Genomic DNA, 68,996 nt, shown 5'->3' with positions numbered 1-68,996 from the left:
TACACATATTTTATACTCTCAGTGCAGGTGGGGTGATCTCGCCCCACCTCTTTTTTGATGTCTTCTATTGTCCTGACACCACCATTATATCCAAATTGACCTTCACATGTCCATCACTCACAGAAATGATTCACGGCAGAGTTAGTTTTTATGCATTTACATCTATTTGATTTTATTTAAAAACTCATATTTTTATATGTATGCATTAAAATGAATTATTATCTACATAATTTAATCAATGCTAAAATATGTTGAATGTAATTAGTTAATACATACTAACATAGTTTAAATAAAAAAAGCTGTAAAACAAACAAGATTCTGTTATTTAAAATTTATGTGATTAGTTTTCATTTATGAGTTTATGAGAAGTCAATGGAACGATGTTTTGCGCCAGTAGGTGGCGGTAATGCCCCTTTAAGTTGGTCGCCAACTGCCATAAAACTCTTTAAAAAATATTATGGGATTCACTTCTACTGGTGTGGGTGCAGCATCAGTCCATGTGAGATGGTGAGCAATCCGAGACCATCCTGTGTCCTTTTACTCCCAAATGTGTTCTAATCTGTAGTTTATATCACACCAAGATCAATATATTTATGTAGTTTGTGATTATTTTTTAGCAGGTTATCTTGGTCGCGTTGTTGTACTGGACAGTGCTAGCGCACGTTAGCAACACAGCTAACAAGCTAGCTATTCGCTAACTTAGTAATGCAGCTTGATTATAGTCCTAAAATAACTACTGGTAATATTAAGTAAGCCTGATTCCCTTTGTCCACAACATTTATCCTGTTCATTTTGTAAAAAGTTGGGCTCTGTTTGTTTATTAAAGCTTAGCTTGAGAATTCCTAAAAGCCTCTTCCCGGCTTTTTTTCGTGACGCGTGCTTCCTTGCAGGTTAGACGTCACTGTTGTGGTCTCATGTTGCTTTTTTTGCTATGCTGCCTTTATTAGAATCGGGACTCTAATATATTAGCTAACTAGTGTTGGGTGGGTGACTGCATTTTAGAGCACTATGTTTAAATACTGGCCTGGATTATAGACGCTGCTTGTCTTCTCACTGATATTCTTTTTTTTCAGGTGCCTAGTTTTTTTTCTCCGTCTCCTGTCCTGTTTTCTCACATACATGTGGCAACATAGATTTAGTAAGTATATATTAAAAGATATACACATCAAAATGTAGTACATATTAATTTATAGTTCATGTGATATTAAAAATGTTTACAATATCTAGCTGACATGTTTAGAGTAAGCATGTTAAGTATAAATGATTTGATTTTACGATACAACAAAACTAATTAGGCTTACACAGTCTGATCTCAGACCAGGTTGGAGGTATTTTCAGCTCATTTTACAGATAACCTAATTGATTTGTTCTTTGTCTTCATTCACAGATGCTGTGTGAATGTGGCCTTGCAAATTGTGTGACAGTTTATCTACTAGGTATGTTATTAAAACATTTTAGGCCAAGACATTTCCACCATAGCCAGACAGGGCAATATCCATGTGTATATCTAGACTGTCCTTGCATATTCACAAGCTGGAAGAAACTTCTGAGTCACAGATATAGAACACACATCAAGTTAGAAACAGCAGGTGCTCAGTCCATTACATTTTCATGTCAGACATAATTTCATGCTTTTAATATGTTTGTGAGGCTTTAATAGAATAGAATAGAATAGAATTCAACTTTATTGTCATTGCGTATGTCACAGGTACAAAGCAACGAAATGCAGTAAAGTATTTAATGTTAATAAAGCTGTTGAATCAACAAGGTGGTCTGATTCTCTCAACGGAATTGACACCATCTTCTCGACGAGAAGTTCTGGTTCGGGGGAACCAGCCTGTCCTGCCGGAACGTTTGCAGCTGGCTACACGATGGACGCGTGGGAGAGGTGGCGTGTCGTGTGCCTGGCTGCTCTCTCCGTGGAGGATATTGAGGACGTCTACCTATTCGGAACCATGATCACAGGTGTTTTGCTGATTGGATTAGGCATTGCCCTGGTGTATCACGAGATTCGAGAAATGAGGACAACTGTCCACGGCCCCTTGAAGCTGCCCGACATGATTGACGTGGTGGGCAGAGCTGTCAACACTCAGACTTTGACTGTAAGTCGTACCCTGGATAACATCATGGAGAAGTTAGCGGCTTTGCAAAGGAAAATGGATCGTTGGAGTGACCATAATGGACTTGGTGAGCTACCGTAAAAACTACGGCTACTCGCTAGAAGCCTGCAAAATCTTCTTATCTGCTTTCGGCTCCCCATAGCAGCGCGGGCCTTGGCCTTGGCTGGTACATCACATCTCCCCCAGAGGAACACTGCTGCGAGACCCTCTCTTTATCCTCCTCCCCCACTTCACTGGACTGCTGATTGTTGATTCTACCTGGGCCCAATCAAGTTTGTCTCCATGGCAATTTTGCTGTGTTATCGCCAATCCACCCTGCGAACTGAGATACCTGGACTGGGATGCCGAGCAGGGCGCCTTCTTCAGGCCCTTATCCCCCCTTCCCCTCCCCCCTCCCCATTATTTATATCCCCTCCCTCCTACCCTCCCCCCTTACCCCTCCCCCTTCCCAACGCCTTCGCCGCTTTTACCCCCGGTATGGTATGACGGGTCTGTTGATCAGCGCCGGATTAATGGCTGCAGATCCGGATGGCCGCTTACTGTGCTGGGTTTGTCCGCACCCCCCACCCCCGCCCCCATCCCCGTTGCAAGTCCTGTGTATGTGTAACGGTGTGCTAATGCTGAGGTGTTTTTTTCTCCCTGTTCCCAGACTGAGTTTCCTCAGGAAATTTTTCTTCTCCCTCACCCAGTGTATTCTGTTTCTCTTTTCCATTAATGCATTTAGTTGCTTGTACTTTAGCTTAAGCAATGACAATAAATTGAATCCAATCCAATCCAATAATACTGAATACATAAACCGGGGATTATGCATTTAAAATAAATAGGCTTTATTACACAAATGAATATGCATCATGTAACATCTATTTGATAGGTTTGTGCTAAAAAAAAAGTAAATGGGAATTTGTCATGTAATAATATTACACTAATCTTAAAAGTTAGGGTTAAATATTTCTGTGAGTGTATGGGGTTTTTGTGGAAACCATGGCCTAGTATGATTTATTTAAAAAAAAAAACGTCATGCCAGGAACCTCCTAACGCACACTAGCACTTCTCCATTCTGGCCGTTTGGCCTTGTGCAGTTCACAAGTTCACTCTCTCCCTACAAAGTGCCTGTCTTCTCTCTTACGCTCTACTAAGGAAGCTTGTTTTAGGGCACTTGCTCCGATGTGCTATTGTGCTTTATTTATGCTTTATCTACATAATACAAGACATTTTAGTTTTGGGAATCTTTCATTTACATCAGGTGCCAACATTTTTGCACATAAAATACTGTGCAGAAGATTTGCACTGTAACCATTTAAGGTGGAACGGAAATTCCAGCCTCTGTATATTGTCTATATTTTTAATAGACAGTCTTTCGCGCGAGCTGAAAGTCCGTGCGCAGTGAAAGTGTCGCGCGGGATTATCTCCGAAGATCGAAAGTGAAAGTAAACTGGCCGTTTGCTCAGCGCTCGCGTGGCGGGGACAGGCTGTCTAGAACCTTCATGTTGAAGACAGACGTCACCGTTGAGTTGGGAAATTACCACTTCGATCGTGCTGCGGTCTGAATTTGGCGGGGAGTTTTTTGACTGGGGGGGCTTCCCTACACAGCTCAGCTCGAGTCTAAAAGCGGCCAGCAGCTTCAGAGCCGACAGTAAAGTGATGCAGCGCGCAGCGAAGCAGGCGAGAGTCGCACAGTGAGCGCCGCCACTGACGGAGGAAAGGAAGACGCTCGAGTCAAACCGCCCTGAGCAACAAGAGGGCAGGTGACAGCAGGGGCTGACAGGGCGCTGAGCGGGGCTGCGCGTTGAGTAGGGAGCCGTTCTCACCTCCCTCGTCTGGTGCGGACCAGGCCAACCGCCCCGGGTTTTTCGGGTCCGGTTCGTTCTGACACAGTGTGAACGCTCCGCGCGTACTGGCCTGCTTTTGGCACGCATTGAGAAAAAGGTAAGTAGCTTGTGTCCCCGCAAGATTTCGGACCAGTCAGAAGAACAGCCACGTGCAGAATTTGGTGTAACGTAGAACTAAACAGACTTGAAAGGAGCAAATAAACTAGGTGTGAAAACAGCGCTGATGACTGTGTCTCAGCACGCCTGAGCTGCGTAGTCAGAAGGGGGTGTTGGTGTCCTAACGGCATTAAAAAGTCACATTAATAGGGAGATACCTTATAGATGTGTGTGTGTGTGTGTGTGTGTGTGTATATATATATATATATATATATATATATGCACACATAATGTATATGTATGTATGTATTTTCTCTGTGTGAATGTTTTGCTAATTTTATTGCAAAGTTTCTATTTTGTTTGCTGAATTTAAGATTTACAAGTAAAACATAAAACAAAACCTCACATCTCGAAAACAGTGACTTTACAGAGGATATAAAAAGCTTACTTTACTTCTAATGTAAGTCAATGGAACCAGACGTTTTTCCAAGTCATTTTGAGCCATTTCTTTTGGTTTATTCCTAATGCAATTCACACACAGTGTAAAGGGCAACATGCACTATTAAATCACATCAACACCTGAAAAGCGACAAAAATGCAGATATTAGGGTTTTTTTTATTTCTGACAGCAATGATCACATAAAACGTGCTAACGGCATCACATGCCATTTGACTAGGGCACACAACTGTATATATGTATGCATATAAAATACTGTGCAGAAGTCTTAAACTGTTTAAACCCATTGATCTGGACAGCACCTGTTTTTGGCAGTGAAAGCACTGTGTAACATTTGGATTAATGTAGACAAACATTAATGTAGTAAAAAGCAACCGGAATTTCTTGTTTGTCAGAATAGTAATTTACATCTAATTAGCTGGTCAGAAAGGCAGTGTGGACAGTATGCATTAGCCCATTTTTAATTTACCATAAACAGCTGTGTGGCTGTGTGGCTGTGATTTACTTTCAAGGAATGCAGTGCTGAAAAAAAGAAACAGCGTCTCCAGCTGCCGTACAGCTCATTTAACATCATTTGTACTATTTTTAATGAAATATAGAGTTTACATGATTTGCACATCATTGCAGTTTGTTTTTATTTACATTTTGCACAGCGTACTGACTTTTTTGGTAATGGGGTTGTAAAGTTTCCAGTGTAATAGTTACCAATTTGTAGATAATAGGATTTGTTCCAGTGGGCTACAGCATGGGTACATTCAGACTAGGCTAATGCCAAAACAAAGCAAAACACACATACTGTATAAGCAAATACAAATATTTGTTTGTTTGTACTAGTAGGTGGGATTAAAATCATGTTTATAGCATCATGCTCAATATATTTTTACTAAAAAAACCTTTTAAACTTTAAAATATTAATTTAATAGTAAACTCAGAATTGATTAAGTTAAATGTGTTTGTTCTGTCATTACGTGAGGCAGGTAGGGTTGGGGTAACTTCCATATATGCTAACTTTGGCTATAAGGTCACATTTTTGGCACCTCTGGTCTGATGTGAACCAAGATGTTCTTGTTTTGCACAGTTCTTGGAAGAGGATGTGCCCTTGCAGCTAGTCAGTTTTATGATTTACTGTGGTTATTAAGTTGAGCCCTAATATGAAGGTATCCCTACAGAAAAGCTTCTAGTGCTCATACTACTATTTATAGTGATTTGCATACTTGCTCTAGCAGGGATGTCCTTAAATGCACATCTGGGATGTATTGTTTATGCACTCCGTAACACCTGAGTCTTGATTTTCATAGAGAGCATGGTGAATGCGGTGTTCTTGCTGCTGTCTGATTAGGAAAGGAACAAGAATGACTCATTCTGGAATTCCAGCAACAAATCCACTGCATTGACAAGCTCAGTTTTTTAAATAAAACATATTCAGTTTTATGCAAACGTTTGAGCCCCCTGGTCAGATGACAGGTTTAATTGTTTTTTTTTTAAGTGAAACTGAACACGTCCTCCACAGAGAACACACTTCTGCACAAGTTAATGCTCAGTTTCTGTTTATTTGCTGAGTTTAACAGGTTGAAAAAAAGCCAAATAGGAAATGTGGCCTGTGAAAAAAACATTTCATGTTTAATTTTTTCCCTTTTAATATGCCAAACTCATCAGAATGTGAACTAAAATTTGCACAAAAATGCCACATTTAAGTGTGTTCTGTGTTGAGGAGGTTTTCATGCAGTTTGCTGGTGGGGCTTAAACTTTTGCTTTGACTGTAAGTCACATAAAGCCCAGCATCTCCTGAAGTACAATCGCAACAGATTTTACAACAATTGCATACCGGATTAGTTTATTGGCATTGCTATTACTCACAGATGCCCCTGGACAAATTGCACGATTTTAAAATAATTGAACACTTATTTTCCTCTGTATAGTTTATTTGTGGCGTTTAACTTATTGATCTCTACAACAGTTATGGCACATTTTATATTTTATGTTCTGTTTTCCAAAAGGTTAAATTAGGCAAATAAATAGAATAATACAAATTGTGCCGTCATTTCTTGTCATTTCATAATGTTAACACTTTTGCATATGATTGTGTGTTGCCTTGTAATGACTATACAGTAATATAAAATTACATCCTCACCTGTTTTTATCTTGAGTCTTGAAGATGTAAAACTCAACCAGTAAAAGGGCCAGATTAAAAAATCTCAACAAAACTGTTTTTATATAATTTTTGATTAATTAAATGAAAATACTTTTGCGAGACAGATAGGATTGTGTTTGTGCTTGGCCTAAAAGTCCGTGTTTGACACATGGGGTTTAGGCCAAGGGTCCCTAGTCATGTCCTGGTCAGCCAAAGTCCAGCATTGACACGAATATGAATGTAGAAGTTGGGTTAATCTCAAATTGAAAAATTGTATAATATTGAACAATATTTTATTACTAAAATACTTCATAAGAAGCATTTTAAAAGGATAATAAGAATACTGATGTAGTATAAAGATTCAAATCTTGTAAATATTCATATATAGTATAGAAATAAATTCTCTGATTGGGTGAGAGATTGGGGGGTGAATACACCCTGTCAGAGTGAAGTGGGCTGGTGGAGTATGCTATTCATGCACCCTCAGTCGAATGTTTTTGTCTGAAGGGTACAAAGCTCTGCTGGTGACATCCTGTATAAATAAAAATGTGAGGCCCTGACTCAGTAAGGCATGGGAACAAGATAATTAAGTTGTGGCCACAACTCAGAAAGGCATGATCTCATTCACAACTAAATTATGTCATTCCTATGCCTTACTAGGTCATGGCCATATATTAGTATCTTGTTTCCACATGTTAATTAGATGTGGCCGCACATTGTATTTACCTTTATGGGATGCCACCATCAGGGCTCTGTAGAAGAGCTTATAAATTGTAAGGTTTTTTTGGCTTTTATGGTTACTTTGTTAGGCATAGCATTTATATTTATACATTTATATTGGACAGCCTTTGTTAATCTGAGACAAACCAACATATTAACGCAGAAAAAACTTTCTTCTTTTGAAACTTGTCTTCAGTGTGCTGTTACACTCCTCTGAACTGGTGAAAGTTTTTATCAGAAATATTTTCTGTTGATTTTGAATGTTATTTTGTGCTATATTAGAGAAGCTAACGTGTTTGGTCATCTGCATCTCTCTTTTGGTTCCTCCCTCTGTTCTCTGCAGGCACACAGAACCATGAGGACATGAGCTTTGATGGTTACCACGTTGACGGAATGAGTATCAAAACTTGGGCCTACTCGACTCTCTTGATTGTGAGTTCGCATTCTCCCTCCTCACACATACCTCTCACGTCGGTCACCCTGTGATCAGTTGTTTAATGACATTAGCTTCCAGTTCTCTCAAGTTAGTGATTCTAACCAGCGGTACCAGCATTTTTGCATGTGTATGTATGTGCGTGGGTCCAAATTGAGGACCTGATTATTCGTGGTGCTATAGATTTGTTTATATTTGATAGTTAAACATATTTTGTAGTTAGCTTGAGCTTACATGCACCTCCTAGGAGATTATACACCATTTTATGCAAAAGTTTAGGCTCATATGTTTAAATTACAACCTTTGTATTGGTTTTCTGAGGGAAAGTGAACACATTTTCTACAGAGAACACACTTCTTCACATTCCAGTGAACAGTTGCTGTTTCCTTGCTGAACGTAACATATTGGTAGGGAATAAAACATAAAGGTTATGGAACATTTAATATATTAAAATGCATTGAAATTAGCGAGTAAATAAAAAAATGGCACTAAAATTTCACTTAGAAAATGAACAAAACGTAGTTGTATTTGGGGTGTTCAAACTTTTGCATGCAACTGCATAACTAACTTTTTCTTATTTTAGTTTTCACAGGATGACTGAGCTGTGCTCTCTTTTCACAGGGATTTCATTTAAGCTTGGGTGTTTGTGGAGGCAAGTGCATTGAAGGCAGTTTTAAGAATCACGTGGCAAGTATCTCATTATTAATAATTAAAGGACTATCACAGCATTTTTATTAATTATTGAAGAACAAGGTCCAGTTTTAATAACATGTGACGTGCTACTAAAGTATTTTTACTTGACATGACCTGGTTCTGTTTTCCTTCCACTGTTCCTCTGAGTACCTTAACCTCCTAAAATTTCAGGCTTATTACACACTAGGGCTTTTTATTCAGTAACTACATGGACTACATTGCAAACTACCTGAGTGATTCATAGGTTGTAGAAGTGTGTAATAAAACTTTAGACCCAACTTTGAGTCCTGGCCATTTAGGGTGATAATGTTGATGATTGTCCAGATCCTGTATGTTCTCAAAGATAATACAGCCACACAATTTAAATTGATATCGCTGCTGTTGGAAGAAAACTGACAAAACATTTTTCAGTTTTTGACATAATTTCAAAGGACCTGTTGCCCTTTACATTGTGTGTAAATTTCATGATGAACGGAGCAAAAGAAACGCCCCAAAATTACTTTGAAAGATGTCTGGTTCCTTTGACTTGCATTAAAACTACAGTATGTTTTTTCTTTCTCTTGTAAAGTTCTAATTTTGGAGATTTCTTGCGACAACAATATGCTAGTCTGCTACAGTACACCTTATTTTTTAGTATGTGCATAATGCTATGGACAGCAGGCTACAGCTGTCAGTCAACAGTTTCATACTTAATACACCTGCGTGAAAGGGAGCAGCTCTGTATAGAACAGGGGTCGGCAACATGCAGCTCTTTTACTGTCCTGTTGAGGCTCCACAGCAGAATTAGATTTGTAGGTAAAAAAATAAAGTAATCCTCCTTTATAGTAAAATAAAGGTCTGCTGATCGTTCAACACAGTTTAACAATAAATGGTCTTAAAAAGTTAATGTAGAACTGCTAAATCACGCTTTGCTAGTAACTAGTGGATTTACCTGACCTTCACACTTCTATGAGTTCATTTGGTGTCCCATTCCAAAATCATAGGCACTAGTATGCACTTCTTGTGGCTTAACAGCCTCCATTATTCTCAGAAGGCGTTCCACGAGATTTTGGAGCGTATATGTGGGAATTTGTGCCAGTTGATTCAAAAGAGCTTTGTGAAATCAAGCACTGATTTTGGACAGGAAGGCCTGGCTCACAGTCAACATTGCAAGTAATTTACAAAGAGTTTGGTGGGGTTGAGGACCCTGCTCTGTGGTGGCCTTCCCTCAATTGTTGCCACAAATTTGGAAGTATATCGTTGTCTGAAGTGGTGGTGCAGCAGGTAGTGCTGTTGTATCACAGCAAGAAGGGCCTGGGTTTGATTCCCTGGCTGGGCACCCAGGGTTCCTTTCTGCATGGGTTTCCTTCCACAGTCCAGAGAGTGAGGCTTAGGTGTGAATGCATATGTCAGTGTGTCTATCCTGTGATGGACTGGCGACCTCTCTGGGGCGTTTCTTGCCTTCTGCTTGATGATGATCTTGGGATAGGCTCCAGCATCCGCACTCCTCCCCCCGTGACTCAAAAGGGCTTAGATTGTGTGTAACATCCGGTGTAGACCTGACCTTGTCTTTGTTTTCCCCTCTTGTTTACCTTCCCTCATGTTGCTGGCCATGTGCTTCTGTGTTTGGTTTCCCTGCTGTACCCTGTGTCTGATTGGTTGCCCTGACATGTAAATATCCCATGTAAATATGTTTCTTTTTCATTTTCCCCTGTATTTATCCCCTTGTGATTGTCACAGTCCTTGTTGAGACTTATTCTTTTTTTTAGTTCCATTTGGCATATTCATTCTTATTGTTTTGTACTTTGTTTAGTTCTGTCCCTTTGCTCTCTGTTTTGTTGGCCTAGTTCTTTGGTTATTTCCTAGCTTTGTTTCTGCTTTTTCTTTGCTAGTTGTACCATGGACGCCAATAAAACCCCTAGCTCATCCTTGCACCCTGCTTCATTGTCTTCTCCACCACCCCTTACATTACAGTTGTGTTAACATTACCATTCTTTGGATCTATGGGGCCCAAACCCTTAAAAATAGCCCCAGATTATTACACCCCCCCCCCCAACCAAAATGAATATCATTCACCTTGCGTCTTCCAAAAAACATAAATTTGTACACTAGAAGTTCAGAAGTGTCCGTGTATTTTACATAACTCCAGCCGACGCTTAGCATTGCATATAGGGATCTTAGACTTGCGTGCAGCTGCTTAGCCATAAAAACCCTCCTGACACACAGTTCCTATGCGAATGTTGTTCCAGAGGCTACGTTCTTCAGCACAGCTGAGCTGTTGGTGCTACCAGATGCTTCAACAGATGCTTCAACATCAACAATATAATTTCACAATATTCACACTTATAGTTGGCCAAGGCAGGTCTAGCGGGGCAGAAATATAACAAACTGACTTATGGCGTCATCTGTTTGAAGTCACTGAGCTCTTCTGTATGGCCCATTCTACTACCGGTGTTTGTCTATGAAGACTGCATGGTTGTGTGCTTGATTCTCTACACTACTGTTAACAGTGTGTGTGGCTAAAACACCTGAACTTAAGCATAAGGGGAGATGTCAATACACTTTTGGCCATATAGTATAGGTGTTATGTCAACTTCAGAACTGGCCAGCACAATCTTAGGACTATTGCCCTTCAGTAAAGCCCTTATAAAACCTTACATCCAAACAGAATCATTTAATAACACACTTTTTAAACACTTTATTCAGTGCTGATGCTTGAGTCGGTACCCATTAACTAAGTTAGGAATTATTTAATCATGTTAAACATTTTGCATGTTGTTTGCTGGTATTATATTGATGTGTCTGTGTAGGTATTTCTGTATTTGCCTCATGGTTAATCCCTGATGTCATATTCACATGTGTTTGTGTTTTTCATGTTTTTCATAGACTGACAATTTATTAAAGGATTATTTGTATAGGATCAAGAATTTCCAGCAGGCTTTTGAGCAGACCAAGGTAGGATGAGAACAGAAGATTGAAGTTTATTTTTAATTAACATTATAGTCATAATTAAAGCGTTTCCACATGGCAAAGTAGAATTATTTGTCCTAATTTCATTTTAAAACTATTTTCACTTTAATTACTGCAGTATTTGTCAAACATGCCAAGTTAATGGTTAATGTGTGTGTGCTTCCTTCTTTTAGCCTGAGTACACAGCTCTCTCCATCTTCAACATGCTCTGTTCAAGCTGGCTTGAAAACAAGGAAAACTATGACACTCAAAATGAAGTCTCTGGAAATCATGAGAGCAGTGAAAACAACGAGACAAAGAAAGACAGCAGAGAGTGCCTCATGCATTCATATCGATGGATTCTAGGTGCATATGTAAGTATATTTGGTCTCTTATATGACACATGCAGAAGGTCACTACACTCAAGAATTCGAGGCTCACTTCTTAAACTTATCCGTCTCTGGTCTTTTCAGCTAGGCCTTGATGAAGATGCTAGATCTAATATTACAGAGCATTGTCAGAAGCATACATGCAACTTTTCATACAGCACAACAGATCTCACACCAGAAGATTTTCAGAGCATGTATAACAAGACGTGTAACTGGGTCGGAGTATTTCCAGGTATGGATCTCACAATGCCGAAAAATGACAAATGATCCAATATCATCTTTTTCCACATCTAAACGACAGATCCTAACCTCAAAAATTCTCTTTTTTGCTTATTATCTTTTCTCTTCGTGTGATATCAGCTTGTCCATCTCCACAGAGTAAGTAACTTTTAATTCAATTGAAAAAAATATTCATGTTGTTTTGGTTTTATGCTGGATGTATCTCATGTTATTCTGATAATCACACGTTATTGACACGTTGCTGAGTGAAATAGGAGCTTCTGAGTGTCACCATCCCAGAATAAAATGTTATTGCTCAAATTAAGTCCTTGACAGCTCAGGAGACTCAATGGTGATTCTCTTGAAATGCCTCAATTAGGCAAAAGAAAATATTTTAGCGCAGATAAAAATGATAATAGTTATTTATAGAATCAAAGCTGAGAAGGTCTTGGATGAGGAAGGCTCGGGCTCCCGGCTGTTGGCAGATCTGAGCACAATGTGTGACTTTATTGAGATCTCTAGAGCTCAACAGGAGACAGGAGATTAATGGGCTGTTTTCTAAGAATAAGTATCTTGGCAGCAGGAGAGACTTATGCAAAACTCCCCTTTGTCCTTTCATCCTATCTCATTGTTGTCTTGAGCAAAGCTGTCTTTTGCCTGGACCCCCATGTGGTGTTTGCCCACCAAATATTCTGTGTGGTGAAAAAAGAAATAAAAAGTTTTAAGATTTCAGACAGTATGCTAACTGCTAAATTTACACACAATCAGTAAAGGCAGTAGGACAAATCATGTATTTTATGTACATAGAAATATATATAAAAATACATGTATAAAATATACACTAATCAGGCATGACATTATGACCACCTCCTTGTTTCTACCCTCATTGTCCATTTTTTTCAGTTCCACTTACTGTATAGTTGCACTGTGTAGTTCTAAAATTACACACTGTAGTCCATCTGTTTCTCTGATACTTTGTTAGCCCCCTTTTACCCTGTTCTTCAGTGGTCAGGACCCCCATGGACCCTCACAGAGCAGGTACTATTTGGGTGTTGGATCATTCTCAGCACTGCAATAACACTGATGTGGTGGTGTTGTGTTAGTGGGTGTTGTGCTGGTCTGAGTGGATCAGACACAGCAATGTTGCTGGAGTTTTTAAACACTGTCCACTCACTGTCCACTCTATTAGACACTCCTGCTTTGTCAGTCCACCTCATAGATGTAAAGTCAGAGATGATAACTCATCTGCTGCTGCACGGTTTGTGTTGGTCATCCTCTAGTCCTTCAGTGGTCACAGCACGCTGCCCACAGAACGCTGTTGGCTGGGGATTTTTGGTTGGTGGACTATTCTCAGTCCAGCAGTGTCACTGAGGTGTGTCACGATTGGCCCCTCCCAGTCCTGTCCATGTGCGTTTTTGTTTTGGTATCTGTTGCCCTGCCCTTTGTTTCATGACTCCGCCCCAATTGTTTTCACCTGTCCCTCGTTTTCCCTGTGTATTTAAGCCCTGTGTTTGCCCCTTGTGTTTGCTGGTATTTGTATTGGTCTTTGTTTAACGTTTGCTTTGTTTCATCTCTGTCTGTGTAGTTAGTTTGATTCTGGTCTATGTCATGTCTGCCCTACGATCTCTCCGTATTGGCTCTATGACCCTCGACCGTTTTGACCATGACCCTGGATTTGCCCTCAATAAAAGTCGCTTACCTCCGCACATGCGTCCGCTACCTCGCTCCCCGTTACAAGGTGTTTAAAACTCCAGCAGCACTGCTGTGTCTGACCACAAGGAGATGGTCGTAATGTTGTGCCTGATCAGTGTATATATAAAATGTATGTATATGTTTGTTTGTGTGTATGTGTGTACATTGTGCTGCATAGGTATGCATATGGTTTTATGTGTGCACTATTGTATTTATATGTATTTTTCTTCTGCATAATAGACACATCGTCTTCGACAGTACAAGCCAGCACTGTGACCACTACACCTGTAACTACCTGTAAGTTATTTCTCACTCTTTCCTCATTTTTTAGGTAAAGTGTTTCATTGTCGCATGCTGTTGCCAAATTTGATCAATTTATACAAACTTCATATTTTCTGAACAGGTTTTTGCTATGAAAAAGACCATTGTAACTTCCCCCAGATTGTGTTGCCTTGACATAATTGTGTATAAATTTTTAATTTTGAGCTTCAGATATTAGAACACTGAATAAAACTGTATACCGGACAGACCTTTATACTGTAGACATGCAAAAAAAAATGTAATAAAGTAGTTGGCACCTACTTCTTTACTCAATGATGACTGATTCTCACTACGCGTTTGTTTCTTTGTTTCTTTGTTTTTTTTGTTTTAAGACCAATCGACAACCACTCCATCTTCTACATCTACTACCAATCACCAAAGCATCAGTATGTGCCTCAAACAAATTATTGTTTATTATTTACTTATTACAAATATATTAAAATTATATTGCCACACACAAACTTCAAACTTATTAGAGCTAAAGTGTCCTCTTATTTTTTTGAAAATGCGCATGCTCACTTTATAATGGTAACAATAATAACAGTAATTACACATAAATTTGCTTGATTCACTGAAGTACTGTGTTCTTTACCCACTGATGACTGAGTCTCACTACATTTTCTATTTAAGATCCATCGACTCCCGCTTTGACTTCTACTACCAGTTACCAAAGCATCAGTAAGTGTCTCCCCTGACATTATTAATGAACAGTTAGGCTCACATTATTTTCTTGTTTAAATATTGTCAATTACATTGCCGCCCATGTGACCCACCCAAACACACATATGGTGCCTGCTACTGCATAGACCTACTTCTTGGTTTAGCCTACATGCTTTTTTGTATTCACTGATTTAATGAAAATTATGAGGCAAATCTTCACCTTGGTTAACATGAGTGAGGGCGCAATTGGCGAAATCATATCCATTTGCGTCCCACTTAAAAATAAAAGTGGGAAAAGAGTTCTTTGCACAAAACTATTAAAGGACCATTTCAGTGAATGGTACTGAGGTGTGAATGTGAAGAACCTTTTTAAAGTTTGTCTCTTTAACAAATGTGGTTCTTTAAGGAAGCAAAAGTGGTTCTCCCATGAATTTGGGTAAAAAAAAAACATTTTTAGCACAAAAAACAAAAAAAAACTGCGCACATAATAAAAGCAGTAGCAAAATTGGTGGTTTTACTCATGTTATTTAGGTGCATCAGCATCAACATTTCAAGTCAACCAGATGACTGATTCACCTATACCTAATGGTAGCATTATTATTGATATAGACTCTTAAAACTAAGAGGCAGGAAGTTCACAGCCAGCCAATATTGGTTTTTGGCCTTGTCCCTTATATACAGAGATTTCTTCAGATTCTCTGGATCTTTTAATGATATTATGTACCACAGACGATGAAAAGCAGAAGTTCTTTGCTATTTTATATTGACAAACTCTTGAGTTGAGTTATTCTTGAATTGTTGCACTATTTGATCATGCAGCTTTTCGCAAAGTGGTGAACCCCTCCGGTCTTTACTTTTGAAAGAGGCTCTTTTTTTTTATACCAAGTCATGTTACCGACTTGTTGCCAGTTAAACACTTGGGTTTTTTGTAACATTACACAAATTTACCAGCCTTTAGTTGCCCCTGTCCCAACTTTTTTGGAACATTTAAAATAAATACAATTTCTCAGTTTTAACATCTGATATGTTGTCTTTGTACTATTTTCAATGAAATACAGAGATTTATGATTTACATATAATTTCATTCTCTTTTTATTTCCATTTTGCACAGCACCCCAACGTGTTTGGAAACAGGGTTAAAAACATTTTCAGAAACTGTAGTGTCAATAAAGCCCACTCAGATTTTTGAAAATGCACATACTCACTTTATACTGGCAATATAATCACAATCACTTTAATAACACATAATTTTGGGCATTTCTAGGCATTTAGATTCACTCAAGAGGTTTATTCTTTATCCACAGATTATTGACTTTCTCTACATTATGTGTTTTTGTTTGTTTTAAGATCCTTCAACTCCCTCTCCATCTTCTAATGTCAGTAAGTGCCTCTTCGTCTTTATTTATGAACTAGCAGTTATGCGTAGATTATTTTCTTGGTGGGATATTTTCGTTTACATTGCCTCCAGTGCGGCCCCCCAAAAAACACATTTACTACCTGCTGCTCTCTTTAAAGTTTACTCTTTATGCTTTTTTATATTCACTGATTGAAAGAAAAATTACATATTGAAAGCATTAAATGATTTAAAGGAGACAAATTAACTAATACCTGTAGGTAATTAACTGTTTTGCTTCAGGTGTTGAAATGCAAATATTTCATACATTGGTGTCATTCAGTTGAGGGTTTTATGCCAGTTTCCTCTCTTTCAATGATGCACAGAGGTGTACTTAAAATCCTTCTTGTGGAGAATCTTCAACTTGCTTAAGATGAGTGAGGGTGTAAATGGCAAAATCATGTCTATTTGCTTTGCATATACACCCTTGAGAACAAAAGTGGCAAAAAGGGTTCTTTGCACTGCTGTAGAAGAACCATTTTATGTTCAATAAATAACATTTCAGTGGATGGTACTTTGAAGATCTATTTGTACATATGAGTATTTAAGTTTTATCTGGTTCTTTAGGGTCGCGACCCTGACGGAGAAGCGGCTTAGAAAATGGATGGATGGATGGTTCTTTAGGGAAATAATAGTGGTTCTTTTATGGCCAATTTTTAAAAGAACAACTGCATACATAATAAAAACTGGAGCAGAATTTTTTTTGGAAAAAATAAAATTCATGTGAATTAGGTATGTCAGCTTCACCATTTCAAGTCAATCATATAACAGATTCACCTGTACCTAACAGTAAGTAAGCACCTGTAGCATCTTTATTGTCAATAAAACACCTTGTTATTTCTTGAATATGTGTGTATTGGATGATGAGTTGGAGTGATAAAACTCCACTGAACAGCTGTAAAATGAGTTTGAGAGATGTAGCTGCATTGAACAGCTGTAAAATGAGTTTGAGAGATGTAGCTGCATTGAACAGCTGTAAAATGAGTTTGAGAGATGTAGCTGCATTGAACAGCCATAAAATGTTGTGAAGTGATGAAGCTCAATTGAAAATCTTTTAGATATGTTGGAGTAGTTAAGCTTAATTGAATACCTGTAGGATAAGCTGAAATGTTGAAGCTCTGTTGAACACATTTAGAATTAATTGGAATGTTGAAGCTCTGTTGAACACCTTTGGACTGAATTTGAATGGTTATGCTCTGGTGAACGCCTTTGGACTGAAGTCGAGCATTGAAGCTCTGTTGAATACCTTTGGATTGAATTGGAATGTTAAAGCTCTTTTGAACACCTCTGGACTGAATTGGAATGTTGAAGCTCTGTTTAACAGCTTTGGATTTAAGTTGAACGTTGAAGCTCTGTTGAACACCTTTGGATTGAATTGGAATGTTGAAGCTCTTTCGAACACCTCTGGACTGAATTGCAGTGACGACGCTCTATTAAACATCTTAGGATTGAATTGGAATGTTGAAGCTCTGTTTAACAGCTTTGGATAGAAGTTGAACATTGAAGCTCTGTTAAACATCTTAGGATTGAATTGGAATGTTGAAGCTCTTTTGAACACCTCTGGAATTTTTTCTGCTCTTTTCTGCCAGGTTTACTCACATTATCACCTCCATCCATATGTTCCGCTGGCTCAGCTCTTCTGCTGCCCACACCTTTGAGCCCTACACCTGTTGCCTGCTGCTAAAACTCCCACGTTACCTTGTTATAATGCAGGAATGCCACTATTAAACTTCACAAACAAGCTCCAAAAGTCTACTTCCAAAATCTTTTTTTTGTAGAAGTAACAATTCTGACAGCACATGTGTTGTGAAACCTCAAGGAGCAATGAAAGATTAGAGAAGCCTCTGAACTGTAGGGAAGCAGCAGGAAGCCCACAAAACAGATGCTGGATGTTGGAATATATTGGAGTGACTCAGCTTGTAACGGTGTGGTGGAGTGATGATGAGGTGGACGCATGTGCTGAGATAAGCAAGATTTATTGAGGGCAAATCCATAATCGGGGTCGAGACAGTCCAGGTTCAAGTAGCCAACACGGAGAGATTGGGGTACAGACATGAAAACACAGGAATACCGACTAAACAAAAACAGACTAGGATGAATAACAGAGACCGGTGGAACGAATGCCAAACAAAACAATTCAAACCATACATCAAACAATACATCCAACGAAGACTAAGGAAAACACAGGGCTTAAATATAAACAAGGATAATGACAGATGACAGGATACAGATGGAAAATATGCGATTACTATCAGAGGTGGGGTCTGAAAACAAGGGGTCAGGACAGGGGAGGAAAACACAACAAATGCACGTGGATGACTGGGAGGAGCCAATCGTGACACAGCTCTGTAGAGCATGTCTGGGATGTGTTGCAATCAATCTTCATTGAACACTTTGTTTTGTATTTGACAGTGTTGAATAAGTACTAATGGGAATGTTCAGTGTCTTATTTTTTGTATTCAAATATTCTGTGTTTGGTCTGTTATGTGTAAATTAAAAAAAAAAATGTAAGTAAATATGTTCTGCACATGTGAAAGCTGTTATGCACTCCTGAGTAGAGTTTGACACATGCTGGAGAAAGCCATTGTTTGAGCTTCTTCCCTGACTTGCTATAGCTGTACATAATTAATGTGAGGTTCTCTGGAATAAACGGCAGCTCTGTCTGTTCTAATTGTTATTCTTGCATGATGCTGGTTTTGTTAACCTGAACTTTTTCTTAAAAAGGCAACCTGACTGTTTTACTCAAAAATTGTACCGATTTGCATGAAAAAATAGGTTGATTTTATTTGTTGTTGTTTTTTTTGCTTTTTTAGCCTCCCAAAGAATGAGAGAGATTAAGGACCTGAAAGAAAAAAGTAAGTCTGTACCTTCATTGCTTATTATTAGCTTATTTCCCTTGTTGCCTATGTGCTGACCAAAACAATGTGTTCCGTTTGATTTTTCCAGACCTGGTTTTCACATTTTTATTCATCGTCTCAGGACTGGCCAATGTTGTCTTGATCATCATCGTGTGGTCCCAGTGCAGGAGACGACACCAAAATCTACAGGTAAGTTGAACAGTCTATTTTTTTCTTGTGTTTGTATGTGATGCGCTTTGTTGGGGTGTCAGTGTGCATTAACATACCAAATGATTACCAAATGTCTTATTGCCATTATTGGCAGATTTAATGGTATTGATGGAAATGTTGCAGATAACTATGTACAACTGGTTTGTTAAATTAAATATTAAATTTAGGCAGGAGGAGGAGTTGGGTCAGGAGTTTTTTCAGACCACATCATATATCTTTACATACTGACATCTTATACAGACCCTCAAAAAGAAGGTCTGGCCCAATGTTTAGGTCAAAATCAAAGTTACACTGATGAAGATATGATGGCAGTAGAGGATAATTCATTCACGTCCCTCATCATGTTTTGAATGGCGTAGGCAGAAATAAATTGTTGGGTAGACTTGTGAAAAAGTGGGTAGACCAAATTGGTAGATGGGTCATTGACATAGGATGGCTTTTCAATAGGCCAGTTTTAAAATACAAAAAAAAAGTATATGTATTTCAATTGTTCAAACGCTGAGAATGTTGTGAAGCCATAAATTCATATTTAAATTTTAGATTAAGTTATTTTAGAATTTTTTCATCCAGATGAAGTGGTTGAAATGGCTTTAAAAATGTCATGTGGTGTGACCATGATTTATCTCAGTTGTATAAAGTGTTTAGAAACAAAGGTTCTGCATTACTTTTGAGTTTTATAAATAAGGATTTCATGTGTTTGTTCTGTATTGTCTCAGTTGCCTTTTTAAATGAAGTAACAGAATTATTTTTCCTGCAAATCACATAAAACTTATAAAATGTTTTTTAGAAACATTTTAGCCACAAAAAGACATATATTAAATTTAATACAGTTACTGCTATTGTCACTGAGGAGTCGCTCCAAATTACATGAATATCTTTAAAACTATTTAAAAAGATCAATAAACGGTAATTTCCATACAAAAATAGATTTGAACCAGTTTTATCATAATTCCAAAGATTTATCAAAAGTTTCATAAACTTTTTACTAAAAATCTTTTCACAAATCATTATGAATGCAGCACAATCATGGCTTTGTTTAGAACAAACATTTCATTTAACTTAACAATGGAATACATTAATTTTGATTTTCAAATCATTTGGATATGAACCAAGTATTATCTATTGTTTATTCTCATGTAATCATGCTATATAACAAGCAGTTTTAATTGAAACGCACATTCATGGCCTTGTTTAAACAAGCATTCAATTTCAAATTTGACAATCGTCATGCTGCTAATGGGTATTTGGAATGTCCATGTGATAGCGGGGCATGTGATTGACCCTGTGTATGTTTATTTTAAAATATTTGCAGAAGTTTTCAAAGTTACCTGCTTCCATTATAGATTTACATGGACCAGCCTAGCAACAGCAATGAAAATGACAAACATGCAGAAATAAATTTTTCACGTATTATGCACTGTAAAAATGTTTGTTGGTTCAACCTGAGAAAACTTAATTTACTTAAAAAAACTTAATTTGATAACGTAAATTAACTAGTCTTATTCAAACTAAATAAATACTTTGAATAAGCACATTTTTTCATTGAATATTTTCTAAAATTGAATAAGACTTGTTTAATTGATTTTTACTACATGAATTTTTTTTTAGGTTGAACTAACAAGCCACTTTTTACAATTTGTTGACAGAAAGGATTTTAGTGCTGCGCAGTGATATGCAAAAGTGCAAATAAGTTAATGCATCTCCTACAGTGAACACATTCAAATATGACATGTTCCTACGAATTTTAGGGCACGAATTTCTGCTTATCTGCTGAGTTTAAGGGTGAGAAATTTGAAAACTGTACTTTCATTGACATTGTTGAATAAGAAAAGTTTGTTACATGAACCTGACACGCCACAAAACTCAAACTCTGTTGTCTCTTCTTTCAAATGCAAATCCCGCATTTGTAAAAGTGGGCGACAAAACAGGACAAGTTCTGTTTCTATTATACTTTTTTTTACTTATGGAACATTTCTTTGCCATTTTTTCTCTGGTACACAGTAAGAAAGATTCTTAGTTAAACCTAAAAATTATGAAATGTGGTAACAAGTAAATTAACACGTTTTACTAACTAAACAATTACTTTGAATGAATGTTTTTTTTTTTAATCAAAGTCAATTGTAAAGTTGAGTACAGCTAATTCAGTTGTTACCACAAAGGAAATTTTTTAGGTAGAACTGAAGAAACTTTGAACAGTGTAGCCAAAACAGGAATGTATTATAGCATCATGCCATAAATCTGCATTGTATAGTTTATTTTCATTTCTATGACAGTAGATACAATTTTAACAGAAAATGCCTTTCCTCCAAGTAATAAAAAAATACACACAAGCAATTTTTATTTTTAAAATGAGTACCTAGCAAGGTGCCTTACTCTTGTCTTAACACTCGGCCTATGATGAGTGATATTTACCATGGTATCTGGTAAGATAAATTAAAACAGTTATAAATGTATAAATAAAAGCAAAGTGAAATTACATGTGCTTTATTTTCTGCACTGTTCTCATTATATTATAGAAAGATTTAACATTGTTTCCAAAATATTAGAAAAAAAATTACTCAAATTGCAGTAATTGCCCCCCCCCAAGCTGAAAATTTTAGCTTATCGTGATTCAGTGGGGGCAGATTATTCTCTCATGTGAACTATCTATGACACTCTGCTGCTGTGCACTGTCTTGTATTGTGGGGCTTGTTTTTTGTTGGTGCTGACATGGGGTTTGCGTGTTGAGGTGTATTCGTCTGTGAAATGTAGATCATATCTGGACAATGCTGGTGGTTTCTGTGGGAGATAGTTTCTCTTCACACCTCTGTTTGTTCTACTTCACATCCCTCAGCACTGTGTTTACATAAACCGCAGCTGCTTTCCTCCACCGTTGTCTTCAGTGCAGACTTCTAAGTATACTAACAGGCTCCTTTTTCCCTTGCAGTGCACTCAAAGTCATTCATCTTGCTTTACGCAGCACTCAAATTGCTCATGAAAACCAGCAGTGCTCATTTGCAACTCTGATACATGCAGAGTCCTCAACATGAACAATTGAGTGATTAAAGCTTTAATTTAGCTGACTGTTCAGTTATTAATGCTCATTTAAATGCTACATCTGGACACAGTGATGCATATATTATATGCAGTCATGCACAATAGTTTGAACACCACAAATTGCTTGTTTCATTGTTTGTCCAGGTGAAAAGTTAACATAACCTGTGCTGGACAGAATCCTTTTTAAAAAAGGTTCTACATATAACCATATATAGCATGTTCTCCATCAATCTGTAGAACCCTTTCATGATGTAAAGAAGGCTTTAATTATGCAGTGCATTCTTTGAGTGTTCATGGTTCAGTGTAGAACCATTTTCTTTACTAAAGAACCCTTAAAGGACCCATAAAGTGTATGTATTCAATGCATTCAAATGTGCAGAAGTATTTTCTGTACAAAGTCTACATTTGCTGATTTTCACTTAGAATGTGTTTTGACTGGGGGCGCCCAAACTTTTACATATGACTGTGTACACTGCTGTTCAAAAGTCTGAGTACAATGCTTTGGTAGTGTATCACCAATTTTGTTGTAGATACATACATAAAGGAATGCATGAGTCCTGTGTATATCATTAATAGGATGCTGGAAAAAATAAGGAAACATTAGATGTGTCCACAATGATGAACAGAGATGTGGAAGGTTCTCAAAAGACTGAGAAAGCCATAGAACAATGAGAATTATGTTACAGTTAAGCAATAGATGATGAGAAGGAGTGTCCTATCATGGCTGTGATTAGGTCGCTGTAGATCATCACAGCCATGATGTTATAACAATAACACACAACCTTTGAGTGTTCTATTGCATTGATACAACAGCTAAATAAATGCAATAAGAAATTAATAAATGAACGGGGCATTTAATGTTTTAATGTTTGCAGTTACTTCCGCCAAATGATAGTTCCTTAACCAGTAGTTGTTGCTACGTCAGAGTAACGAGCTCCGCTCACTCGCCGCACAGTCTACTGTAAACCTCACCTTTTGAAGTACTGATTAATATTACAGACAGCTAGTCTGTAAAGCATCTTACAGCCCATTTTGTTTGGCGAATGGTATTCGGTTCATTTCTGGCTGATTCCAGGTTGTTTAGCTGTTCTTCTGTCACAGCTGGCAACTGAAAAGCTGCTCAGTGGTGATGACAGTTTGGGAATTTAGTGTAGTCTCATCTTCAGAATCTGACCAAATTCACTGTCAGTCAAGTGTGATCTTAGAAGTATCTGTTTTCTGTTTGTGCACAAAGTAAGAAGTAAAAGTGGCTTGAAGTAAAAATGGCTTGACCGCCATTGCTTAAAAAAATTGTACTGTTATGGTGAAATAACAGCATGGTTAGAACACTTCTCAACCAATCAGCTTGTGTGGCCGGAACTAACTGTTATATAATTAATAAATGAATGTCCAGAATATCTCAAGTTATGTACCTTAACAAAATAAATTAATACTGTCTATACTTTAACCTGTTTTATAGGAGCCCATTGAAGTTCCTCTGCCATGTGACAGCGCAGAACTGGTGATCTTGAATGGAAATGCAGAGTGCCAGGTAGCATTTTTGGAACAATTGCTGCTGCTTTTATTGTTACACTTGAGAAATGAGAATGTTGGCTTTGATTTCTTAAAGCTTTGAAATAACAGATATACAAGAAGAAATACAGATCAGCAGCCATAACCCTTTCTTGTACACTCCAGATGAATGTCTTTATAAAAGTGAAACTGGACTCTGGAGCAGTGGAAATGTGTTCTGTGGAGTAATGAATCACCCTTCTCTTTCGGTCAGTCTGATGGAAGAGTCTGGGTTTGAGGAGTGCTAGTAGAATGTTACCTGCCTGACTGCATTGTGCCAACTGTACAGTTTGGTGGAGGAGGGATGATGCTACAGGGTTGTTTTTCAGGGGTAGGTCTATAGACCCCTTAGTTCCAGTGAAGGGAAATCTTAATGCTCCAGCAGACCAAGACATTTTGTACAATTCTATGCTTTGTGGGATCAGTTTGGTGAAGAACCTTTTCTGTTCTAATGTAAGTCCCATTGCGCAAAGGTCCATAAAGACATGGTTGGATGACTTTGGTGTGGAAGAACTTGACTGGCCCACACAGAATCCTGACCTCAACCCCATTGAACACCTTTGGGATGAACTAGAATGGAGATTGTGAGCCAGGTCCTCTTGTCCAACATTAGTGTCTGACCTCATAAATGCTCTTCTGGCGCAACTGTCTAAGTGTTGGCCCTATTATCAGGAGATTGTGAGTTCAATCCCTGGTGATGCTATAGCTAAGAGTCCAAGACAGCACAATTGGCCTTGCTGTCTCTGAGTGGGTAGGATAACCCCCCTTCCTTCTACCCCATCACTTAGCGCGATGGTAGTCAGCGCAGGCATCTGTTAACTGACATAACAGATCTGGTAGTTGGCGCTTTCCTCCAAGCACGTTTGGCTGTCCATTGAAGTTGTGTGAGTGGCAGTTTGAAAAGATGTGGTAGCGCTTCACAGGCCTGTGCTAGCCTTCACCCTCTTAGCGTTGGTAGTATCATGTGACTGGGGGAGTCCGAACTACATTTACATTTACATTTATGGCATTTGGCTGACGCTCTTATCCAGAGCGACTTACAATTCGATCATTTTACATAGGTAGGCCAGGGCGGTGTTAGGAGTCTTGCCCAAGGACTCTTATTGGTGTAAGAGGTGGGGTTTGAACCCCAGTCTACAGTGTAGAAGGCAGAGGTGTTACCCACTACACTAACCAACCAGCGAGTGGAATTGGAGATGATTAAATTGGGGACAAAATTGGATGAAAATAAATGAATGGGCAGGAATTCCCACAGACACTCTCCAAAATCTTGTAGTAAGCTTCAAAGAAGAGTGGAAGTTATCGCTGCCAAGGGCGGAAACAACTCCATATTAATGCCTGTGGATTTAAATTGAGATGTCATCAAAGCTCCTGTGTGAGTAATGTGGTGTAGGTATCTCAATATACCTATAAGAGCTTATTGGACATATTCCAAAATCATGGCCATTGATATGATTTGGTCTCCCTTTTTGTGGCTATATCAGCCTCCGTGCTTCTGAGAAGGCTTTCCACAAAATTTTAGGCTATTATCCTCTCCACCAAACTACTGTGCATTACGTTAGATAGCATTCTCCTGGCACCTTTTACATTTACAGCATTTGGCAGACACGCTTATCCAAAGCAATGTACAGTTTGATTATTTTACACTGGTAGGCAAGGGTAGCATTAGGAGTCTTTCCCAAGGCCTGTTATTGGTATAGCATTGCATGCTTGCCAAGGCACAATGACCCTAGGCTTTTATGCAGCTGCTCAGGCATGGAAACCAATTTCATGAAGCTCCAGTACACAGTTCTTGCACTGATGGTGCTTCCAGAGGCAGTTAGGAACTCTGTAAGGAGTGATGCAACAGGGAGAGGTGATTTTAGCGTTTTGTGCTTAAGCACTCGGCAGATCTGATCTGTGAGTTTGAGTCCTAGACCAGGGCAGAACTAGTAGGGCAGAAACTGATTTGTGGCTGAAAATGACAATACTATGTGTAAAGCCACTGAGCTCTTCAGTTCAACCCTGTTAGCAATGAGTGTGATTGAAACACTTGTCTATATATTTTTGGACATATATTGTATGTTTGGTAAAGTACATATGGTAATAATGTAGGATATCACATCTCCAAATATTTAGACATTCAGTTTTGTTTTTATGTGGAAATACTAGTGTTTTTCACTATGAAATGAAATTCACATGAAATAAGTCAATAAATTAACATTTTGAAAAACTGTCCATAAATGATTGTTTACCATCACTGGGGTTGTTACTGCAGAAACTCGACTAACCATGATATATTTTGGCCCTATTGCCCAACCTTAGTAAAAAGAATGATTTAAAACCTGCATTCTAATCAGATGGTTCATTGAGCTGCGTTGCATTGGTTACTTTTATAACTCCAGCTTAATTGTGTCTCTCCTGTGTTTTTTTTTTAAAGTGATGCTCATGGGATCCTCAGTCATCAAGCTACTTGAGGTGAGTTGCTCTGATTGCTGTGGTGTTTATAAATGTGGCCACAGTCATTATGAATGAATCTCTCATATCTGTTTTTCTTGCTCTTCATGTTCCAGCTCAGAGTAATATGTCAGAGGGTCATCAATGACATCCGTCAGTGGCATGGATTACCTCCTGACGTAGTGTGATCTGGACTTGCTGTCTCCAGATGGACCTCTCTGCGTGAGATCACTGTCTATAATTTTCCAGACACCATGTCTAAGGTCAGACTGGAGCAGTCATTGTCGAGCACCTGCCCTCTCCAGAAAGGAGCGTGTGCCAGCTTATGGCATGTCCATTTGAAAGATGATGGAGGAGTGCCAAGCATTCTGATCCATAAAAAGAACTCGAAGGCATGTGTGGTGTCCCCACACACGTGTGGAATACATACCTATAGCCTTGGACCGGACTGTAGAGGCTCCAACTGGAGAGGAAAAGTGATTTACTTAAGTCGAGACTGGACAAGGTAACGCTATGAGCAATGAAATTTTGACAGCTCCAGTCAAGTTTGCCTGCTTCTCATGTGTTCTCATGTGATTTTTTTTAATTAAAGGTATGCTATATGTTTTTGATGAGGGAAACTTGCATGTGCAGGAATGTGAAGTGCAAGCTAACACAAAAAATACATTATAATACGTGGCATTATATTCTATTTACATTCTGCAACATACTGACCCTATATAATGATAATGTATTCCATTTTCATGGTAGACTTATTTTTCACGTCATACTGAAATGGACATTTGACCACCAGTCAGTCAAAAATGTTCAATAGGAGCTTCACACCACATTGTATGGGTTTGTGTTTATTCACCAATAATGCTGTTTTGTTCAGTAATCAAAAGCATAAATATTACGATGTCACAAGAGTTTTATTACATGGTAATACTCAGCATTAACAGTATGATATAATATGATATACAAAATATGTAAACGGTTATATGCAAAAGTTTGAACGCCCCTTGTCAGTTCACAACTTGTTGATTGGTGATCTGCAGGGTACACAGTTCTGCATAAGTTTCATTTTTTATTTATTTAAGTTTAAAACAATGAGGAAAACATTTATATATATATATATATATATATATATATATATATATATATGAAATAAATAAATGCTTATAAATTCTCTGATGACTATTGCACAGTGCTGTATATGTACAGTGGCACCAAAAATTATTTGCGCCCCTTAAAAATGTCAGTGCAAGTTCATTGTGTTAGGTAAACAAATGTCAAGCCTATTGGCATTTATTTTAAACATACTACGTCAAGACTGTCAGTTTCTTTTTGGCAGTGTATTCTTTTAGATGACAGCTGGTGTGTTTCGGTTCATTAAGTGTTGAGCAGTTTCTTAAAAGGCTTGCATCCAAATTGCCTCTTTATAATTCTGTGTTTATGATTCCATCAACACTGCCACAAAAACAGCTCCAGACTTTGATGTTTGCTTCTCTGTGCTTTACAGAACCTGAAGGCTTTCTCCACACAAAAAATTTGCCCGCTTTTCCACCTCAAGCCAAATGGTTCTCAGTGCCATACTAGGCTGTTCCACAGTGGTCCAGACTCGTGAGACTGGTTACAGTTTTTGTTTCCATCTGTTGTACCACTGAATCAGAACCAGGAAATACCAAAGAAATTTGGCTAACTGCTAACAGGCTAAAAGTTACATACACACCACCAACCACAAACATGTTCAATTCCGTCTGTCACTCCAGCTCCAGTCTCTCGACCTGCTCTCATCTTGTCATGTTGTTTGTCCTCTAAAGGGGTGCTATTTGAGCATCTGTCACTGAAACCGCCTGTATTGCGCTGGTTTTACCTTTAGCCAGCTAACTACATTAGCATTGGCGCTGCCTGGCAGGGTACAGCTCAGAGCACAAAACAATTCTATTTCTTTTATCTTTCTCTCACATTCAAATTTGTGCTCTCAGATACAAGTCTTTATCCTTTAAATGGATGTTTTTAATCATTAGTTCGCTAGAACTGAGCCCGTACTGCAGTGGGAGGAACCGTGCACTTGTATTAGCTTAGCCTAGCAGGCTACAGCTTAAAGCACTAACAGAACAGGTCCGATTTCCACTTTGTCACTCCAACACCAGTCAGTCGACTTTACTTTCACTGTCTTTATCATTTTTATACCTGCGCTGTGGTGTCTGGATCTCTGTAGCTCAGCAAAGTTAACTAGGAGAGACGAGCATTAGCACTAGCATTAAATTCAGACATCAGAGAAGTTTTGTCCCTCTAACATCAGCCGGTCAACTTTGTTTCCTCAGATATGAGTCACTATGATCTAAATTGTTAGTCAGAATCAAATCTGTGGTGAGCAGTGCCGAAGAAGCTAAGCTAATGCTAACCAGCTACTCTCTTCTGGTCAGCAGCACCAGTTACCATTTAGAAATTGGTCTTAGCTGAGTTTGTTTTTAAGCGTTGCATGTCGAACTGTGTCTGTGTGGAAATACCCTCCGTGCTCAGAACCATTCGGCCCTGCGGTGGAATAGAGGCCTTTGTGTGAATGTTGTGCTCAAAGTGCTTTTATCTGAAATACAAGTTTGTTAAAACTTATATTAACAATTCTAAAAAACTTATCAGAGTTTACCAATGTTTAAATGCAATGGTAAACCATGACTGTTAGAGCTAGGCCCCACTCATACTCGCAGTGAGTGATGTTTCTATGACTTCCAGCAGGCTTGCAGTAACATTTCTTCTCACAACATTGGTCCCACGCAATGAAAATTAGAATGTGATTTGTTCTAATTGTGTTGGTTGTAAATCTGACACATTAGGCCTTCTTTTCAGCATCTGAAGTCCCAGTCACAAATGGGGAGTTTGCTTGGCTATATCTAGATTTAGATACCACAGAGAAAAAATCCTGATTGGACCATTTTCTGATGGGTTTTTAACTTGTTTCCAACCAAAATATAACAAGATTTTTTAGTTTAAAAACAACCATGAACATTAATTTGATGCTAAAGTGAATTAAAAAATGTCTAACTTGTAAAAAGAATGCAAATACTCTCTACATATGTATGTAATGTAATATATATGTATATATGGTCTCGTAAAAAAAAAGTATCTTAAAAATTGCAACTTGTAACTTTAAAAATTAGAATATTTTTGCCTCCTACGGAATAACTTGATGTAAAGAGATATTGGCCCACGTACTTTTGGAGTATTTCTATTGGTTTGTTATGTAAAGGACATAACTTAACAAATAAACATAAATAAATCTGAAAAATAATATATCTGAAAAATACATTTAAAAATGGAGATTTTATATGTTTGTTTTATTGTTTGTTTTTTTTTTTCTTTTATAGATGAGTGATGAGTGGCAAAATGAGTGACAGGTGACAAATTAAAAGAAAGAGTTAGTGTTGGTCCGTCATGGGCCAGAAAAGCTTCAGTGTGTTTTAGCATAGATTCTGTAAGTCTCCAAAAGTTGGGACTGGGAGGGCGGGACACAGTTCTTGCAAAAGATATTCCCTCAGTTGTTTATTACTGTTCTCTTGGTGTACTCTTGTAAGAACATGGTGACGGATCACTCATCTCCGCTGACCTTTCAGATGTGGGTCTTTGTAATGAGGGGTTTATGCACTGCAGCTCAGCATTTTTATACATACCACAGATCATGTTAACCGCTTAATTGTATCATGCAGTACCCCTGTCTGGAAGCATCTACATTATGTTTATCCACTCATTTATTATTATTATTATTATTATTATAATACTTTCCTTTAAGTTGTTACCTGTCTAAATCTGCATATACAGTGCCGTGCAAAAGTCAGAGACCACCCAACATGTATCGCATTTCTAATAAAAAACTGCCATTAAGTGCAAAAAAATAGTTCAGTCTTAAAGCCTTTACATACAGAATGTGATTTATTCAACGACAGTAAATTAATTTGAGCACGTGTACATCTTTTCTGTTGTAAATAATAACATCATTTAAACTCTCTGACAAATCGTAGTGACCTACGGAGCCCTGCTAGTGGGAATGAGATAATTAGGTTGTGGCCACCACTTAGTAAGGCATGGAAATGAGATCATGCCTTCCTAAGTCCTGGCCACGCAATAGGATCTCATTCCCACACGTTATGAAGTCGTGGCCCCACATTTGGAACTTGTTATCACAGTTTACTAAGTTGTGTCCACAATTTAATTACTGTATTCCCACACCTTACTAAGTTGAGGCCACACATTATTTTTTATTTATATAGGATGTCACTAGCAGGGCTCCATAGTCACCTCTACTGTTGGCATGACAATAGCCAGGGTGACGGAGCAACTGTGTTTCTGCTTGTTACAATCCAAGTAATCCCACTTACAATTACAATGTCAGTGTTCTTGTGCGGATGTTCTTCATTTTTGCTGATTTACTGTTTCTCAGTGATGCTTCTTGTGACAGTTACACATCCTGAGTCGTCTTCTCACAGTGGAAGGATGGACAGAAACACCTGTGGATGTTTACAGATCTGAAGCAGCTTGATTTTCTTAATTTAATGATAAAGTGCTGTTTATCAGATGAAGACAGTGTTGGTGGTCTAGGAGGTCTTCCAGGTGGTTGTTAGGAGTCTTGTTTTCTTTGTAGCTTTTAATCATTGTTTTAATCATTTTTTCTTTTCACTTTCTTCTTCATTATGCCAGTGGACCAACTTATATCTCAGACATACAAAAATTAATCAGTTGTACTTAATGGCTGTTTTAATAACCATAAGAAATGAAAGGTAGCCTCTGACATTCCTGGAGAATACAGCCGTCTAAATAAGGATAATAGTCATGCACTGGGAAAAACAACGTTCTGGATAGCACAGCTGTGACCCCTTAATAAGAAGTAAAGAAGCATTTTATTTTATTTTTTATGTTTTTATTTGTCTTCTTCTTCTTTCGGCTGCTCCCTTTAGGGGTCGCCACAGCGGATCATCTGCCTCCATCTTGCCCTATCTAAGTTTTTATTTATATATATTTGCTATTTTTGTAATGCTAAAAGAATGTTCTTTTGGCAAATGTGAGACTGGAAGACAATAACCTTGTATTTTTCCCATATCTGGAACATACATAATTCAGGTCTGTGGATGTTACGTTCATGACGTTTTATTGGTAGTATTAGACTTGTTATTCATATTACATTCATAATATTTCATGTTTTTTGTAAATACAATGTAAGGATGGAGATATATATATATATATATATATATATATATATATACACACACATATATGTATATATATATATATATATATATATATATATATATATATATACATACATATATATATATATATATATATATATATATATATATATATATATATATATATATATATATATATATATACAGCCATGTCATGGTCAGTTTATATGAGCTGTAAATGTTTCCACACTGTGCTGCTCACCAGGTGCTCATTATTATTATTATTATTATTTAAATTCTCCTTTTGTAAGTGTCTGTATACTGTATATAATTATATTAAAGCTAAAAGTTTGAAAAGTATAAATATATCTCTGATGCTTCATTTGAAGTGCAACTTTAAATGCAGTCAGTTATAAATTTGTCACCTTTACTTATGTAGCATTTTTTTAAAAATGTACTGAACAATCAAGTAAAAATAACTCAATTTCAAAAAAGTTGAAACAGTAGGAAAAATGTAAATACAACAGACAGCAAATCCTTTTTGACCTGCTTTCAATTAACACACACACACACACACACACACATACACACACACACAGACACATTTTCTAAGCTGCTTCTCCCTCAGGGTCGCGGCGGGTGCTTGAGCCTATCCCAGCAGTCATAGAGCGGAAGGCAGGATACATCCTGGACAGGTCCAATTAAGAACAGTACAAAGATATCTAGAGATTTGCTTATTGGGGTCTTGCTGTGTGACTTCAATGCTCACGTGGCCAATGACAGTGAGACCTGGAAGAGCTTGAGCATGATTATTAGAAGAGAAAATAAACTTGCTAGTTAAATAGCACAACACAAACATAGCCATTTTATTTACTATCCAAAACCACCAGTAAACCTAGACGTGTCTTCTGAGTTTATATGTAATGCTGATGATGGTAGAATAGTTGTAAATCTAAAAGCATGTACCACTCCACCATGAATAGGTTTTTAAAAGCACAAAGCCAAAACATCTAATAAAAATGACCTAAAAACTAACTTAAAGGCATCAGGCAACTAGCTGTTGGTGAGGTAAACTCCTCAGATGTCTGGTTCCTATCACCACCACTGTGAACAAATCTGACTAAGTTTTTCTAGAATGAGACATTTTACATCAAACCACTTTGAATGAAATTGTTTACACCTTAATGATGGAATCATGTAGATATTTTGAAAAATCTGTTCTTCAATTCCTCTTTAAACATTTAGCATAATATCTGAGACAAGATGCAGCCACAGGCTTGTTCAAATAAAAAAGTGACTAATTGTAAAAAAGTGGCTAAGTGCAATACAGATTCCTATGCAACTCTTATTTTATTTTATTATTATCCTTATTTTGTTGTAAATAGTCTAGAGATTTAGCTTTAATTTTTATTATTTATAATGTTGATAATGTTTACACTGTTTCCCATTTCTATTTCTGAGTGCCTTACTCCTGTTACTCTGCTGCTGCTGTAATACTGTGAATTTCCCCGCTGTGGGACTAATAAAGGATTATCTTATCTTATCTTATCTTAAAATGAAGCCACTGGCTTTTATTCTGAAGGGCTAACGGTGTTGCTGCAGGAAGCTGCAGCTGAGTCTCCGTGCGTAGCCGATGTGATAGCATGTGAAAGCACATTGGTGCTCAGTTTCAACTGCATATAAAACGTTCTGACTGATAAATCATCACAAGAAATAGAGTTTGGAGGTAAATAACATGTTTCTTCGTGAACAGCGCTGCTTGTTAAACGTGCAGAGCGTTCACTAACCAGAAAAGCCATTGTCATGCTAACTATTATGCTAACGATACCGTAGCTAAGCTTGTCAGCTTCGTATTTAGCAAATTAATTATTTTTGTACTTTGTGTGGCGTTTCATGAAGCTGCCGTTTTGAAATGTTTGACATAATATATTTTAAAGTTATTTTTAATCTTTTTTTTTACCTGTCTGGCTACCATAACTTATTGTTTTCCTCCAGTGTAGCCATGGAAACGGACTCGTCTCTCCTTAGTACTGAAGTTGAGCAACAGAGGCAAGAAGAGCTTTATCAGCAGCTCCTGCTTCAGGTAGACACTTTAACAGCTGTCAGTTTATTTGAACCTGTGAAGGAAGTTGATATTACCCTCTTTATGTAGGTGCCTCTTTAAGAGTCCTTTAGTAAAGGGAGTGCCTCTGTTTAGGACCATGAGCTCTATAGAACCCCTTCGTGCTGAAATGATTCTTTGCATGGTGAAATGATTCTTCAGATTGATGAAAATGCATGTTGTACATTGCTCTAAATAGCAGCAAATAGAGTTCTGCTATTGTTACAAGTTTGACATTGTAAAAATAGAGGTCCCTTTTTGTACTATATAGAACTGATTTCCAAAAGGTTCTATATTGAATCATACACAACACATTCTATCTCACTCTGAAGAACCATTTTACCATGCAAAGAACCCTTTAAGCATGACATGATTAAGGGCGAAATAGGTCATTGCTCAGAAGATTTGATTGCAGCCACAGGAGCATCAGTGAGATCATGCACTGAGGTTGGATGGCTCATCTCAAAAGTATTGGACGGAACTCCATCACTCCAGAGAATGTACTTCCATTGTTCTTCAATGCTGGGGATTTGAACCCCTCTGGCTGATGATGGGCATGGTGCCCTTGTGTAGCCAGTCCAGAGCATCTCATTCTTTTGGTCAGTGCTTTTCCATGGAGGTAGTACAGACTGAACTCACTAATTCAACTTAAACAGGATTTTAAATTATGGAATATTCCACATCATGAATGTAGAACATATTGTTAGGTAATAAAGTTTCACGAACATACTGTTGTAAGGTCCTGTTTTGGATGTATGTCAGGTGTATATCTTGAAGGAGAAGACTAAAGGTATAGTGGGCGGTGGAAATAGCCTGAAGAGGCTAGGCTATACATTTTTCCCGACCAGGGAAATGCGACCTGATAGCTCACTGCCTTGAACCAATTTTTGTATTTTAAAGTGTTATTTGAATATAAATAAGCATACCATGCTTATATAAATAAGTGTATTGGTCTATTGAAACAACATTTTTAACAAAGATGCTCAAATTCCCATAACTCAGTTATATTCCTATTTCATGATAAGTACATTTACATTAAATGATCAATAATCTTAACATCTGCATGCATAAGTTAGCAGATATCACCATCTGTAAGCCATGTTTGTATAATAATGTATACCATGTTCCAGTCCATTCTTAATTTAGTGATCTGTATGATGTGGATAGTGGGTGAAAGGTTTTTCTCTTTTGACTGTATGATTTGCTGTTGTGACTAACTATGTCAGCTTTGAACCAGTTTCACTGTTTATCCATCATATGCACATGTCCAATGTTTCAGATGTCCTAGTGGCTCTACTATGAGACTCTTGTCCTCAGTGACTATTTTCTAAAAGTTATATTTTAGACAAAAACACTTTCATTTGCCTTGTTAGGATGTTCCCTACAAACCTTATAGGTCATGTCAGGTACTTGGAGGCCAAAGTCGACCCATTAGGGAATGAAGCTGTAGACTTGCTTTGCTTTGTATTCATACTTCGCTCACATTTTCTTGCGCATCTTGAACGGACATTTTTAACGTATAATACCACTGGTTTGTTTTGCAAGAATGTTTTTGCAAGCTGAGGGTTTCAGTATTTAAGTGAACTGAGTTTAACACTTTGTGCCCCACCCCCCCATCCCCCACATGAACTTTCCTAACTGGGCAAGTGTTCAAGGAAACACAGATGCCGTTTCTTGCCTTCATGTTTTGGGTAACCATGAGCATGTGCTGTAACAGAGGTCCCTACGTGTTGTAGCATGTTTCACAAATGAACTAACTATACATGCATGGTTTGAGAGCAGCAAGTGTCAGGGCACTTGATTGAGAAGAACAAAGCCCATACCAGAGCCCAGCTGAGCATTTTTAGGGTTGCAGTAATGAACTAAGGCAAGTTCAAACAGACACAGTTAGTCAGTGAATTGCACTAACAGACTGGATGACCATCATTTTGTTAGAAAGTAGTGGAGAACCTCATTAAAGCGTTTATGCAGGTACTACAGCTCATTTCCAGCAAGTCAGTGACCAGCCTTCACAGATGGCAATCGCCTCAATTCAGTCAAATATTTTCATCAACATGCAACTCAAAACAAGTGGAGTAGTTCATATTATTCAACAAGAGAATACCGTTAGTTCATAAGACTACAATTTCTGACTCAGATGGACAATATGTTATCATTAATGTCTCAATATATGATAAAGATTTCACCATTGCAACCTTATATGGACCAAACAACAACACTCCTGCTTTTTTTCATTCATTCTTTTCAACACTTAACACCATCACCATCACCAACTCAATAATTGTAATAGAAGGCGACTTTAATACAGCCACCAACCATACACTGGACAGAGCTAATACTGTGAACAAGCCCCACAACTCCCATTCCACGGATACACTAAACCTGTATTTGGCAGATTTTGGTCTAGTCGATCCTTGGAGAGTAATTAACCTGCAAAAAAAAGAATACACATTCTACTCATCGATTCATAAAACATGTTCAAGAATAGATTTTTAATAAATAACTCCCTGTAAATTTCGCTCACATTACTCTGGGAGACAGGTAAAGCAGTATTGAGAGGGAAAATCATTGCATATTCAAATAATATTTGTAATTAGATAACAAATAATAAGAAAAAAGAACTAGCATTAGAAAATAACTTGAACCAAAGAATCAAAGATCTTACTGATAAATATGCTGAAGACCCTAAAGAAGAAACACAACAGGAAATAAACCATCTACAATCTCAGTTATGATATAATCAATAAAAAAAAACACAATTTATAATTAAAAGACTCAGGTTTCAACACTTCAAATATAATAATAAATCAGGGAAATATCTAGCTAATCAACTAAAACGGAACAAAGAAAAGTCTCTTATACCGGCTATAAAGAATTCTGCAGGGGAGACCTTGGTCACACCTCTGGAAATAAATAACACGTTTCAAGCATTTTATAAGGAGCTCTGTACTTCTGATCAAGATACATCCTCAGATGACATTAACCACTTTGTAAACTCAATTAATCTGCCTAAATTGACCTCAGAAAATGCGGAAACATTGGACAAGCCAATAACTGAAGACGAATTTTATAATGCTTTAATGCAGATGCCAAATAATAAAACTCCCGGTCCAGATGGCTTTCCTGCAGAATTCTATAATTCTATCTATTCCTGGCACATTATGTCCCCTCAATTTTTTTAAAATGACGGAAGATATACAGCACAACTCATATTCTCATTTTAGTCACCTCATATCAACACAGCCCTCATCTCAGTACTGCTTAAGCCTGGCAAAGACCCAACACTTCCCTCTAGCTATCGGTCCATATTACTTAACACCAATATCAAAATAATTAGTAAAGCACTGGCTAACCGCATCGAAACAGTTATTCCATTAATTATTCACCCAGACCAGACAGGTTTTATTAAAGGATGGCGCTGTTCTGATAATTTGCGCAGACTATTCAATCTGATTTCTATCAGCCGACAGCCCAATTTGGATGTCATAGTTACCTCATTAGATGCGAAAAACGCATTTGATAGAGTGAACTGGAAATTTCTTTTTACTACATTGCAGAAATTTGGCTTTGGGAAATCAAGCATCCAGTGGGTCAGGACATTATATACATCACCCATGGCTACAGTCACTACTAATGGACTCGCCTCCCAGTGTTTCACACTGTAAAGGGGCACTAGACAAGGATGCTCATTGTCTCCATAATTTTTATAGAACCATTAGCAGCAGCAATCAGACAAAATAGAAACATCAAAGGCTTAATTACACAAAACACACAACATAAGATCAGCCTCGATGCAGATGATGTATTGTTATACCTACAGGATCCATGTAACTCTCTACAAGAGACAGTAGCACTTATGAATACATTCTCCAAAATATCTAGCTATTCAATAAACTGGAACAAATCTCCAATTCTGCCAATCTATAAAGGTGGTCGTAATGGTGTACTCCAAACCCTATTCCCTGCCTTCATCATTGGCAACATTAGATACCTAGGCATCACTATATCCTCAGAACTCTGAGTTGTTTACCCTTAATTTCAAACCACTACTGAAAACTATAGATGATCTACAACGCTGGATACACTTACCTATTTCTTTATATGGTAGAATAGCAACTATAAAAATGTCAGTCCTCCCAAAAATAAATTACCTGTTTACAATGACACCTGTTCAACCACCCACTAACTGGTTCAAATCATTAGAATCATTAGACTAGAAATGGAGCGGGAAATCTGCAAGGAAATATCTTTATCAGACCTTCCATTCATTAATCACACAATAAAACAGCATGCATGTTTCCGCAATGCTGTCATATCCACAACTCTGAGGGCCTGGTGGAAAATGCTGAACATTACCAACTGCACCTTAGCACCATGTAAATACACTCCAATTTGGCACAATCCCAGCTTCCTGCTTAATAAGTCACCATTAAACTTCACTACATGGAAAAAGAAAGGGATCACACATCTGCATCTTGTTTTTAAGGATTCTCGTTCGAAGATATGGTCCACATATTCAATATCGGGAAACATCAATACTTACAATATTTTCAACTCAAATTTGTATTGAAGTCTAAAATAAATATTACAAATAACCATCTTCACCCACCCAAACTAATTGAAGGCATTAGTGAAACTAATAAGAAATTGCTTTCGAAATTCTGTGAACTTCTCGCTAATCGGGATAATACTATTGTACTTCCAACTTTAAAATGGGGAAATAGATCTCAGAATCTCTCCTGGCGTTGACTTTTGGAAAGCCAGTCTGCAAAACCGCTTTTACAATGACCTCTAATAATAATCTTCAGCAGATTCAATATAAAGTAATTCACAGATCACATATTACACAGCATAAATTGTATAAAATGGGACATATGGGTCTAGACATATGTTCTTATTGCACTTTGGACACTCCTGATACCTAAAGGAGAGTTGGTCATCTACCATCAACCCCCAGGTTCCTAGCACCCTTTGTCGGGGAGAGTGAGTGTGAGTCGATGGTTATGGTGAAGTTGTGTCGAATGGATTGTTTAGCTGGTATAACCAGAAGTTCAGACTTGGACAGGTTTAGTTGAAGTTGGTGTTCCTTCATCCATGCGGATATGTCCGAGAGGCACTGCAATATCCGCACAGAGATCGACAGGTCATCAGGCAGGAATGACAGATAGAGCTGGGTGTCGTCAGCATAGCAATGGTACGAGAAGCCATGTGAGCGGATAACCCGGCCTAGAGAGGTGGTGTAAATAGAAAAGAGAAGGGGTCCCAGTACCGATCCCTGGGGAACCACAGTGGATAGCGAGTGGGCTGAGGAGAGCTCTCCATGCCACAATACCTTGAATGAGCGCCCAGTGAGGTACGATCTGAACCATAGTAGCGCATTGTCTGAGATACCCATGTTTGATAGAGTAGACAGGAGAAATTCATGATTGACTGTGTCAAAAGCGGCTGAGAGGTCCAGCAGAATGAGTACTGAGGACTGTCCTGCAGCTCTGGCAGTTTTTAGTGCCTCAATCACAGATAAAAGAGCCGTTTCAGTGGAGTGCCCTTTTTTAAAACCTGATTGATTTGGGTCCAGGAGGTCATTCTGGGAGAGGAAACCAGAGACCTGACTGTAGACTGCTCTTTTTATAGTTTTGGAAAGAAAGGGTAGTAGTGAGACTGGCCTGTAGTTATCAACCTGGGCAGGGTTGCAGGAAGGCTTTTTAAGCAATGGTGTGACTTGGGCTTGTTTAAAGATAGTTGGAAACACACCAGTAGTTATGGAGGCATTGATGGTGTGTGTGATAGCTGGGATGATAGCAGGTGCAATGGTTTGTAGTAGGTTGGTAGGAATCAGATCAAGTGGACATGTAGTAGGACGGCTACATGTTACAAGAGTCAGTGCCTCGCTCTCAGTGAGAGGAGTAAACGAGGTGAAGATGGCACCTTTGGTCGAGGGATACAGAGGAGCAGAGCATGTGGTAGGACCGCTACATGTTGCATCAGTGAACTGGCTGCTTATGGCCGCCACTTTTCCAGTGAAAAAAGAGGCAAGGGCTTCGACTGTAAGGCAGGTAGCCGGAGGTGGCGGTGGAGGATTGAGCAACGTATTAAACGTTGCAAATAGTTTCCAGGAGTCAGTGAGAGAGTTGATTTTGCTGTGATAGAAATCAGCTTTTGCAGTAGTGAGGCAGGTTGAGAACGAAGCCAGGAGTAGTTGGTAGTTCTGTAGGTCTGCATGTATACGTTTTTCCCGCCATTTTCTTTCAGCAGCCCGGAGCCTGGAGCGCAGTTCCCTGACTGTATCATTTTTAAGCCATGGCTGTGGTTTAAGCGCATGACTCTAGTAGTTAGGGGACAGAGGTCGTCCAGACATGAGCTTAGCGTTGAGCAGAGTGCATCAGTGGCATCATTTACATTGAGTGATGAAAAAGAGCCTGGTGGAGACATATTATCAGTGACCAGTGAGGAGTACTGGTCGGCCGAGAGGTCTCTAAGATTGCGGTGGAACGAGACTATAGTTGGAGCAGCTTTTGGTTTTTTCTCAATACACACATTGAGTTGTATGAAATAGTGATCCGAGAGGTGCAGAGGAGTGACAGTGAGTGAGTCAGTGTCACAGTTGCGAGTAAAAATTAAATCCAGATTTTTACCAGCTTTATGAGTCGGAGGGCTTGGAACCTGCTCCAGATCGAAAGAGTGCATGAGGGATATAAAGTCTGTGGAGCACGGACTGTCAAGGTGGATGTTCATATCACCTAGAATAAGCATGGGACAGTCTTGATCTGGGATAGAAGAAAGCAGCATATCAAGTTCATTTGTAAACTCGCCCATTTGCCCAGGAGGACGATAGATGACAATAATGCCAAGTTTAGCTGGAGTATTAACCAGCGTGGCATGATACTCAAAAGAGGTGTACGTATTTGTTGGTAGCAGTGGCGTGTGTTTCAAGCCATTTGCAATCAATAGGCCAGTCCTGCCTCCTCTTCCTGAGGGACGAGAGGTATGAGAGAAGGAATAATTGTTTGATAGAGCCGCCGGAGTAGCAGTGTTTTCTGGTTTAATCCAGGTTTCAGTCAGAGCCAGTAGTTGTAATGATAAATGATTGGCATAAGAGGCGATAAAGTCAGCTTTGTTAACGGCTGACTGGCAGTTCCACAGCCCAACTGAGAATGAGGCAGCAGTGGGCGTGGTTTGCCGTAGTCGCCTTAGGTTAGAATGGTTCTGGCGCCTGTGTGTTATTTTGCGCCTTCTGTGCATACCGCAGATAACGGATGTGTTGGAAGCACATTTTGGGAGGCAGCAGGACTGGCAGCCTTGCCCGGTGGACTCGCGCAGGTAGACTCGCAGGTCTTTACCCGAGTTAGGTCTTCACGCCAGGGGGTCTTCACCCAACAGCTGACGCCTCAACGACTGGGCGGGGTAAATAGGAGTGCAAATTGCAAACAGCTGTTAGGAGATCAGCGCGACCAGACTGCCTTTATATGCCGCGAGTGTGTACGTCAGGGGGTTTGCCACGCCCCCTCGACCGAAACTAGCCCCGAAACCGTCTGAAACATATTTGCAATAGTTAGTTCGCATATACATCATGTGCACATATCAACTCACACCAATTTCTATATACACACACATATACACACACAAATACATATGCACAAATATGACATGAATACGAAATATAAAATTCTGTTAAACCGTTTTCTACATGATTACACTGAAAATGCTCAGTATACATATGTACGTATGTTTGTCTGTCTCTTTGTTAGTCTGTCTATCTACTCTTTCATCTATGTCACACTGACTAACACACACACACGCACACACAAGCACACATACCTACACTGACCACCTAACCCCAATCCTTTGTTATTTACTGTTTTTGATTATTCTCTTGGTTATATTAGTTTAAAAAATGGCAAAAGTTGTAAAAGTTGAATGTTTTTTTTTTCTCTCTTCCTTCCCTTTCTCTTTTTTTCTTTCCTTATTTATAATGGTGTAATAAAAATAATGAATAAAGTCGTCCTCCAAAGAGGGGGGGGTGGTGGCGGGCAAAAAAAAAAATGGTGGAGAGCCTCATTAAAGCGTTTATACAGGTGCTATAGCTCATTTCCAGCAAGGCAGTGACCAGCCTTCACAGATGGCCATCTCTTAGGTAACCGTGTGTTCATGGGTGCTTTTTCTGTTTTTCCTGTAAAGACAATGTTGGTTAAAGACAATTGACCTATTCATGCCCACAACTGCATTGCAAAATTGTTTCCGTTTGGCCACATCACCAGAACTTTGCTCTCAGTTTATGGCTTTTTTAAATTAAAAAAAAAATTGAATTTACTCTCAATTTTAGCCTGTTGTAGCTTCATTGAATTTCCAGTCTCCATCTTTTCAATTTAACGGCAATTGTTTTTCCACTTTTAACACTGTGCGTGACAGTTTTGTCTTACAGCTTATTAAGTCCTCTAGAGCTACCACTTGCCAACTGGTCCCATGCGAACACGCTGGGTGTGTGCAGAAACTGCACTTGTTAGGGTGGTTGCTAGGATCTTTTCTGGTGCTGACATCCATGCTTTGGTAACATCTAGAATTGATTATTGCAATGCTGTGCTACATGGACTCCCTGCTCAAGTTCTGAATAGGCTGCAGTATGTGCAAAATTCAGCTGCTAGGGTTTTAACCCACACAAGATCCTAATAGCACATCAGTCCAACTCTGAAACAGCTTCATTGGGTTGCAGTACAGTATCACGTTTGATACAAATTGCTTGTGCTGGTTTTTAAATCTTTTTGAATGGCCTTGCCCCCTCCTACCTTGGTATTCTGCTACAGCTATACTCTTGAGCTCGCACACTTCACTTTTCTGATTCTCATTTGCTCAAAGTTCCTCCCTCTAAGCTGCGTGTTGGTGACAGGGCATTCAGTGTTGCTGGCCCCAAGCTGTGGAGCAGTCTCCACTGAGCTGCATGCTTGTTCGACTCTGTTTATGTTCAAAGCTAGTCTTAAAACCCACCTTTTCTTGCTGTCCTTTGGGTGAACCAGTACTGTGATTTAATTTACAAAACAAAAAAAAAGTGTGTTGTTTTACATATTTCTGCATGCTATTTTTAATTTCTTTTTAAAATTAATTTTTATTACCATTTAAACATTTTTTTAATCTTTGTTATTTTTATTGTACAGTGTCCTTGGGTGTCTTGAAAGGTGCTAATCAAATAAAATTGTATTATTGTTATTATTATTATTATTATTTACCGTCTTTGTAGTGTGATAAAGTGTCTTATTTTGAGTAATTCAAAATTTCAAAGTCATTTGAAGGTCAGTTACAGTTTACTGTTGGTTAGTTAAGTCCACTTGGTCACTGGCATTATTTATTCAGCCTCTGACTTATATAGCCAGGGAAGATTCATGCTCTCATTGAATTAACTTAGTTACTGACATATTTCACTCAGCCACTGGCAGATTTCACTGCAAGTTGCCTTTTAGTAAACACTTCTTGCCTAACTAATTCTATTACAGGACTGTACTACAGGGAGATTCACTCGAAACCCAGAATATTCTTTAATAACTCTCTCTAGGATAAAGCAATTTGAATGAAACAGTGTGCAGTGTGCTCCTCATTATATGGAGCTTCAACCAAGCCAGGATGCCCCTGCGTCGGAGCAATGAGGTAGGCACCAGGCAACTTCTGGGTGCAGACCCCATACCCCTTCATATGTCTGGATCACTTCATGTAATGCAATCGATTACACATACATCAATTATGTAGCACATTCTTTTGGTTCAGGTTGCTTCATCTTAACAGGAGTTAGACAACAGAATATTCAGGGCTTCTTTTGAGTGAACCTCTCTGTACAACTCCACAAAATCTGTATTGGATTACACTTAGATTGATGTTTGCATTGAAGAGCCAGTCAATCGGAAGTTTTCAGGAGAAGCAGGCAAATGCTAATTGTCTGACTCCTCAGCTAAGATAAGCTGCAAATGGACTAGTCAATTTCCTTCATCTGCTGAGAGGTTTAAGCCTTTTAATCTGTACGATTACAGTAAGAAATGAGCTTGATCCCATTTTTATTTGCATTCTAAGGGTCTATTTTTTATTTTTACCCCCGCTCCTTGTTTTAGAGTCTCACCTTGCCCCTTAGAACAGGGGGTCATGGTTAAAATCTTCTTTTACGAAATGGGACCCTCAAATAAAGAAGAACATTACTTCATTAACAGGCTACTAGCGCTGCTCCGTAGGCAACCCTGTCAGTCTGCAGTGACAGGAGGGGAGGGTGAAGTTCACTGCTGGGCTTTAGTTACATTTAGAAAATCATATGCTTTCAAACAGGGGGGATACAATGATCCCCGTTCCACCTTAAATGGTGCAGCAGTTACATTCTGCGGTGCTGTGGGACTATTTAAGGTGGAATGGGAAATTTAGCTAACTAGTTACCAAGAAACTAGCTTATTAATAGCAATGCTTTATGCTTGTTATGAAGAAAAGGACCACAATATACTGAAACGACAATAAACTCAGATAATACACCTCTATAAAAAAAAAATCGGGACACCCTAGCCCTAGACGTGAACATGCATGACTAAGTGGTAGGGGCCAGGTGTGAAATGGGATTGGGCCTAACTATGGTGCTATCTGTGTGCTTTTTAATTAGAGCTGTGTCTGATTTTACTGCGATATTGGATCTGATATGCATGTAGGTCCACATGCTAGTCAGCTCTCAGCATATTTATTGAGGCTTCAGATCTGCCCAATAAAGGAAAGCAGGTAGGATAGGAAGATTCATTCAACTTCTCTGACCCAGCTTAGATCAACTGTCCTTTCCACAGTGGCTTCATTGTAACAGCACATGAATATCTAAAGCTGACAGTACACTTCAAACGATGAAGGAACTTAAATTAAACTAGCGCTATACTTGCTGTTAAACTTGGTGTACATCATGTTCTTGACCAATAACAGTAATTTTGGAATGAACAAGACGGTCATTAGCAGTTCTGTTTGGCAAGTAACCCACACCATACCCAAAAAGGTGTTTTGCTTTATAATGTTTCCATTTAGAGTAGAGTGCTGGCTTAACAGTGTTCTGGCATGCTGAAACTACTCAAACACTCTATTATCTCACAGGAATAACTACAAAGCTGTCAACACCGCATAGTGTGAGTGAAGGATACTAAAGCAGTAAGTCACAAAAAGGCCTCCACTTCGCTGAAGAACACCCTCCCTGTGATAAAATCACAGTAACTCACAGCCTTGAGTGGCTTATTGCTTTTATAAAACGGCGGCCAACATAAAATTTATTAAATTTCACAATGTTTTAGATGGTTATTTATTATTAATAATAATAATCAACTCTGTGTGGAGTTTGCATGTTCTCCCCGTGTCTGCGTGGGTTTCCTCCGGGTTCTCCGGTTTCCTCCCACAGTCCAAAGACATGCAGTCAAGCCAATTGGACATGCTAAATTGCCCCTGGGTGTGAGTGACTGTCTGTGTCTGTCTGTCTGCCCTGCGATGGACTGGCGACCTGTCCAGGGTGTTTCCTGCCCTCGATGACCGCTGGGATAGGCTCCAGCAACCCACAGCGACCCTGAGGGAGAAGCAGCTTAGAAAATGGATAGATGGATGGGTAATCGACCTAAATAAGTACTCTGCCAAGAAATGTCGTTCCTTTAGAGTGCAGTATCATTGCAAAACAACCATTGACCGCTGAATGAGAAGAACGATCGGTCACTGTGAACTGCAGACATTTCATTTTTTCAAACTTATTTTCCATATAACAGTGAACATATGATAACACAGCACAGTTTAATGCAAATACTTTTAGTTTATAAGTACTTTTGGTCACTACCACCGGAAGTCTTCGGCCTGTCTGACTACGCCACTCTTCTCATACTGGGGTTGAATCTCAAATGGCTCTCTGCTCCCAACATAGTGCACTATGTTGGAATTTTAATACTGGATCCTGCAGCTCAACAATGTAAGATATCACTAAAAATAGTCATTTGGATTTCATCCATACTCATACTTAACAAGCACGCCCTATTTGACAGGAGAAGATATTTCTGAACTTCATGGTACACAGCATACTATTTAGCTAGGGTGTAGGGAGCCGTTTGGGATTCAGCCTGGGTTTGATGCTACTTCTGATTGAAACATGAATGTTTGAAGCGTGTTTCAAGGTGACGTTCTTTAGACTTTTGTATTGTTGCGTTTCAGTGAATCATATCATGAGTACTTTAATTCAAGCCTGTGATATTAATGTTGGAGTTGTTCAGCATGTTTGCTATCTTTTAGCCTGTTGTGTAGCTGACCAGTCTGGTTCTAATAAAGAAAATAAATTTTCAGCCCCTCAGTTCAAACAAAAAACAGGTTCCTACTTCATCAGGACACTTGGTGCTCCATATGATCAGCATTAGAGTCAAATATTAATCCATTAACAGCAGAAGGGCTTTTCATGCCATGGCGCAGTGATAGAGTTCCTTTGTTGTAAGGCGGTCATAGGCGTGGTATGTCGTGAAATGACTTTGAATGCAGCTCAGCCAGATTTTAGCACCGGAACTATCCGTTTTATAATTCAGGATAGATGTGTTATAGGATAGGAATTTTTTTCTTTTTTCCTTACAGTATCCCACCTAGCCTCTCCTGCAGATAGCCCAACACCTGAATCTAACGAAAGCAATATAATGAAATGAAAGCAAGTTTATTTTTATGCACTATGTATTTTTTAAGACTGAAAGTAGCTTTAATGTCTCAGGAGAATAAAAAACAAGCCAAACTATGGTGTGCTCTGTCGTGATTTGCCCTGTAAAACCTGAAATAATATTTTAAAAGTCAGAGGTGTTGGGTTGAAAGTTTTTGAGAGCATTTCGTACATGTTAACATCAGGCTTAAAAAGAAGGTACAGCTCAGTGTTTAAGTCTCAAATGCAAAATCAATATTATACAGATGAAGATATAATTGATTCACATCCTCAGAAGACATGCCCCACACCAGGTTTTGACTGAGGTCTCTTTGAATACTCTTCCAGTGCGCTCATTTATTGGCAGAATGCGGATATGTTAATTAATCAAGAACCCAGTATAAACTGTGAGAGAAGTCTGAGTTTTTGTCCTGCTGCTTTTGATTATGTATCCTGTCAGTTATGAATGAATGTTTAAGTGCCTATTAAGGTCTTTTTCTCTCCTGCTGTAAAATATAAGTATCAAAGGTTCATTGTCAGTCCTCCTGTGAAGTAGAGGTGAACATCTGGGATCTAAAACTGGATTATTAGAAACAGAAGGAATTTTTTAGCAGTGGAAGCTTTTGTTTTGTCCTCTGTGCATCAAGTTTCTTGTTGCATGAACCTTTGATTGCACCTAATTCAGATCTTTTTGGGTAATTTATGGGAAGTAGAATTTTAAAAAGTAACTCAGCCCAGCAGGACTGAACAACAGTGATATGCTTGATTTGGTTCTGGTGCTGTATATCAGGTATTTTTTCATTAGGTTTGGTCATTAGCAAAACACTTGGCTAAAATTAGGCATTCTTCTTTTATCTTGTTTGCCCTTCATAGTCGCGAGAAACAATGGAATAGTGTGACTGCTTATTTACTTGTGTCTTTCCTGTTTTCAGACCATTGGAAAAATACAGAGCGATGGTACTCCTTCAAAAGTCATCTGCCCACAGCCAGGTTAGTCCCGAAATAGTTTCTCTGAGAATATTATCTAATCCCAAATCAGTTTGCCATATCTTTTAGGTTCCTGCTGAGACTTTAGCCTTGTTTATTTTATGGCTGCCTGTTTTGAGTGATGCCTCTTCTTAGTGGTCATCTGAGTGTTCATCTTAGGCATGTGCATGCATGGGTCTAAAATGTCTTGCCTACAATCTCATCCTGCCAAACAGATAGTGGATTAAAGGGGTCTACAATCTGACCTATTGAAGAATTTTCTAGCTAAAAATATCTGCTGCTGGATGAGAAGTCAAGGTATTCTGCCTAAGCAAATATGATTGTCTGATTGCTTCTGAAATCATCTTCACCTCTCCAGGCCCAAACCATGCACATTGCAGAGACATAACCCTTATATATGACTTGTTTGGTCAAACAAACTGCCAGATAGTGGCTTTAAAGACTTGTTCAAATATTTCCGTCTCTGTCTTCCTATCTGTTACTACTTGGCTTCAAGACTTTTGAGTAGCTTTTTTGCTGTCAGCTTTGTTTTTTGTTGTTTTATTATAAAAATGACTAAATAGATAGCCTTTAGTTCTCATTTCAGGTTTGTTGCTTTTGTTAGAACTGCCATCATGTTTGATGATTATTTGAATCAGGGGTGCACAACTGAGGTTGAAGGGCTGGTGTCCACATAGTGTGGTGACTTTCCTGAGGAAGCACAGCTGATACATCTGAAGTCACCTGTTAATTTCCAGGTTTAGTGCGTGTGTTTGAGCAGGAGAACTACCAAATTGTAATGGACACCAGCCCTTCAAGATTTAAACACAGGTGCATCTCAATAAATTAGAATTTAATTTAGAAGTTAATTTATTTCAGTAATTCAATTCAGAAAGTGAAACTTGTATATTATATAGATTCATTACACACAGAGTGATCTATTTCAAGTGTTTTATTTCTTTTAATGTTGATGATTATGGCATACAGTCAGTGAAAACCCCAAAGTCTCAGAAAATTAGAATATTGTGTAAAAGTTCAATATTGTAGACTCATGGTGACACACTCTAATCAGATAATCAACACAAAACACCTGCAAAAGTTTCCTAAGCCTTTAAATGGTCCCTCAGTCTGATGTAGTAGGCTACACAATCATGGGGAAGACTGCTGACTTGACAGTTGTCCAGAAGGCAGTCATTGTAACCCTCCACAAGGAGGGTAAGCTGCAAAAGGTCATTGCTAAAGAAGCTGGCGGATTGTAAAGAAAAGGCGATTCAAGAATTTTGGGGAGATTCACAAGGAGTGGACTGTTGCTGGAGTCAGTTCTTCAAGAGCCACTGGACTGTTGCTCAGTGGTCCAAAGTCCTGTTTTCAGATGGAAGTAAATTTTGCATTTCATTTGGAAATCAAGGTCTGGAGTCTGGAGGAACAGTGGAGAAGCACACAGTCCAAGCTGCAGGAGGTCTAGTGTGAAGTTTCCACAATCAGTGATAGTTTGGGGAGCCATGTCATCTGCTGGTGTTGGTCCACTGTGTTATATCAAGTCCAAAGTCAGCACAGCAGTCTACCAGGGCATTTTAGAGCACGTCATGCTTCCCTCTGCTGACAAGCTTTATGGAGATGTGAATTTCATTTTCCAGCTGGACGTGGCACCTGCCCACACTCCTAAAAGTACCAATACCTGGTTTAATAACCACAGTATCACTGTGCTTGATTGGCCAGCAAACTCACCTGACCTAAATGGGGTATTGTCAAGAGGAAGATGACACCAGACCCAAAAATGCAGACAAGGTGAAGGCCGCTATCAAAGTAACCTGGGCTTCCATAACACCTCAACAGTGACACAGGCTGATCGCCTCCATGCCACGCTGCATTGATGCAGTATTTCATGCAAAAGGTGCCCCGACGAAGTATTGCGTGCACATACTATTCATACTTTTCAGTAGGCCAACATTTACATATTAAGTAATTTTTTTAAATTGGTCTTATATAATATTAAAATTTTCTGAGAAACTGACTTTTGGGTTTTCATTGGCTGTAGGCCAATTCCCTTGAAATAGATCACTCTGTGTGTAATTCATCTATATGAGTCTCACTTTTTTAACTGAATTACTGAAATAAATTAACTTTTCGGTGATATTCTAATTGATTGAGATGCACCTGTACATGAATACACATTTGGAGGACTCATATTCTTTATGTTTTTTTCTTGTATTTGATTGAGGTCTGTGATGTCATGTAGTTGTAATTTTTACATGTTTATTTTCCAACCTCTCTTTTTTCCTCATACATTTAAACAGACTGTTTTTGTTACTGAGCTGTATTCTGATTGGCTGCCCTATATTGTGCCTTCAAAAACCAGATCTGAAACGCTCCTTATAACTCCATTGTGAGTGGGTGGAGATAAACTGCTGTAGGTGGATATATGTAAATGCACTGGTTTTCTGGGCATCACAAGAACAGTGAATAGATGGTTACGACATCACCCATCTATTCACTGTATGACATCGTCACGGAGATGTGCGTGCAACTAGGGTAGGCAGAACGAACAAAATATGGCAGTCTTCATATAATAAATTAACACTGACAAAGAGTTGTTGTGCAGTGAACTGCACCAAATACAGAGAATGTGTATTATCCCAAGGGGATGACATTCCTTTGCCAAACACTGCAGCAAATAAAGGATCCGGGCCATCAAAAGGACAGATATGGCTTTTGATGGCCCCAACGGCGGTGAAAATGTGCAGCACACATTTTTTATCTGCATGTAGTGTTTTTTTTTTTTGGCAGGATGATTGGCTACCAACCCACCCAAACTGTAGTAATACTGGTAGCATTTTCTGACACAGTGATTTAGATGAGACTGAAGACCGCTTTCTATTCACGACGTCTTGTTTGAATTTTCCCATTACACCTTCAGTGGTGCCCTAGTGGCCTGAGGCTCCAAAACAGGGGTCAGCAACCCAAGAAGAGACATTTTGTCCTTTCAACAAAAGTCAAAGCACCTTGGGAGCTGCAACATTTTATGTCCATTTAACCATCTTGGCTGTAAATACATCTCAGTATGTGCTAAAGTACTAGTATAGACAAAAAAATAAAAACAAAAACGCAGACTTACTTTGCTCTGCTTTAAGCATTAGCTCAGCTATAGCTGCTTTTCTTACATCTTCAGCAGGAAACTTTTCCTCAAAAGTAGAACAGTTTATTGTAAAATGTCCCTTTAAAAAAAATTTTTTTTTACAGGGCTGAAGTTGCTTCTCATTCGAATTTTCCTGTTCCACCTTAAATGGTGCCTGAGCTACTAGAATGTAACAGCTGCGCCATTTAAGGTGGAATGGAAGAATTTAAACAAGAAGCTGATTTCAGCTTTGTGACATTTTAGTGTTTTGAGACTTTCTGGTTGCCGATTAAACGTATGAGGAAACCAGCTGGAGTGATTATAAATGCAAAAAAGTCCGTTCGTCTCCAAATGATTGATGTTCATACCATCCTGTAGCTACAGTTCTGTCTGGATGGGATTAAATTCGATTTCATTTCAAAGTCCTGAGGTAAGGTCCCATCTTAAAGGTGCTCCTCAGTGACTTTATTTCCGTCCAGATCAGCCATGTTGATGTTTTTCTCCACCCTCCCCTGAATAAGTTACAGGCTGAAAACAACCTGCTGTGTTTCACTAAACTTAGTCCCATCTGGATGCACATCTGTGTGTAGTTGTCACTTTTCCTGCTGGAGATATAGATTTTTGTGCACTGCTGTTCACCAAATTTGGTCTCCTAGTACATGTATCAAAGACCAAGACAGTAAACACTTTCTGAATCATGAAGCAAAATATAGATGCTTCTCACCATTTAGCTGTTTTGGGTAGTGATGCTTCAACTCCAAACTCTGGGAGAACATTATTAGGGGGAGGAAGAAAATAAAATCAGTGAGAATGAGACCCTGCAGACTCATTGAAGGGGCGATTATAATGACTGTGTGTTAAACGTTACTTTTGACTTACAGAAGCTGAAGATCATCATGTAATAATGATTAGTCAGTTCCTTAAAGATGTAATATTAAATTCTAAAAAAAAAAAGAGCATCCCACCAGAAACTCGCTTGTCCTGTGATCCTTTTAGTGCTCTCTTGGTACAAGAATTTTATCACAGAAGAGAGAAAAAAAACCTCAGATGTCCCCTTGATTAACTAATCCATTCCTAATAGGGCTTAGGTTACACTGGACATTTTAGGACATTGTCAGAGTGCAGTGTCAAGGTTTAAACATGAGACAAAACAGCCTGATGTCCCTGGGGAAGGGGTAGGGACACTGTCATGTTTTAGCTTTTGTATACTTTGATATCGGGCCAAACAGCCCTGGACGGTAAAGTGTGTAACATTCACAATTCTATTGTTTTCACTAAATTTCACTGAAATGTATAGAGGATTGCTAAAGAATGAGTCAGCAGGCTGTACAGCAATGTGCTTTTCAAACAGAAAGCTGTTGTGCGTGTTATTATAGAGCATTATTGAATAAACTCAGATGGACAGATTTTTCTCTTTGTGAAGTACAGGCTATACCGGCCGAGCATGTCTGGAGGGTGAGTTAAGGACTTTGAGCATGAGCAGATGTTTTTCTTAGACTTGTTTTGGAAGTCTCTCACAAACATTATATTCAGGCCTTGTATATTTAAAACAAATGGTAGATTAAGTTGGGTCTAAGATAAAAAAAAAAAAAAAACTGCCCCTGCTCAACTGGCCCCTTAGACAGTTGCTGTGTTTTTATAGCAGATGCTACCAGAAAATATGGAGAGTGACAGAACGACATGGGATGTTTTACAACTGAGAGGTCTTACAAGATTTGCTATTTTTCTCTACCTTTCATCCCCGTCTTCGACGAGGGAAGGTGTTTCAGATCAGGCAGTGCATTTTCTGCCACTGCATTAACTCTTTGTAGGCTTGAGTCAGTGCCTCATACTGTTTAGGTATGAGCCACTGACCCAAGCCAACAAAGAGTTAATGTAGTGCCAGAAAATGATTCACTGTGAGCGGGAGAGGCAACTAAATGGTAGAATATCTGACTTTGAATACCATCAATAAATGTGCTAATCATAACACTTTTGTGAGGTGGTGTTGGGGGTATTTAGGTCCGCACGTGGTTATCTCCTTGCTCTAGACTCCTATGCTGTCATATTTATGAGTGTGGCACAAGCAGGGCAAAATTAGGGGATGGTAACATTTTGTTTGACTGATTTGCATACTGTGGCATGTCATCTTACTCTGGTGCGAAGACGCTTCATAACAGAGTTGAACCAGAGGGCGCTGCAGAGGCGGAACGATAAAAATGATTTTTCTTACTGTTTGGAAAGATGTGTTCACATTTCAATAAAGCTGGTATATTTTATTTTTACAGAGCAATGCATTTCAGCTGATAATGAAAAAAAGTCTTAAATCATAATTACTCTTTAAATGGAGCGGCAGTTACATTCTGAAGACACTTCGGTGTTACTGCTGCAACATTTAAGGTGGAATGTGACTGTCTGACTCTGCAGGAGTTTGAAAAAGCTGTGGACAAGTACCAGCTTGTCCACAGCTCACAGAAGGCTCTGACCATGTCGTTGTCTGATGCAGCTGACCGAGTCAGGTGACCTTACGAGGAAAAGTACTTATTAGCAATTATTAGCAACTTAGAAATTGCTGTAGTGTCCATGTTAGGCTAAAGCTCCAAAAGGCTGGCCATTCTTTTATGTGCACTACCTCAAAAATAAGACTGAAGGTCTGCTGTGTTTCTTTTTCCATTTGAAAAGTGATTTAGCTACCCAGTTCAACATGCTAACATTAGCATGGTTTGCATTGGTTGTTATCTGCACTTATTTGTGACATACTGGTTCAAAGGCCATAAATGGAAATGGTAAGAGAAAAAAACAACCACTTGTGAATAAAATAGCTATTAGTTACACAAAAAGTCTATTAGTTGTGTAATTTTATGAGTATTAACAAAGAAATGGAATTTGGCATGGTCCTCATACTGGTTCCCCCCTTCTTCTAGGAATATGTGTGAAGACGTCATCTCTGACAGACCAGCAGAAAGTCTTCGTAAACATCTGTCAGTCAAGGGACGTGCCGCCCCCTCCCCACCTGTCTCAGGAAGCTTTGGTGGAACTCCTGGAGTCAGATGACCCTACAGGGTACAAAGTACCCATGAGCCTTGGCGAGGCCCACACTGAAATAGACAACAGTGAGCATTTCCTGTAACTTTGTCCCTCCTCTCTCTCCCCTTTTATCCCTTCTCTGCATTATAATTCTTACCACCGTAACTGCTTTGGCACTTTTTACCATAACAGGTAGTGTAACACATCATAGAGAAATTCTTGAAATTACATTACAGTTACTGACTTGCATTACACATGTCTCTAAGACAGGGCTGTCCAAAGTCTGGCTCTTGAAGGCGTTTTAACCTGCCAGAAACATACTCTAAGCCTAATGAGAGAACAAACATTTTTTATAGTGTACGTTAGGGCTCGCATAAATAAATCAACGAGTTGATTAAGTACAGCAATTAAAAACAGCAGTGAACAGCCAGAAGGAGCAACAGAACAGAACAAAAAAATCTTTGTTTTTCTGCTGAGCACAAAGCCCAAAACTGCTTTATGGAAAATGACAAGAGATTATCCACTGCAAGCTGCACAAGACCGCACTGATAAGCAAGCTTATAAGCCAGAATGGGTAGGTTTTGAGAACCTCGTCTGTGACAGGACAGGGCCATGTGACAAAGATTCCAGGTTTTCCCAAAGTTTTTATCATAAATTTAAGCAGTAATGAATGGCTGTCTTTTTGAGAAGAAAGGCAGGGATTAAATGTCTTGTTTTTGTACTATTTTCACTTGAATAGAAGATTTGTAAATCATTGCTCTCTGTTTTATTTGTTCCCCACTCTTCCAGTCCTTTTTGGAATTGGGTTTGCAATAGGAAAAGTAATCATCGCAGTTTTAGAGAAGTACTTAATAATCTTTTTTTTGTTACTAGTAACACAAGCAGTAAATTAAATTTGTTATCAGTTTTTAGGTAACTGCCCCGTCACTGGTTTTCCTCTGCCCATTTAAGGAATGAATACATGCATGAGCTCTGAAATTTAATATAATTCTAAAATAACAATTTAGTAATCACTGTAGTAAATTTCATGGAATTCACTGAAACATTAATTCATCTGGAGAAACAAAGCAACAGAAAATCAGCATGAATACAGACATAGAAGTAAGTACATCACAGTGACAAAAGCAGCTACACATGTAAGCCGCATAAGGTTGATTTGTTATTTGTGAAACAAGATCTAAGGATCACTACTTTGAGTTTTCAAAGTACAGCCCCATTTACAAAAAAGATGCTTTGCAAATTGTAAATAAAAACAAAATGCAATGTGCAAATCATTAAACTGTATAATTAATTGAAAATAGTACAAAGACAACATATCAAATGTTGAAATTGAGAAATGTTATGGTTTCTTGAAAAATAAGTTGGGACAGGGGGCACCAAAAGGCTGGTAACATTGTGTAATGCTATTAAAAAAAAAAAAAGAAAAACCCTGGTGGTTGATGGGCAACAGGCCACTTACATGATTGGGTATAAAAGAGCATCTCAGAGAGGTAGAAGTAAAGATGAGGAGGGATTCAACACTCTGTGAAAGACTGCACGATCAAGTAGTGTAACAATTCAAGAATAACATTTAATCATGGACACTGTGTCCTCAAGGCTAAAGACCACTCAGCTTGTCAGTGCACAGTTCATAGCTAATATTCATGATTGTATAGGGCAGCATTAGTGTACATGGCATGGGTGATGCGCACATGTGTGAAGGCACCATTAATGCTGTTTGATATATACAGATCTTGGCAACATTTGGTGCCATCCAGACGACGCCTTTTCCGGGAAGGCCTTGATAATTTCAGCAAGACAATGACAAACAGCATTCTGCACATTACAACATCATTGCTCTGTATTAAAAGAGTCTGGGTGCTAAACTGACCTGTTTACAGTCCAGACCTTTCACCACTGAAAACATTTGGCACATTATGAAATGAAAAATACGACAGAGGAGGTCCCGAACTGTTGAGCTGCAGAAATCCATATAAAATATCAAACAAGAATGGGAAAACATTTCAGCAGCTGGTCTCCTCAGTTCCCAAATTCTTACAGAGTGTTGTTAAAAGTAGAAGTGATGAAACAGTGGTAAACCTTTTTGGAATGTGTTGTCGGCATGAAATTCAAAATGGGCATTTTTCTCGGTTTCAACATTTTAATTTAACATGATTGCATGTTTTTGTTAACATTTGCGCAGCATCACATTTTTGGAAATAGGGAACTAAATTTCATTGTAAAATGAGAACTGCTAGATGTCCACAGAGGCCTCAGAAGGAGCCATTAAAAATGATGGCAGCATAAGCAGGTGAAAAGCAGGGTACCCACGTAAATCCACATATAGGAAGTGAAAGCTTTGTTGTTTGTCCCCTGTTTTCTTCTGTGTGTGTATTTATGCAGGTTAGCTGACAACAAAGATCAGAGCTCACCAACAGGGACAGACAGATTTTCTTACCCTTTTTTCTACGTTCATGTTTTTAATTTTGACAGAAAAATAAGTAATATTTTTAAACCAGTGGGAACATGATAGAGCCTTTTAATGGCAATTATAAGGCCTAATTGATTACCCAGGCCTGCATTTTTGTATAACTACCAAGTAATATAAGGCTATTTTTTTTGATTGAACAAGTAAACCTCATTGCCAACAGATTTACATAACAGTTCTAACAGAATTTAAGCTGTTTAACACACAAACTATGACCGTTTCTTACATGCTTTATTAAATGTTTTAGTAGTGGCAGTTTAACTAATTCTGATTTACTTAGTTGCAGAAAATATGTGTTAAATTCAACACATTCAAGTTAAGATTAACTCATGATCAATCTAAATATGTCTACCTTTCTCTTAAAAGAATTCAAAAATATCTTTAAAAAACACCTCCCAATATAAAGTCCCCTATAAATGATGTCTTTGTATATATTTAATTTATTAATGTCTTAATTAATGCCTTGCATTTCAATAGATTATAATATAATATTATATATTATATAATATATTACTAACCCTAAATATTTGAGCAAAAAAGTAGATTGACATTTCTAAATAAGTAAGCAAATGTAATGTGTATATAACGCTATCTCTCTCATATATATATATATATATATATATATATATATATATATATATATATATAAAAAAAGAAGGAAACACATGCAAGGTGATTCCAAAAAGATTTCAAAATGATTTATTGCACTTGTAAATCATGAATGAAATCAGAATATAGTAAATTGTAAATAGTGTGAGTGAGCATACACTTTATAATGTAATTAAGTGCCCAGTATGAACCTCCTTGAGCTATGTGGACAACATCAACACGACAGTCAAATTCATCCTGTCACTGCACTCACGGATCTTTCAATGCAACTTTGGAGATCTTCCAGTGTTGTTGGGAGTAGCACATAAACAGAATCCTTAACATACCCCCTGGAAAAAAAAGCCAAAAGCATGAGATCTGGTGATGCTGGTGACCTTTGTGTTGGAACTGTTGGAGGTTCACTGCCACACTGACAGTCAGAAGCTATATGACATCCTCTTTCAGTTGCTATGTGATTGGTTTCTTGGCGCCTCACGGTTGTAAAAATATGGCACTTTGAAATCAGATTAATCTTTGTGAATCACCCTGTATTTAACAGAAATTTGCCACAGTCGGTGGCAAGCTTCCAGGCTCCTGTGAGATCAGAGAAAGTGGATATTGTTCAGCATTAAAATCAGATGGCCGCAGCTTCTCCTGCTGTAAATGGGGGAAAAACTTTTCTAATCACGTTATGAAACCAAAAATGTTTTATGTTCATGTTTTAAATTCTTTCTTTTTTGCCAGGCTCAAAAAGCTGCACTGTGTATGATGTTGTCATTAATGAGGAATTCTTCCAGAATTGTCAGGTATGTTATGCATATTTGGGTTAATTAGATATAAAACCATCACATCTCTGTCTATCTATGAATTGATGTTTACTTTTCCTTCTACAGAAGGATACATTATTCCAGCAGTTTCTGATTGCAGTATCCCTAGAGGGACTGGAGAACAAATACAGCTTGGAGCTAAGCAGAGGTCAGGCTGATAAGTTCTGGGTTTGCACTTTGGATATGTTCATAAATAATCAACAATGATGTGTTATTTTTTTTGTCCCAGCTCTGCTGTCTACCTGTCAGTTGGCACTGCTCCGGGCAAGTGTGCTCACTGCCCCCTAGTGTGTGTGTTCACTAGCATGCATGTATGTGGGTGTTTCACTGCATGGATGGGTTAAGTGCGGAGGTCTAATTTCACAGTGTGCAAAACAGTGACAGATGGTTGTAAATTCTAAATTCTGTGATGTGTAATGAATTCTTGTCTTGCTTTGCTGCTGCTTTTTTCTGCTCAATATTTGTGCATATATGTTTGTATTCTGTAGTTTTATTTACCATAATCCATGATGTATATGAAATTGAATACCCAAAACATAAAAAACTGGTTTGGTTGGCCTACCTTGGATGGTTGATTCCTCAAGCTGTGGGAAATGCCAAGGTTTATCAGTCGACGAGTATACAGGAACAATTGGCAATGTATGGGAGATCAAACAGTGACAGAGTGCTAACATTGCTTAACAGGAGGATCAGATACCTGTGCTACTACCTCAGATATGCTAACTCATTTGTGAAGATATCGTCCACATGTGTCAGTTACCAGAGCTCAAAGTGAAAGCACGCCATATTTTAGTCTGTTTTACTTCTCCTGACTATTAATGCTACATCTTTCAATTTTTGTTCAAAATTGGCATTTGGCTGCTTGAATCCTTCAGGGAAAAGTAGCAGCTGAAATGAGGCTAAAGCTGGCTTCATATTCTTAAGCTTATTATCAAAGTTTCTGTTCAACCTTAAATGCAACAGCATTAATATATAACTGCTGTTCTATTTAACATGGAATGAAGCTGGCTAAATTAATGTCTAGTTAAAGTTTATTTATATAGTTGGTGTTTAAAACAGGCGTTGTCACAGAGCAGCTTTACAGAAAAATCTGGGTCCAGGCCTCCAGAGGTGTCATCAGTGGTAACAGCAGCGGGGAAGAGCTCCCTAAAAACAAGAAGAAAACACCTTGAGAGGAACCAAGGCTCAAAAGGGGATCTCTCTGATCGACATCGGATAGCAAACAATAAGACCAGATCAAGATGAAAAGAGGATAAGATTTTAATATTAGTATAAAATATTAAAATACAGAAAAAGGGGAAAAACAGGTGACTTACTAGGTGTGATAGTTCGAGTCTGCAGCAGCATCAACTTCAGCATCAGGAAAGTCAGTTCAAGCATCAGGAGGGTCTCCCAAATGATGGACATGCCTCACCTGTTACTGTTTTTGAATGCAAACAAAAATGAAACACATTTTTATGGGTTGGCATTCAGCAGCTGTTAAACTGTTCAACTGTGAATTGTGTGAAGTTGATAAACAGAAAGGGGAAACTTTTTTGTCTTTTATTATAAAACACTATGGACACTATTTTCATGAGACTCCTTCTCAGTTTCTCAGAGAAATCTGCAGCGATATTTTTCACACCTCTAAAGTTCTTGGAAGATCTTGGAAGTTTCTTCTCATGACCAAATTAATCCCAATTACAGATGAAATATGTTCAGGTTCAGTGTTTTGAGACGATTATTCTGCTTTTATGTCGATTTCCTTTTCTCAGTAAGGGCTTTTTGAACAGCTACACATCCTTTCAGACCCATGGTGCTGAGTCGTCTTCCCACAGTGGAAGGATGGACAGAAATACCTGTAGATGTTTTCAGATCTGAAGCAGCTTGATTTTCTCCTCTTTCAAAGATGAAAGCTTATGTGCTGGTTATCTGATGGGGACAGATCTAGTGGTCCACCAGGTCTTACAGGTCTTTGTTAGGTCCCCTTTTCTCCCCAGTTTTTGAAACTTCTGTTTTTTCCTTTTATTTGACTGATTTTATGCCAGTGGATTATGTCACATCTCCTCAGAAATGTCTCTTGAAAAATTAAAAACTTCTACTTAATGGCTGTTTTGGCTGGAAATTAAAGAGAGTGGTCTCTGACATTTGTGACAAGTGTGATGTAATGTACAATATCAAATCTAATCCTGCCTTTTTTTTTGTTTTGTTTTTGTTTGTTTTTTTAGACATAAAAATACTGAAGAACAGGAAATTTATGGGATCTTTGACAGAGCAGAACATTCGCACCAAGAGTAAACCAGTCATTCAGGAGATCAACACTAAGTATGTTCAGGAATAGCCTGTCTTTTTTTTTTTTTTTTGGCCCACCACTCCCTTCTGTGCTCTGTAGACCATTTCCTATCAAAGATTAATGTTTACTCTGATCTGACACACCCAGTTAGTGTGTAGTCTCAGGCTTTGGTCTGATTACCTCACTGTAGTGTAAGGTGCAGCATGTCTGGGGAGGTTGCTGTATACTTTCAGGGCAGGGCTTGAGTTAGCCTTTTCTGATACTTTCAGGGAAATCCACATTTTAGTTGTCTGAAGGAAAATGTCACTAGTCCACATTTGTAAGTGATTGCTGTATCGCCCAAGTTAATTAATATATAATAATTTACATTGAAGAGTATGCCCTTTCCATTCAAATGTGTTGATATATAAACTGTCATTCTAAGTGGTTTGATGTGAAATGGTTAATTGTAGAGAAGTTTACCTACCCAGATTTCTTTAGTGTTGGTGATGGGAACCAGGGGTCACAACATCTACAACACAAATGTAGATAAATAAATAAAAACATTTTATTTATTATCCAGAGGAACCCGTGAATCTACATGTGTCTTCTGAGTTTATAATGTTGATGATGGTAAAATAATACATCTGGTACATCAGAGAAAATTTTTTTCTTTGAGGACTATTGTGCCTCACAAAGCCCTGCATGTACCTTTTCACTTTTGAAAAAAATATATTTTAGGCCAAAATCTTATTGTAAAACTAATGTAAAACATTGTCTTAGACAGCATTTCTTATAACTATTTCAAGTAGTATATTTACTGTGAGGGTGCTTTTGGTGTCATCATTTGGTGACATCGTCTGGTTCCTGTCACTACCACTGTGAACAATTTGAGATTGATGAGCAGTGATTAGTTGAAAGACTTCCCAGTCATTATTTTGCAGTTACAGTCCACACGATTTTAATTTAGAACATGGATTATGAGGCTAGTTTGTTTCCCAAACCAGATTTTTTGTGACATTGTATTTTTTTTATTTGGTTCAGTTGTTTTTAAACTGAAACGGCCGAAGGGCATCATATACCAAAAGCAAAGGCATGTTTTCACTATTATTGTATTGCTCGTTTTATGTCTCTAACATTAGCTTATGCTGCAGCAATGATGAGTGTCTATAAAAATCCAGATGTTAAAATTGGCAGGCCATGCTTATATTACAGTGCTGACATGCTGCTAGAAGAAGCAGAAAACCTACACTAACATTGATTTCCCTCGTTTTTTGTGCACCATCTTAAAAACGCGTTCTTACCAGCAGCAAACTGAACCAGGGTTTACTTGGAAATAACCTGAACTCTGCAATATCTGGACCCTAGTATGAGTGGAGTCTTTACATCTGTCAGAATTAATAAAGAAAGAAAAACTAGGTTTGAATCTGCCCTATTTTTCTGCTATGCTGAATACAAAGCATTAATATTTTCATTAAGCAGATTTTTAAAAATGTTTTCTTGTGACAGTTGGCAGTAAGTGTCAGCAGTCGCCCTCTAGGGACTAGTTTTGGTGCAACAAATTTTCCAAGGATGTAGAGGTTTTAAAAACATTGGAACCCCATTTATGCCTAGTCATTACGTGTACTTCGAGTATCAGTATTTTTGTGGTAAAACATTATCCACATTAAACATGGGTGTAATTGCAGCCAAGATGTATTTTAATACTGATTAAAATCTGGTCGCTCAAACACATCATAGAAAGATGTTCTAAATGTGTAAACGGGTGGACGGTTTTTGCAAAAATACCATATTACAATATTTGAAGACATGATTTTCATGATTCACGGTACATATCTTGATATTTTTGTCACACAGACACAGTGCCACACCTAAACACTGATTTTCATTCAGTGTTTCAGATACTCTGCTGCTCTAAAACTGAATGAAAACAGGACTTAAATATGCTGTCTTGGTAATGATATTGCCCAAAGTATTCAGTCACCCATCCAAATAATTGAATTCAGCTGTTCCAATCACTTCCATGGCCACAGGTGTATAAAATCAAGCACCAAGGCCTGCAGACTGCTTCTACAAACGTTAGTGAAAGAATGTGTCACTCTCAGGAGCTCAGTGAATTCCAGTGTGGTACCATGATAGGACCCCACCTGTGCAACAAGTCCAGTCATGAAATTCCCTCACTACTAAATTTTCCACAGTCAGCTGTCAGTGGTATTATAACAAAGTGGAAGTGATTTGGAACAACTCAACCATGAAGTGGTCGGCCACGTAAAATGAGTGCGGCGTCAGTGGATGTTGAGATGCATAGTGTGCAGAGGTCACCAACTTTCTGCAGTCAATCACTACAGACCTTCAAACTTCATGTGGCCTTCAGGTTAGCTCAAGAACAACGTAGAGAGCTTCATGGAATGGGTTTCCATGGCCGAGCAGTTGCATCCAAGCCTTACATCACCAAGTGCAATGCAAAGCGCCACCACTGGACTTTAGAGCAGTGGAGACATGTTTATTTGCTTGGAAAAGCACTAATATTACAATAGATGTCATAAGAGTCTGTAACTGTCTTCTTTCCAGTCAAATAGATGGGTAATGTAATTTTAAACCCTTATAATAGAAGAAGCTGAACTCACAATTTTTTCCTACTGAAAGTCGGCCCATTTTTCTACAAATTTCTGTAAAGTATAAATAGATGGCGTCTCTTCAGTGATCTGCTCTGTACATTTTTTTAAATAAAATAATACAAAGAGTGTCTAAGCAGGAAATTGTAAGCATATAGCAATATTTGTTAATCATAAAACACATGTTCTGTTCATTTGAGGGGAGCTTTTACAAAAAGGAATAAAATAAAAATGTGCATTTATTTCATGCAGTTACTGAGTTATTTGCCTTAAGATTTGGTCAGGTAAATTCAGATGGACAAACCAAAATATAACCTGGAGCACAAGAGGTTAACTCACGTGTGCTCAGGTTGTCACTCAGGTTGCATGTTTCTGAATGTGGCATGCACTCCTGCATTGTTACCTGCATAATGTTTATGCGATTTTACTTATTTATTTGTACTGCGCATTATATTTTTATGGTTGTTTTGGTATATTTTATTATATATTTGCTTCTTCTATTTATGCATCTGCATAATAACATCAGGCAGTATGTTTTCTTTTTACTGTACTGTGTGCTGCTATAATAGACAACTTTCCCTCTGGGATTAATAAAGTGATGTATCGGTCTATATACGTCTATGTATCGATTTACATCTATAACTACTAATTTGGAAAGAGGGAAGTTACTATTCACAGTAGTTATGGTTGGGTGCATCTATTCTAATGTTTTTCCAAGCAAAAAGACACTTAATGCCCAGACTAATGGTTTAAATAATGTGTTCAGGTACCTACACAATGGGTCCAACACAAAATTTGAAACGCACTAGCAGGAGCATCAAGCGCTGCAGGGTGTTATCACTGAAAAGCAAAGGGGGCATTTGTGTCGTTCCATTCAAGATTCAACATGGGTTCTGGCACAATATATAGATGTGGCCACTGATAGTTGATGTGGTAATTGTTGTTTTCTGCTGGAGATGTTACTTACTACTAATGTCACATTCCTGACATTTCAACACCATCTCCAAGAAATTATCACTGTTTTGTTATTTAGTTGTGAGTAAACCTCATGGCATCTGATCTTGTTTCCTTCTTTATGCACAGTGAAAAAAGAATTTGAAGGCATTCGGTGTGTGCGGTAGGCAGTGCTGTAATTGCTGTACATGTTTGTTTTCTGAACAGGGAGCTCCAGCTGCAGAACTCCACAGTCAAAAGGTAAGTTTATATCAATGTGGTCATGTACTGTATTGTGGAAATGGGTAAACCTGCAGGCACTTCTTGAGTGTTTGCGTTGCTGTTGCTTGCAAATTTTCCACTTTCACTTCTGGATCAACTAGGGTGATAAACTGTCGCAACATGCTTTTCTGAGTATATCAGAAAGTCAGCATTTCTATGACACCGAAGAACTGCATTCATCATAATTTGATTTGAGAAGCTGTGAACAACCAGTACCAGTGTTCAGCGGTGTCATTTATCATTTAGAGTGATTCATCAGTCATTTACAGTTGCCCCAGAAAGTTGGATACTTAGATCGTTCCACTGTGAGTACACAGTCATGAAGTTCTTTAGGTTCTTTAAATGTATTTCTAAGAAAAACATTTTTAGTACAACATCAGACTGATGGTATGCTATTTGGAGTAAGCCTGGAGAAGAATTCCAATCAGAAAACTGGTACTAAGGGTTCTGTAACAGGGACAATAAGTCATCATGAAAGCAGAGGTATAGAAAGGAATTTTGCATGCCTACAGAAGTCTGCAAAACACTGCTCAAGTTGTCCGTGTACCCTTACAAAAGTCAGAGGCATATGTTTATTTATGTAATTTTTGTGTTGTTATATACAAGTTATTTGTTTTTTTTAGAAGATATTCCTGAGAGTAGATACAAAATAATCCATGTGCATTATAAAGGGTAAAATCTAAGAAAATAAAAGATACCAGAGAATACGTAAAAAATCCAGGACAAAAGTACAAAAACGCCATCCAAAAAACGCAAGATCAAAAAGCTTGCAAAACAGTTACAAAAAGATGGTAGAAGGCAGAGAGAAGGCTCAGAATTGCAAAGTTGTGTTGGGAGAGAAGCATTTGTAGGGGTGGTAATTAGTGGAAGGAGAAACAGGTGAGAGGAATGCGTTGTTATAGGAACAGCCTCAGAATTCGTGGGATGAGAACCTCTGGTGTCCAAGCTGGGAGTGCTACTGACACACCTCCTCCCTAGAAACGGCTCCAGTAGCCAGATGAGGATGGCATCAGGATCGGCCCCTGGGCCTGGGGATGGGACAGTTAGGGTGTTCACGGTAAAAATTGTTACGGTTCCAGGATGTCCCCTGCCAGAACCCAAGCGTGTTCCTTAGGTCCATAAACTTCCTGTGCTAAGTAGTACAACAGATGACCCTAGGAACAGGAGTCCAGGAGGGTCCACGAGATAAGCCGAACCTCTGTCCACCTCTAGCACGAGGCCAGGTGCTGGACCTGGCACTAATATACGTCCTGCAGGAAACACAGGTTTGAGTAATTAAGCATGAAAAGTGGGAGAAATGCGGTAGCAGGGGACAACTGTTCGAGAATTGTAAAGGGCGTCACAGACATGGGTCCCTAGTAGAGAGCCATACAAGCTGTGTTAAAAAAGTGGGCTCTGAAGACGACACTTCTCAGCCTGAATTTTCTTATGTCTGATGACCCTTTGTAGACAAACTTTATGCTCCTCAGGCTTGTTCATTCAAGCAAGCAATTCTGATTTTTCACCTGACCAGGGAAAAGGACAGGGGTGGTAACCAAGCATACAATGAAAAGGTGTAAGACCGGTAGAGACGCTAATGAGGGAGCATGTTCTGCCCAGGGTAGAAAGCAGTTCCAGTCTTGCTGAGAATAATTACAGTAAGACCAGGCCAGATAATGACCAGATGTGGTAATGAAGGTTATTTTCCATTCATCACCCTCACGGATGCGTGCAAGGTTTTATGCACCACGCGGGTCAAGGGTGGTATAAAAATGCGCCGGGCAGACTTGTTCAATAGCAACAGGCACTAAAGGCAAAAAATAGTGGTTTTTAATTGTTATTACGTTGAAACTGTGATAGTCAGTGCAATGGCACAGTGCTCCATCCTTTTTCTCTACAAAAAAAAAAATCCAGCCGCTGCTGGGGAAGTGGAGGGAGAGAGAGTTGTGCTACTCTAGATTTCCCAAAACGTCTCATAGGTTTTTGTATTCATAAGGAATTGTAATGACCTCATTGGATAGCAGGGTCTCAATGTTAGTATTGCGGCAAGGAACTGATGAACAGTGACTATAGCCATACAAGCTCCATACAAGTTCACGAGAGGACAAGATGGGAGAGAGCCAGAGGTAGTCTAGCACTAACGGAGAGTCAGGCATATCCTTAACGAACAAAGTTTCTGAATGTAAAAGCCCTGTTTGCAAAGTAATAGAGAAAGTGGATTCTGTGATTTTGCCAGAGCCAAAAGGGTTGCCATCTAGGTCTTTTATTAATACAGGGATATTGTAATCGATAAGAGGAATTTCTAGTTTTGAAGCAAGCTCTTTGTCTCTGAAATTCCTTGTAGTTCCAGAATAAATCAAGGCTGAAACAGAGCATCATGTTACACAGACAGACTCACTGAATATTCTGCTCTCCATCTGTGGAAGAGTATGAACAAACACTCATTCGGAGAGCTTGAAAGGATAAGGATATGGGCAGGCACTGGATCTTGAAGCGACCAGATTGGCCGCAGTAGAGACGGAGCTTTTTCCTGTATTCCTCATTGCCTTTCCTCAGGGGTAAGTTTAACTGTGCCAGTGTCCATGTGTTCAGGTTCAGCAGTGGCTGTACAGAAAATGGTTGTGGGATTAATTCTGGACGTAACACGACGTCTTGACCGTATCAAGCTGTCAGTCTTGATAGACAAAAAGATAAATTCAGGAAACGACAGCTGATCATCTTTACATGCCAGCTCGGTCTTAAGTTTGTCATTTGAGGCTTTGCCGTTAAAAGGTTTTGAGTTGTCGTAGAAGCAGACTCAGAATTCAGGGGATGAGGACTTCTGGTGTCCAAAGCCGAGAGTGCTACTGACAAGGACATGCTGATGAGCTTCACAGAGCTTCCTTTCTGTTTTGCACAGTCATTTTGGAAGCCTGCAGTTTCCATCAGAATAGGTAAAGTTCCTTTCTTTCTTTCTTGTCAGCCCACAGTTTGGTTTATGGGTGGAACCCCTTTTTGGGGAGGCAGAGTTTCTAATAGCTGAGATCCAGCTGCCTGGAGTGGTGAGTGAGGCACATTTTTCAGGAATACAGTCCATCTCTGTTAGAATGTACTGATGCATTCATGTGTTGTGTAAGCTGTTAATGAGTCACTCTCTTTCTCTCTCTCAGTATTCTGCCCATTCTCTCTTGCTGGATTTGGGAGAGGACAGGCTGGTGCTGAACGCTCAGCCCTCTCTCTTCCACCTGGATGTTTTCTTTCCCTTCCTTATTGACCAGGAGAACAGCGCAGCCCAGTATAACACCAACACACAGGTCATCTCATAATGTCCATTCAGTTCCTTTAATGTATTTCATCAGAATTAGTGGCTATGTCCAGAAGATGCTAATTTCTTCCACATTTCTTTCTGAGCCTGCAAACACAACCCAGTCACCAGCCATATTTCAAGTACAGATCTATTACTCAGTAAATGAAAACAGCTACAGACATGTGCAAGTAAATGATGCAATATCAGCATTTTTAAAAAGCTGCATTTTTCCTGTCCACATAAAAACACTGAAAATAGTTTTCAAAAGTTTCTATCCTGGAGATAAAAATCTCAGTTTTTCAAAACACAGAGGAAAATTATGTTTTCAAAAATATCCAGAGGAGGCCTCACAGGATTTCAGTTTGTGTTATCACAGTCATTTCCATGTGAGTTTTGGGGTGTGTTTGGGATCATTATCTTGATTAAAAGGTCCACCCAGCCTTCTGGCAGGGGAAGGGGATATTTTAGGCTAAAATCTCCTGGTATTTAATGGAATTCATTATGCCCTTGATTTTCAGAGCCCCTGGACCACTACTAGCAAAACTGTCCCAAAGCATCATAGACACATCACTGTATGTAACTGCAGCAAAGTTCAGGCACTGCATTTCGTGGCTGGCTGTTTTGAAAAGCTTCTTTCATTGAACTGAAAAAGCTTCTGGTGATGGAGGAAGATTTTCAGTGGATTTTGAAATTTGAAAGCCCCAAGATTATCTTTGGGTTCTTTTCTTACAGTCCTTCACACTGTTTGTGGGCTTGTGCATCCTCTTCCTGTCAAATTGTCGACTGTTCCATGCTTTTTCAAACGTTTTTTATTATTGTGCTTTTTATGCTTAATCGTGATTTCAACTGACTACCTTTTTTAAGTAACAGTTCCTTTTCGTTTTACCCATATTGATGGATATCAAAAGCATTTTAGATGTGTAACCTCATTTATACATCAGGGAAAAGGAAAAGCTCACAGACAACAGTGGAGCTCCTGAAAACTAGGAACAATATTTTGTTCCCCCAAACATGGATTTTTTTTATTTTTATTGAAAATATTCTTATGGGTTCCAGTAATTTTCCTCTTATGTATTAGAGATGTCCACAAAATAAAACAACACTTCTTGTAGTAATCATTTCTATCAGATAAAAGGTCATTCTCCAACATATTTGAGGAACAATTTATTATGTGGTTATTTTATGATTCTTTTTGCCTAGTCTCTTAAGGTGTCAATATTTCTGGAGAGAACTATATGTAATCATGTGTTGTCCTGGTATATGCTTTGCAGGTGATGGTAATCATATATTGTTATCAGAACCATAAAATTTGAAGAGTATGATAATCATTGAGTTTTATATTGCGGTGTATCATTAACACATGAAAATTACTCCTGCTGCTCTATCCCTGATCAAAACAATTCCGCCTCCCTCACTGTATCTGTCATCTATGACTGCTTTTATATGGAAGACTAAGTGAAGAATAAGTATTCACACTGTCCTCCCCTCTGCTCTCTTACAGGTCCTTACGGTGACCATGCCAGTACTATCTTCTTAAAATGACTGAAATTTTATTTATTTTCAATAAAACATATTTTTTTGTATCAAGACCATGTGGTATGTGATTGTTTTTCAGTCAGATTAGTCATTTATAGAAAACAAAAACAAAAGGGTGATCACAAAAAGTAACCAGAACATTCGATTGATTGTGGATTTAAAGATGGGTTAAAAGAAATCACAGATGCAAAGATAAGGCATAATGTGTTTGGTTACTGGTAGGGTGATTCATGGCCCAATGTTTATCATTAACCATGTAAAGCCCCCTGTACATCCTGCATGAACTCCTGTCTCGCTGGGAGTTTCCCAGGAAAAATTTATTAATTACTCAAGGCTGTTGTGCTTGGCTGCACTGGTTAAATATTAACAACAAAGTATGAATACTTGTTTGAAATTTAGAGAGAATACAGCTCTAAAGCCCAGAGCACACTGTACAAACATTTTTCCACAAACACCAGTAAAACCAGATGTTTTTACAAATCCAGACATTTCTTTGACAAATACAACCTCAAATACAACCCCAAACACCAACAAACCCAATCACCAATTCAAAGGTTCAACACAAACCCAAATATTCAGCAAGCAAACATTTGAACACCAATAAACCTACACTTCCTCTCCATGGATCACCACCTTATCGTGGTGGAGGGGTTTGCGTGCTTGAATGATCCTAGGAGCTATATTGTCTGGAGCAAAAGCTCCTGGTAGGGTCTCCCATGGCAAACTGGTCCTAGGTGACATGTCAGACAAAGTGTGATCCATAATAACCCCTATGAGAAGACAAGAACAGGATTTGTGTACCCTGCCCGGATCAGGGTTACCGGGGCCCCACCCTGGAGCCAGGCCTGGGGGAGGGGCTCGCCAGCGAGCGTCTGGTGGCCGGGCATTTATTCATGGTGCCCGGCCGGGCCCAGCCCGAAGGAGTTACATGAGTCCCCCCTCCCATCGACCCACCACCAATGGGAGGGGCAGTAGTAGGGGTTCGGTGCTTTGTGGATCGGGCAGTGTCCGAAGGCGTGGGCCTTGGCGTTCTGATCCTCGGTTGCTGAAACTGGCTTTTGGAACTT

At 38.6% G+C, this 68,996-nt stretch overlaps 2 protein-coding genes across 8 annotated transcripts in view; both read left to right on the top strand.

Moving 5' to 3' along the window:
- LOC108427379 (platelet glycoprotein Ib alpha chain) overlaps positions 1-29,446 on the top strand; it is a 36,242-nt gene extending 6,796 nt beyond the window's left edge. Inside the window, exons 2-18 of one of the 6 annotated variants that reach the window (XM_037544820.1) lie at positions 1,074-1,138; positions 1,388-1,436; positions 7,697-7,785; positions 8,408-8,473; positions 11,345-11,413; positions 11,602-11,781; positions 11,881-12,028; positions 12,157-12,174; positions 13,948-14,004; positions 14,361-14,414; positions 14,659-14,706; positions 16,036-16,068; positions 18,895-18,936; positions 19,061-19,128; positions 23,645-23,716; positions 26,156-26,193; positions 26,289-29,446. In XM_037544820.1, the coding sequence (XP_037400717.1) occupies positions 1,388-1,436; positions 7,697-7,785; positions 8,408-8,473; positions 11,345-11,413; positions 11,602-11,781; positions 11,881-12,028; positions 12,157-12,174; positions 13,948-14,004; positions 14,361-14,414; positions 14,659-14,706; positions 16,036-16,068; positions 18,895-18,936; positions 19,061-19,128; positions 23,645-23,716; positions 26,156-26,158 (996 nt within the window). In that variant the 5' untranslated portion in view covers positions 1,074-1,138 and the 3' untranslated portion in view covers positions 26,159-26,193; positions 26,289-29,446. The other 5 variants (XM_017697459.2, XM_037544821.1, XM_037544822.1 and 2 more) reach the window with 5 other exon arrangements.
- Positions 29,447-32,928: 3,482 nt separating this feature from the next.
- pih1d1 (PIH1 domain containing 1) lies at positions 32,929-67,982 on the top strand. Of its 2 annotated transcripts, none has more exons than XM_017697464.2 (11): positions 32,929-33,063; positions 33,338-33,420; positions 47,011-47,068; positions 53,063-53,251; positions 56,965-57,026; positions 57,114-57,195; positions 59,255-59,351; positions 63,075-63,107; positions 66,070-66,148; positions 66,257-66,400; positions 67,895-67,982. In XM_017697464.2, exons 2-11 carry the CDS (start codon positions 33,340-33,342, stop codon positions 67,928-67,930), a joined length of 861 nt encoding a protein of 286 aa, XP_017552953.1. In that variant the 5' UTR covers positions 32,929-33,063; positions 33,338-33,339; the 3' UTR covers positions 67,931-67,982. The 2 variants fall into 2 exon arrangements, with proteins under 2 accessions (XP_017552953.1, XP_017552952.1); XM_017697463.2 differs by having other exon boundaries at positions 33,333-33,420.
- The last annotated feature ends 1,014 nt before the right edge of the window (positions 67,983-68,996 follow it).

This window comes from Pygocentrus nattereri, chromosome 14, assembly GCF_015220715.1.
Source record: "Pygocentrus nattereri isolate fPygNat1 chromosome 14, fPygNat1.pri, whole genome shotgun sequence".
Lineage (NCBI taxonomy): Eukaryota > Metazoa > Chordata > Actinopteri > Characiformes > Serrasalmidae > Pygocentrus > Pygocentrus nattereri.
The sequence above is the reverse complement of the archived record's forward strand: the minus strand, read 5'-3'. Positions and strand labels throughout refer to the sequence as shown.

What these genes read in the sequence shown, in the direction of transcription:
- pih1d1 (XM_017697464.2), top strand. Translation starts at nt 33,340, where the DNA reads ATGGAAACGGACTCGTCTCTCCTTAGTACTGAAGTTGAGCAACAGAGG. An exon ending in AGTCATCTGCCCACAGCCAG is followed by an intron (nt 47,069 to 53,062) that starts GTTAGTCCCGAA and finishes CCCTTCTTCTAG; the next exon opens with GAATATGTGTGAAGACGTCA. An exon ending in CCACACTGAAATAGACAACA is followed by an intron (nt 53,252 to 56,964) that starts GTGAGCATTTCC and finishes CTTTTTTGCCAG; the next exon opens with GCTCAAAAAGCTGCACTGTG.